At 36.5% G+C, this 72,089-nt stretch overlaps 1 protein-coding gene and 1 non-coding gene across 2 annotated transcripts; one reads left to right on the forward strand and one right to left on the reverse strand.

Moving 5' to 3' along the window:
• The first annotated feature begins 27,937 nt into the window (after positions 1–27,937).
• Positions 27,938–28,044, forward strand: LOC141616308 (small nucleolar RNA R71). Its single transcript, XR_012530664.1, has one exon. It is a non-coding gene; the product is annotated as a small nucleolar RNA R71 (small nucleolar RNA).
• Positions 28,045–36,713: 8,669 nt separating this feature from the next.
• On the reverse strand, positions 36,714–39,449 carry LOC141613481 (squalene synthase 1-like). The gene is made up of 6 exons (XM_074432219.1): positions 39,358–39,449; positions 38,222–38,291; positions 37,714–37,857; positions 37,302–37,421; positions 37,104–37,157; positions 36,714–37,009 (listed from the first exon to the last, which is right to left on the reverse strand). Exons 1-6 carry the CDS (start codon positions 39,447–39,449, stop codon positions 36,803–36,805), a joined length of 687 nt encoding a protein of 228 aa, XP_074288320.1. The 3' UTR covers positions 36,714–36,802.
• Between the last annotated feature and the right edge of the window lie 32,640 nt (positions 39,450–72,089).

Below are 72,089 nucleotides of genomic sequence, written 5' to 3' on the forward strand. Positions count from 1 at the left end.
GAAGACCGAGGAAGCGCAAGCCCATGATGCTAGGTTTAGAAAATAAGAAGTTACGTTAATTGCTATATAACGTAACCTAGAAACATCAAGTCTATTATTCAGTTTTTACCTAAGTTTTATCATCAGTTTTAAATTAAGTTTACATACGGTTTTAGGAAGAATTAGGGTTTGGAGTATTGTAAGCATTGGAATTCCCGCTCTTGTTCTTAATCATTCTTCTGCTGTTCTCGGTATTCCTCTGCCCTATTTCAATTCATCTGTTTCGTTATTAGATTAGAATTGCTAGTAGCTTCCCAAAACCATATTTATTGTTGCATGTTAATTGTTTGCCTTATCACTTTAATTATGAATTCAATTCTTTTACGCCCTAGTATTATTGTTGTTATCACTTCCAGCATGAGTAGCTAAATAGTTTGTGCTAGGATGTAGGCGAATTGTAGCATAGGCGGCATTAGATTATACACGGCCTGAACCCGCGTGTTGGTCGATCGACCACCTTACCCGGTCGATCGACTGACCTCGTGAGCTTTATTTCGTTTTAATTGATTTTAATTGTTGTATTTAACGAATCGAATGCATGCGACCAGTTAGATACCCTTTCGTGACTGACCCAATAGATCGAAAGATAGGGAAGTCTGTTAGACCATCAATTGAATCGACTAAACTGTGCTAAGATCGAAAGATAGGTATAGTTTAGACCATTAGTCACTTTTCAGGACGAGAGTCAGTTTTAGTGATATTAGGGACCTATAGCGAGATCGAAAGATGCTATTTGTTAAGAGTGGACCAAGAGGACCTCTTTATTTCCCGCCTCACCTGTGTTGACTCAGACCGACTTAGTTTGCTGTCGCCGAAGCTATAATGAACCGATCATCCTAGTACCCCTTCTTTATCTGTTAAACCGTCTTTTTAGTTTATTATCTTTATCTGTTCTTAGCTATAGACCATCTCAACTCAACCCCCACAATTGTTACCTTAGACTGAATATAAATCAACTAGAATTTACATCTGCCTCCTTGTGGTTCGACCCTGTTACCACTAGCCTAGGTTAGTCTTAATAGGAAATTATAAATCTTATTTTTGGTACTCACAACGACGGGTATCAGTAGGTGTAGACAAAGTTGTTGCATTGGTAGTATTAATTTCAATGCCTGGAAACATTAAAACAGGAGAATTGTTATGGTATTATTAATTTCAATATCTTAGATTCTATACAAAACAAAACAATACAATCTCTGCAGCAATAGTTATTTTAATGTTATAATGCAGTTATTGTATTATACAAATCCAATTATTCTATCAGAGGGGGGAGCTTTTTAGTGAGATTGGTAGCCTAGTCCACCACAATACACACACAGTTATTTTAATGTAGTAGTAAAGTTATTTCATTATTATATAGTAGTTATTGTAAGGATATTTTTGTCAGATCTTATAAAATAGTATTTATTATGAAAAAAAAAATTTATGCTACAGCAGTTATTTTAATGTTTTAATGCAATTATTGTATTATACAAATTTAATTATTCTATCAGAGAGGGGAGGATTTTAGTGAGATTGGCAGCCTAGTCCACCACAATGCACACACATTTATTTTAATGTAATATTAAAGTTATTTCATTATTAAAGAGTAGTTATTGTAAGGATTTTTTGGTCAGATCCTATAAAATAGTATTTATTATGAAAAAAAAATTTCTGCTACAACAGTTATTTTAACGTTATAATGTGGTTATTGTATTATACAAATCTAATTATTCTATCAGAGAAGGGAGGGTTTTAGTGAGATTGGTTGCCTAGTCCACTACAATGGACACACAGTTATTTTAATATAATACTAAAGTTATTTCATTATTAAAGAGTAGTTATTGTAAGGATATTTATGTTAGATCCTATAAAATAGTATTTATTATGAAAAAAATAATTTCTGCTACAACAGTTATTTTAACGTTATAATGCGGTTATTGTATTATACAAATCCAATTATTCTATCAGGGGGGGGGGGGGGAGGTTTTTTACTGAGATTGGTAGCCTAGTCCAGCACAATGCATCACAGTTATTTTAATGTAATATCAAAGTTATTTTAATACTGTAAGTCAGTTATTGTATTATTGTAATCCAGTTATTCAAATACTAGATACTAGTACTCGTGCCCGGCTTCGCCCGGGCTACCTCTACCTACCATTATTTTTTTTTATTAAATAAAATTATTTAAAGTTGCTTAACCCATAAATTTATCATTAATATATTTTTCTATGACATATTCTAAAATTATGATGAAATAAATTTTGAGACAAATTCACTAATCCCGCTGTTAATATTTTACTCTTATTAATGAAACAATAGTAATAACATTTCAATAATAACATTTCACTACTTGTCCGTAATCATTGTTACTTTCACTACTTCTGCCATAAGTATTGTTACTATCACTACTGCCGCATTAATATGATAATTTCACTACTCCCGCCGTAATTATTGTTACTTTCACTATTGTCGCATTAATATTGGTTATTTTACTACTCCCGTTGTTGTTTCTACCACTTTCACTAATCTCGCTAATAATAGTGTTACTTTTACTATTTAAATGAGTGATTACTATCATATTAGTGACGAAGTTACATTTACTACTTAGCCATGCAATTTTAAGAGGATTATATATTTATATAAATATATTACATATATGCGTTAAATTAAATTCGAAAGAATTATGCAATATTATATATTAAGGAATCTAACTTGAATTATTTATAACATACTTATATTATATTTTTTTATGTTAAATAATTAATACATCCAATAAACTATAAAGTTTAATAAAATTGCGTAAATTTTAAATTTAATATATAATTTTATGATGATAATAGTTAATACCATAAGTGTACATGTTTATACTAATTAATTATTTTATTTTAAGGAAATTGACGATGTTCTAGTATTCTATAAATATTTAGGAAAATTACCAAACATCATCTTTCTTTTAGTTTCCTTGAAATTGACCATCTTAATTAATTATTTTAATTTAAGGAAATTGAACATCTTAATTAATTAATTTATTTTAAGGAAATTGACCATATTTTAGTCTCTTACTAATGTTTAGGAAAACAACCAAGTTTTTATATAATTTAATTTTAACCCAAACTATATAATATTTGCATTTAGATCCCTTAATCGGGTCCATCACACGGTGCTAGTGATTTAAAACTGTATAGTATAATTAATTTGTATAACTTTCTTTAATTACATTGAAGTCCCTTGGTTTCTGGATTTAATATATAGTATTGATTGAATGATATCATGAATGAAAACCTACATGCAATTATTGTGATATTATGTAGTTGTTATTATAACGACAAAATGAGTAACAATATGAAAATAATCTACATGCAATCAGTAATTTTAACAAAAAACTTATCAACCTAATAACAACAGTTATTATATCAGCATTATGTCACAAATTTATACCTGAATTCATCGTTGTTTGATTATCAGCAATATTATAAGCAGAGTAAGAGTTTGATCGTCTGAATTCAGCATCGTTGAAGCTGAAAATTATGGAAAAAACACGTAAATCAAGTCAGAATTTGTTATTTGATTCAATTGCTGTAGTTATTAAATTATTAAATAAGAAATCGAAAGAAATATCAATACCTTCGGTCGAATTTGAAGAATTAGGGTTTCCGAAGAAAATTGATGAACAAATTGATAGTTTCAATTGAGAAAATAAAAATAGTGAATGAATTGTTTGTAAAATTATGGTTTCACAAAAAAAATTTGAAGAATTGATGAATTTTGTTGATCATGAATTGTGTTTTTCTTGCGTGATTTTGTTGATAAAAAATTAATCGAAGAACAGAGTGTTTTGATCAAAAGTAGAGAGAGAAAGGGGGAGAAAGAGAGAGAAACAACAGGAGAATAATGACGACGCAAAATTTGATAATTGGGTTTTGTCAACTCATTTGCTTATATATGCGGGAGAAACTCACGAAAAGTGGCAAACTCACCGGATCTTGCTTCTCTCTCTCTCTCTTTCTCTCTCTCTCTATATATATATATATATATATATATATATATATATATATATATATATATATATATATATATATATATATATATATATATATATATATATATATATATATATATATATATAATCGAGGATCCGTGCGAACTATACGAACTAAAAATAGACCATTGGATCAAAGTAATCAACGACCAATATTAAACACTCACTACCTCACAAGCTAACAAGCTAACAGTAACACAAAACCCCCGACCCCTATTCTCTTTTATATTGTTGGAATATGTGTCCTCCGACAATAATGCGATCACAACTATTGATCATGATGATCACATGTTTAAATCTCATTTTAAGAATACATGTGGGATGTAATATTTTACAGTCAACTGGTCCACACATATCGGTAATGATTGGCTGACTAGAGTTTGACATTACTGTCGTGCGACGGTGGTGATAAGTTGATCCCCTTAGGTCATACCTATAGAGAAATACTCTTAATTGATTACTTAATTAATCGTATGCCGATACGAGTTAATTAAATTGCTTAAAATTGACGGATGATCTTGTGAGTAAAATTAACGTGTCTTATTGTAATTCGATTATATTAGATACGGTCTAAGTAATTGAATTGTTTTATTACTTAGATAAAATCATTGTTTACGAAACAATTGAAATTGAATGAATAATTTATTATAAATACAAGACGTTGTAATTTATAATTTGATAAACCATTTTGGTACAAGTGATTACGAATTACTAGTGGATTTTGTATATGGCATATTTTATGAGTATGTTGATTTTTAACATGTTAAAAATACATTACAAATTCACATGTCAAGTAACATGTCACATATGTCACAATTGACAAATGACAAAATAAAATGGACTACCCATTTTATCTCAAGTGTACCGAAAATTAGAGGGTATTAGTGGATAAATTGTGTTGATTATTTTAATAAGGGAAAAACACAATTATTACACTCTATATATAGCCATGCAAGCCTACTCTTCTTGGGAAGAAAATTGGATCCATGCATTGGCTCCCCATAGACCCCTCCAACCGGTTTTCCATAGAGAGAAACAAAATGGTTTTTCTCTATTATTCATTTTTGAAGACACTACATAATTTTCTAGTGTAAGAAATTATCATTCTCCATTTTGTGAAATATTTTAGAGATAGAAAACTCACAATAATCATCTCCTCTTAACCGAAATAGAGGAGAACAAAATTAATTTTGTGTCATTTTTAAGTAAGACTAATATTGTTACTAGATCATAATAATATTAGTTATTAAGAGATTTCCTTGGGTATTCACATTTGGGAGAGGTTCTAATTTGGACCTTTTATTCATCCATTTTAAGAAAAGCTCAAGAACTAACAAATAGGTGAATTTGTTGGTGCCCATTAATCCGAAATTATATAGTAAGATTGATGATTTCTTCTCTTATCTTATTTATGTTTGCATGCATAAGATCTAGAATTTATTTTATGACTAAATAAATTTGAACATATATGAATATGTAAATTAATGAGATTAGCCCATTATCAAACAAGTTGTATCAGAGCCTTAGGTTGTTTGCATGCAAATCGGTTTATAGTTTTTCCGAGTTATAAGATTAACATACAAAACTAATTAATTTGGATTTATGAAGATAAACCTAAAAATAACTTTGCATGTTAAAAGTTTCTGGTCCTAAGTGATTTTTAGGACATTTTGGTTTATTTATGGATTTTATTGTTCATTTTATATAATATTGACATTAAAATGTGATTTTTATGATAAAAATGTCATTTTTGGACGAAAATTAGCTAAACTTCGAATTTTTCAGTGGTTTTTGGATATGTTTTCACATATATTATCTATTGATGGACTGTAAATTTTCATGATAAAATGAGTTGTTTTGCTCGAAATATGGATTTTTCAAGTTAAAATCGTATTTAAATGGGTAAATAGGTTAATATGAGTTATATTTCGAATCTGGTCATGGAAATTTAGTATGTTGTCACATGTAATTTTACAAGATGTGTGTAAAATATTTGGCTATAATGAAGTCTTTATGAATGATTTATGAATTTTTGATGAAAAATCACATAAATAGTGACTTTAATTAGTAAAAATGCTAAAACATACTTCATGACTAAGGAAAAACGTCACATGTTGCATTTTATCATATATTTCAGATATAAAAGTAAAAAATTGGTAAAAATAATTTTTCTCATATTTTTATGGTCATAATTATTAAAATCGATAAACCGCAACATTGTTTTTCTCGATAAATTTTCGAAATTTTTAACCTAAGTTTTGAATATTATGAGTGTCATGGTATTTTTTCCAGAATGTTCATGAGTTTAAATTTCAAATTTCGAAATTATTTGAAATTTTTATAATTTAATTTGAAGTTTATAGCAATTTTGTAATTTTTAGGTCCATTTATGAACAATATTAAGAAATCTAGGTTAATTATTGTCAAAATGTTAGAGGAGACTAATTTTAAGTCCTAAGATGTTTAGGGTAATTAACTTGTACATAAATATGAATTTATGTAATTATTGTGTTTTTAAAAGGTTAAATCACGCAAATCCGTAAAAATCGATTAATATATGATATTGGCTCCTTAAAGGCGATTTAGCATAAAATTGGGCATGTTCATACATATTATAATGCTGCATTTTATTTATGATTGTCATATTTTAATTTTATGTAATTTTTGAATTATGTAATTTTACTTAGTATGGCCTTTGTTTTAATTGATATTACCCGAAATGTATGGGAATATCGATTCGGTTGTAATTTATTGTGATATCGTATCACTGTTTTGTAATTTAATAGATTTATTTTATTTCAATTACAAATGTATAATAGGAAATTATGTAATTTATTATGTAATTTATTTATTCCGGAGTTCCTTGAAGAATGGTGCCACTCGAGAAGGCGATCCATCAAAGAATGTTGCCTTAAAATGCGTGCCAAGACCGAAGTTCAAGGGACCAAAGGAGTTGGTTTCCGAATTTGTAATAGTTTATTAGATTTACTATTTTAGGAAGGCCATACTATGATTTTATTTTATGCTTTGCATTTTATTTATATGTTGCATGCATCGCTAAATCGCCATAACTAAAACATGCATTATCATTTTAATCGAGTTTATCGACCGTGTCAATTACAATTATCGTAGTTCACCGCTTTAGTTCACTTAAAACGTGATAGATAATAAATTGACATGACCTCTCGCTAAAATAAACAATTGAGACTTAGCCTTACCAAAAAGTAGAAACCATGAAAACCTATTTCATGAGGGAGTGCACTCGGCCCTACCGGGGTACAAACCTTGTTACGTAGGGGAAGTGGGTGATAAATGTCTACCCACCGAATTTATAAAGATAAGGGTTGTATTCGGCTTTACCGATGCCCAAGTTGATGTAAATTTGGATCATGGACACATTTATTCGAAATTTGGGTTGAACTCAACGAAAGTATTCTCGACGGTTGCCGGATGTGTTTCGGGCTAAAGATAAATATTAATGTAATTTTATCGACCAAGAGTTCTAAAAGTAGAATCGGTTAAAGAGTTAATCCACCGAGTTATATTGATGAGGGTTGTATTCGGCTTTACCGATGCCCAAGTTAATATGAATTTGGATCTTGGAAGCATTTTTCATAGTTGGGTAGAGGTCACTATGTAAATGCTTTACTTGTTATTTACAAGTATTAATAAAACGATAAATGTTAAGTTTTCCACTATTCCGTTATCATATTGTTCTATTTCTTTACCACAATTCATATACGATATCATTTCGAATTTTGATTCAAATCTCCATTAAAACATCGTAACTAAAGACAAATATGAATTTGCTTCTAAAACCTCATATGAACCATTGCTAAGGATCTCTTGTGAAGAGTATAGATAAAAGTTATTCGTGATCAAAAGGATTTTTGATTCTTGACTAACATATCTACTTACAATGAATTGTTTCTCATATGCTTAATTGAGTTAAGTACTTTAAAACGTTACATCATTTTGGTAACTAGATTTGTTTGAAATCAAAATTGACCAAAATACCGCAACCACTTCAATGAAAGTTTTAAGACTAAACAAACGAATGAAGAGTAGTCTTCATGAATTTCAATTTTGCTTCTCTTAGCAAAGACTCATTAAAATGAGTGGGAGCATTCTCTTAAATCGTTAAGAAAAAGATAAGGTTTTAAAAAGGTAAAATTAGAATGGAATTGATACAAGGTAATGTTAAAAGTAAAGTTATTGAGAATAACGATACTAAACCTATCAATCCCGACCGATAAAGTTTCCATTGTCTTAATTATTGGACGCTAGAAAGGAAACTACCCCAAATTATTGAAGAATCAACAAGTTAGTTGTGGGACATCTAATGGGACCTTCTTCTTTAAATGTTTATTTGATTGACATAAATTTTGCTAGTACTACTTCGTCAATATTAGAAACCGGTGGTGGTTTTCATCATTGTATTTGATACATAGGATGATTAGAATATGACGACTAGCAACAATGATGTTGAGAGATAGAGTCATTGTGTACTCAATCTAGTTTTTGGGTTTAGAGTTGTACTTAATTGTGACTATTAAGTGCATAAACCCTAAATAAGAATATAAACTTGTTAAGATACAAAAGAGGTTTCACTTTTGTGACCCTATACACCATGATTTGATGTATGGCTAGCCCATTATCAAGGTGATTATATTCTAAACCAAACTAGAATGATATATCATGTAGATGATGCAAGACTTAAATTGGTAACCTAAGATTGAACCTTAGATTCTGGAATGATGAACGCAAAGAGTTATCAAGTACTCTTGAAACCATTAGATCTTATGGTATATGCGTATCTTGTATTCAAAGCAAGATGTCTCGTGCCTTTTGGTTGAAAAGGAGATCGAGGTTGTAAATCATTGATCCAAAATAGGTTGATCATTTTCTTTTACCAACGATTTAAGTTGACGCTAATGTGTTCACTTAATAAGGTAAATAGAGAAATCATTTAAGAAGTTCAAAGAGTTCAAGGAATCACGATTTAGTCGTGATGGGATTATCAAAGTGAAGACTTTGATATAAGCCAAATGAAATGTGATATAGTATCACAAGTTAATCTCTCTTAACACACATTATGGGATAATGTGTGGTTGGATAATAAATCAAACGCTATTCGATATGGTTTGGACTTCAATCAAGTTACTTTGAGTTACTTGATCCTTTTGGGGATTTTATCATTTTATCTAAATTATTTTTCCACTAAATCTAAAACGAATCATATGAGATATGAAATGGTAGGGTACCATGTTTGTAAGTTTACACAAGAAACAAATGCTCATTTTTCCTTACTATAATCACGAGTACAACGGGTATGTGGCTCGTAAAGCCGTCTTTCTAGAATACAAGTTTATTTCTAGAAGACAGCGTGGGAGAAAATATTCAAGAGCCACAAAAGAATTGTGTCAAAATTTTTGAACTGTATGTCGCAAGAAACTGGTCTTTGATGCGATCCCGCTAAGTGTTCACAAATTAAGATGTGGTCGTTGGTCACGGTCGAATCAAAACACAATTTATAACTCCACAAACAACTCTACAATTAGTAAAGAGGCAAGTAAAGGTCGGATCCCAAGGGACGGGAGTTGAAATGAGATTTCAATTGTAACTAGTGATGTCTAAGGGGTGTCACAAATTGGGTTGATGTAGAAGGTTACTAAACTAGAATAGCAATGAAAATAAACAAGCAAGATGAATTAAAAGGGTGTAAACAATTGATTAAAGGTACTAGGGTGTCATGGGATCATAGGGGAATCATGGGATATGATCATACAAACCTGTTCTCAAATTATAAGCAAGCAATTATTGTTGTGATGGATTGAGTTGGGTTATATCTTACAATCCTAGGAAAGTTTGGGTCCCGGAGCCGAATCGATTAGATTGTACAACACCTAAAAGTCGACTTAATCTTCCCTACTCAACAACATGCATGGTCTAATGAGACTCGAGTTGGGTTATGTCTTACAAGTCTCATTGAAAAGATAGGAGATGATAGTAAATGCAAGGATTCATAGGCTTAGCATTTCATCAAATATAACATGTGCATGAGTTGAGATCAAAACAAGCAAGCAAATAAAACATGAAAGCATATTAATTTAAGCATGAATCATTCCCCATGTTGGTTTCCCCTAATCACCCATTAACCCTAGCTAAGAGACTACTCACTCATTATCATGTTGATCATGCTAGCAAGGTTGTCAATCATACCAACAATATGAAACATGATGAATAAATGAAAGTAATTAATTATAATTAAAGAGGGATTAAGAGATTATACCTACTAATGATTCCAATAATAAATCAAAGATAAAAGAAGTACTTGAATGCTTGATTGAGAGGTTGTCAATCTCCCAACAATAACCCAAATAATCTTCAATTACCCAAAATAAAGGATGAACAAAAGAGAGATTAAAGAACTAAAATTTGGATTAAAACTTGATTAATACTTGATTACAATATTAAAGAGAGATATGATTGATATTAACTACACTAATTATTGATAAGAAGAACATGCTCCTCTAATTAGACTAATGAGGTTTTTATAGTGGAAATTAGGGAGGATGCATTAGGGTTAACTAAGGGCTAAACTAGTAATTACACTTTTTAAGTTGAGCAAGGAGGAGCCGGTATTTTCTGAGAGAAGGGCTTCTTTTTCGTAGCTTGGAGAAGACAATCCGTGCTGTGCTAGAATCCGGGCGGAATAGGGTCGGGACGGGCGGATTCTGGCGTTGGAATCCGAGCGGATTCAGGGGAATCCGAGCGGATTGTGGAGGGGGAATCCGAGCGGATTGTAGCAAAGCCGCTCGGATTGTGCTGCTGCGGGACGGACGGATTGGTGACAATCCGCTCGGATTGTCAGTCAGCAACAATTCTTCTTCTTTTCTTCCCTTTTCTTCATAAATTCCTTGGGGATTTCCTTGGGGACTCAAGGATCCTTTCTCAACATTGCTCTTCTACTATAATATGTACAAAGGCCTTCTAATCTTGTCCCTCCTTGATGCTTGGTCATTGAATTCGATCAATTTAGTCTCGTTTTGCCATGAAAATGCAAGATTCTTACTCCTTACCTACCAAGTGATCAAAATCTCAAATAATATGCAAAACAAAGAACTAAAGATAAGAAATGACCCAAATAAGCACTAAAAAGCATGGGAACAAGGCTAATTCGGGGGCTAAATATGCGCCAATTATGGTCACATCAAATATCCCCAAACCGAACCTTTGCTCGTCCCGAGTAAAGGGGTGACAAAGACTAGGACCAATACTAACCTATCCTAATAATATAGCCGATATGAGACAATTAGCGGGTCTCATTCCGCCCCTTCAACTCACAACAAGACAACCATGAGGTAGGATGCCTTCTTGCAAGGCAAGGTGGGTATTGCCAAAATGGCGACACATCCAAACTTTAAGCACACAAAAACACATAATGGATGCATCTACAAAAAGAATAGCCACTCCCTCATCAAGTGGCGGAGTCACTAAAGAGGAACAAATTTAAGAGCATGTAATCCTTCACAAATACTAGCTCAACAAATTACTAAGTCTAAGAGGATGGCACTAAATCACCTCCAAATGGTGTTAAACTAGACTACTTTCGTCCTCAATTTCCAAATGCTTTCGTCAAGAGCGATCGGATGGTGGTGGAATGATGATCCCTATGATGCTAGTGGCATATGACATGACAAGTCTCGAATTCTCTACAAAAGTAAAGGTCATGGATCGTCCCAAGCTCGACCAAGTGGCTTGACAAAAGGCTTTTTGGGAATGAAATGCTTAAATCTTTATTCACAATGGGTGGATATGACTAGTATTCAAAATTGTCCTCATTTCAATTTCACATTTCAAAAATTTAAGATGGGGTTTGTCCCTTCCGGGCTAGTGTCCTTTGCTTTCGCCAATCGCTTATTAGGCAACCGGTTAACCTCTAGACAATAGCTTTTCGGGGTGATAGTCACTCTGTCTCTGGGCGGCCGAATTCACAACCGTATGGGGGCCCAATTCAATAGATCCCGCACCAAAGCACATCGAAGTGGTACGCCTCCATCAAAACAACTTAAATTTCTCAACTTTCAACAATTCATAACATTTGAGGTTTCCTTGGCATTACATTACTTCCACATGACAAAATTTCTTTGAAATGAGCACTTCAAGCTTATTGATAGAAAATATTTTTGGGTTGCCTTACCACAAGGTCAAACAAGGTCACCTAGACAAGTTAACCAAGTCCATATCGCATCACGGGGTTGGATAGGTGACTCACATGCAAACCCTTGACTAGGCCTTGGGTCAAAAGACACTAGTATAACACTATCTAGAGTGTTTTACAACCATTCTAGTAGGCAAAGTCTTAAGTTGAACAAGTATTTATAATGGCTTAGTTGCTCTTGTCAAAGTTCCTAAATAGGCATTTTTCAAAACATTTCTAACATGCAACTACATGCCATGATGCAACTAATATAAACATCCTAATGCAAGTGGTTCTATCAACTAATATGACATATAAACTAAATGCAAGTCCCAAATTCACATTGTTATACCGCATCAATCAAAATAAAGCCACATAGTCATTAAAATAAAGAGGAAAAAGGAGATTGGAAAGATCATACCATGCGGTCTTCAATATGCTCATGTCTCGGATGTGGCGTAGTCAATCAATGTGAACAAGGATAGAACAAACACAATATACACAAGACAATATATACAAGACTACAAAAGGGAAATAAACATGTTTTTTGGGTTTTCAATTTTCAAATTTTTATGATTTTTGAAATTTTTCAATTTTTTTGGATTTTTGAATCAGAGTCAAATGTTAGAATTCCCATCCCCACACTAATATGGGCATTGTCCTCAATGGCCAAAATGATGGAAATTATGCAAAGATGATGCATGATTTCTATACTAAATGCAATCTACACTAAGCTACACTACATGATGCATGGTTTTTGTTATGACGGAGAGGATAATTTAGATTACCTCCCGTTGTGTATGCATTAACTTCCCCAAACCGAATGAGACACTATTGCTAATGTCCAAGGATGGGTATAGTTCATGCACACACTATGCTATGCATGAAACTAATTTGTCATTTTTGATTTTTAAAACGGGAACAATAGAATGAGAACACCTCAATGGTACCGAGGTGTGAGTCCTTTGATGGGGCTAGGACTACTCCAACAATGATCAAAATGAAATAAAATGCAAAGAGAGAAATAGACAAACCATGAGAGTGTAGGAGTCTCCAAGGCTTGCTAATCTTCCATCATGCTATCATCACCACTTCCCTCATGAGAAGTGGTCACATTGCCACTTTCCTTGTCATTCGCTTCTTCACTTTCTTCCTCATCTTCCTCATCATCATCTTCACCATCCTTTTCTCCTTCACTTGCTTCTTCCTCAATATTATCATCAACTTCTTCATCATTTCCAACAACCTCATTGTCACCCATAACGACCCTAGATGCACCCGGAAATAAGACTTCTCTATCCGCCCAACTAGGCAAAGGACAAGATGGATCAAGTAGTCCTTGCCTAGCTAAATGTTGGAGGGGTGGATATTGAGCCAAGTAGGCATTTTTCCGATCTTCATAGGCTTGCTTGTGCATTGCTTGCATGAGAAGAGTCACATAGTCTTTCCCAACTTCAACTCCTTCCGGCTTGAACTCTTCATACTTAAAGGGGTAAGGTGGTATGACAATGGAAGAGGAGGGCATTTCAAGATCACCCTTTTGTTGTTGAATGATATACTCGGCTTCTTCGGAAAGGGGAAGTAGATAATTGGTCCGGTGGACGCTTAGACGGCAAATCTTCGAAGGCAAGGTGAACGATCTAGCTTCACTAGTTAGCCATCCATACTTAGTGTCAAGGGGGTTATGGGCAACCCACTTGAACTTGTGAATCATAGTATGCATATCAACAAGATGGCCACCCTCCTTTGCTTTGTACTTGTTATCCTTATTGAAGTTAGGATCAAAGTGCTTGGCTAGGAGTGTAACTAGGCCGCCATTGACAATAACGGTCGTGCCCTTCTTCCCACAATCGATGTTGAGCCATCTATCTACCAAGAGCCTCAAAGAATTGTAAGGCTTGGTGTGAACTCTTTCGATATTCAAAGCCGATTCAAGGAGAATAATATCAAGTCTTGTGAAATGGTTGGTATCTTTCCTAGCAATTATGGTGTTACCCACGACTTTGTGCCATACTCTTATGCCCAGATGGTGGACCAAAAGAGCATGACTCGCATGAAAATCCTAAAATTTCTTCCCGGAGATTGCCTCCCAAAGAGGTTCGGGGTCATACTTTCCATAACTCTTAAAATAACTCGGTTCATCACTAAGACCCAAAATTTCACCCAATTCCCTAAAGGTAATGCGTCTACTAACATTAGCTAGACGAAACTCGATATTCTCCCTATTCTCAACTTTGGTGACTTTCAAAGAACTTAAAAATTCCAAGGTAAGGGAGGGGTATGTCAATTCCCTTGTTTCAAACAATTTCTTCAACCCCATGGCATTGAAAAAGGCTTTTGTTTGTTCAAGAACACCCAATTTTTGTAAGGTATCTTCACATATGAATTTGGTGGATTGTAATGATTTCATAGCAAACTTGACAAAGGTATTTCTATGGGTATCGGAAATAAAAGTTACCTCCGGATAATGCAAAAGTTGATCAATTACCGGAGTAGAAGGTGTTGTTGCTCCCATAGAAGTTTGTTGTTGATGTTGCACTTCCAAGTTTGGTGTTGCTACCACCATTGCCAATGCTTTCTTTGTTTGAAGAGCCTTTTGCCTTTGTGAGAGTGCCTTAGCCTTTGGTGCCTTTGTTGCCTTTGTTGCTCCCTTAGTCCTTGCCATTGATGAACTAACCAAGAAAAGAATGAAAAATCTTCAATTTGTAGTATGCCCAAATCTATTTGAAGGTGAAAGGCTTTGCCTTTATGAAAACAAAAATCGACTCAAAGGTTGAAGATTTTGTGCTTGGTTTTGATTTTTATTGAGGAAGGAGTGATTAATTTGTTGTTGGAAGGATGGTTTGATTTGTATTTGGTGAATGTTGTTGAGGGTTTTTGTTTTTGTGATGGAGAGGATGAGGGTTTTGATGTTGTGGGTAGTGTTTATGAATGAATGAATGAATGAATGAAGGTGGGAGGGGTTTTAAAGAGGCCGAAAATTTCGAATCTGCAGGGGCAATCCGTGCGGATTCTGCCCAATCCGTGCGGATTCTGCTCTTTCTGAACTTTGCAAAACTCGCCTAAAGACGGGCGGATTTGTTACAATCCGCTCGGATTTGCTGAACACGGGACGGGCGGATTTGCTTAAAGACGGACGGATTTCAGTCCAGAAAATTTTGCTTGTTTTCCTCAGGTGCAAAGACGGACGTCTTTCTTAGAAGACGGACGGATTCTTCAAGACGGGCGGATTCTTCACGGGACGCCCGGATTCAGTCACAGTCAAGAATTTTTCAAAATTTAGCTCAGTTCAGGACGGGCGTCTTTTCTGCAATACGCTCGGATTCTGTAAGTCGGGCGGATTCTCTGGAATCCGCTCGGGTTCTGGCCCTGTGTACACGGATTCAGTTCCATCCGTGCACACTGCATTTCCCATACCGTTCTTCCATTCTTTCTTCAAGTCTTGTGTTCGTCATTGTGGGGGCACTACTAAGGCATGGATAGCCTAGGCAATTGCCATCCCCACTGTGGACAAGGCCCTCGGGAACTGCGTCCGCGGGATCCACACTAGGCATAATCGACTCGAGGTTCTTTCGAATCGAATTAAGACAAATTAGAGTCGCCACCAAGTTTTATGGGAACTTGGAACCGTTCAAGTCAACTTTACACCTTTCATCGAAAAGCATAAAGCCAATCGACTACGAGTGATTAAAGATAAAGACTTGTACCCTATATCACTCGATTTGAATGACTCTCGTAATCCAATGGTATTTAGACGGATCCACAAACCATAGATCTTGAGTAAGGGGTGAGGGTACGTGTTAGGAAGCCCATAAGGACACCTAACCCCGCCCGTCGATAACGGCCTCTACTAAGTCAAGTGTCGGAGTTCAAACAAGGTCATAGCTACTACGATATATGATATGCAAACATCGTTTTAAACCCTAACATGTGACAACAATTTCTATGTCGTTTTAGATGCAACTAAACTAACTTTGTCAAAGTTGTAATTTAGCATGTGGGTTGATTGATCTAACAACATACAAAACAAAGCAAACAAGGCTTAAGGGGGAATGGGGGAGCCGTGAGATCTACCTATTACAAACCGGGCATTTCATGCCGACACAACGATAAATTAAAGATACAACTCGATCTAAATACAATTGCTACATACGATACCATACACGACACATGGCCAATTCGGCCCAGGAAAACGCGCACAAAGGGGTGGCCCACGGCTCACATGACTCACGGCCTTGGGTCACTCCTCGTGATGTGTGCTTTCACTTAATCTCATCGAAGTAGACATTGGGCTACGCACCAAAGCATGCATTAGCATAAATCGGGCCATGTTTCTTTAAACAACATGCGATTTACTACGCTCTTACATGCATTGAGGCACAACCGTCTAACTAAACAAGACTAAGGTTTTTAGAAATCGTTTGACTCGATAAAAGAAAACTAACTACAAACAAGTTACAAAACGCGACTCGATAAACACAAATTAATTACAAGATACAAACAATGAGACTAAGATAAAAAAACAAGAAAAGGGATACAAAAGACACGGCCAAACACGACCTCATACAACGGCTATCCTAGTTCCTAGGTTAGATTCATTAAGTTAGATGGATTTGCAAAGCGATGCGGAAAATACATTAGAAATCGATGACAGAAAGAGGTCAGAAGGCTTCGCCTAAAACCGGGTGTTCTACACGGCCTAAGGGGTCAAATTAGGTCAAATTCGCTAATTAAATTAACTCGTCGAGTGTTAATAATAAGGTGCTAGTCACGCACTCTTATACTAGCGAGAAATTAGGTGAAAGAGAGAGATGCGTTCATTAAGTTACAGAATTGTCGATTGATTTTAAAAGCTATGTCGAAGCACCCTAACGTGTCTAATTAGGTTATTAAATTGATCTAATGTCATCTAAACGAGTTATATGTTAACAATAAGAGGTCATACTAACATGTGGCGGGTCCTAGGGTGGGTCGAATCACACGAAACAAAAGAGGGGTCAAAAGCGAAGAGCGAAGTTAGAATTTGTTTTATTAATGCCCTACCTTGAACACGAGGATATGTAAATGAGACGGGGGTGTACGACCGACTGATGTAGCGGTTTCTTTCCCATCTCAAGTCAACGCGGGTGTTCATGGTGGTACTTTAACTCATACTCGGACTAAACTAGTTTCATAGTTAATTTAAACGATAAATAAAAAGCGATAAACAAACAAAACAAACTATAAAAGAACAAACATAAAAAACGAAATAAAAAAAAGGAGAAAGAGGAGGATTTGATGCACCCTCAACCTACATGTATCGTTGACACCGTCTTGGGTCGTAATCGATGGTATATTTTATCTCGAGAGGCCGTCGTCGACGAAGAAACAAAGCAAACACGCGTTTTTGGCAAATCTGGACAGCAACTTTCAAACAATGATTTCTCCCTCGTTTCACGATGAAAATTTGATTTAAAAGATGTTTTGAAAACTAGAAAGAGAGGAGCACAGATATCTTAAAGCAACCCCTGCTCGTTTTGAGTTATTGGGCACGAAAAACGAGCACAAACAGAACTGGACAGACAGGAACAAACCGCGAAAACAGAGTGTATAACACTCTGTTTTTCGAGGGATTTCGTGTACTCTCAAGGGCAATTTGGCTCGTAAATCTTTGTCTAATGTGTAGATGGATGTTATGTGGTTTATTAGGAACAAGAAACTCGAGTTTTGATGGAGGTTTGAAGGAGGAACGAATTGTTTTTCGAAGAGGACACCAAAACTGTTTCAGTTTGGATGTCGGTTTTGTGAAGGGTTTTTGGGAGGCAATTAGGGTTTGTTTCTGAGGTTTAAAGCTTGTGAGTGAAGGTAGGATGTATGGAGAACTTAGAGGAATGAATGTATGGTGAAGGGTGGGTATTTATAAGGAGTTAAAGTAGGGTAAAAGAGAGGGAGAGGCAGTCGGGCCTGCTCACGCATAGCTGCTGTCCAGCAGCTTTTGTGAGGGTTTGAGGGGGGTTTTCTTGGTGATTAAGCTAGGGTAATATGGGTAGGATACTAGGGTATGGGTTAGGGTTAATCGGTACGGGTTTTGAAGGTATTTGGAGCGGGTTTTGGGCTCGGGATTGAGCTGCCAAAACAGGGGGGCTGTTTGTATGCGCGGGCTGGTTGGGGGGTGTTTGGGGTGGAATTTGGGCCGTGGTTATGGGGGTTCGAACAAGGGTGGATGGGTAGAGGCTTAGGTTGGTTAGTGTACTCGATATTCGTGCCAACTCGTAAAGAAAACGGGCCCAAAAACCGAGCTAAAATCGAGCTCAAAAACATGCTTTTAAAACGAGTTTTCTTCGCTTTTAAAATCGATTTTTCAAATCAATTAACACATTAAAATAAATGATTTTTCAAACCAAATATACTCATAAAATGATTTTTCAAATCAATTATTTATTTTATTTTCAATAAAATAAACTTGGGAAAATAAATTCAAAATAAAATAAAATAAATTGAATTCACCTCAAAAAACCATAATTTAAATATCATTTAAAATAATAAAATGAACTCACTAAAAAACATTAATTTAAATATCATTTAAATTAATAAAATACTTCATTGACGACGCCCATTCTACATCGTAAAACGAGCTCCAAATAATGACAGTGACAACTAAAGAATACATGTGTCCTATCATCATCGGGTGTTTGTCGGGTTCTCTATAAATTCCAATATCGACGGATACGGGTATCTCTGAGCCCCCACTTTGACCGAGGCTTGGACAAGGCAAAAGTCAAAGTATACCCCAGGTCCCTCTCGACCCGAGGATTCTGCGGGTCGTTTATAGTCCATTAGACTTGCGTATATAAGCTACTTGACCATAAGAAGAGATCATACCTGAAACTTCGTCGGGGATTAACTCTTCCTTCTGTTGCGTCGAATTATCATCGTTGGTCATCGACCCCTAAATTGCATATATGGTGGATTGAGCCTTATCCTTAGGCGCCTACGTATCCGTTTCTGACGGAATCAAACCCGCGTCGTAGATCGGCAACTGCTGACACATGCCCAAAGTTTATCATCGGCTGGCACTTGTCCGAAATTCATCATCTGCTGACATTTGCCCAAAATTTATCATCCGCTGGCAGGTGTCCAAATGGGACGGGACTTTCCGAGGAGGTTGCCGCCGCTTTCATCATTTGCTTTCAGCTACGGAATTCTTCCATTTCATACTCTTGTATTGAATTGAATTCTGAGTGGATGTCATCCTTTTCATCTTGATAATGGTCTCTGAAGCCAACGGCTTCAGAGCCCCTAGTTTGCAATGGCTCTAAAGTCGAAGACTTTAGAGCCCCCAGTTGAAGCATATCCTGCTATATTTGAAACATAGAAAATGTACGAGCAACAATCATCACTTAAGTACATTTGGATCATCGATCTTGAAATTGGATCATTTGAAAGATTGGGTCATCGACCCGAAAATTGAATTTGAAAATTTTGAATAACTGGGCCATCGACCCGAAGTTGAAATTTGACATTACTTGGTATGTTGGGCCATCGACCCTTCAAAAATTGAATTTGAAAATTTTGACTGATTGGGCCATCGACCCGCAAAGATTCTATTACTTGGATCATCTATCCACAATTCGCAAAAGGTAGTTTTTGAAATTTTGAAATTTTCGGCATTTTGAAATTTTTGAAATCGAACCTTGATGGGCGAGCAAGAAATACGACTCAGACACTCCGTATGACTCGTAAACAACGTGGGCGTAGCCCGCTACCGTAAAACAAAAAAGGAAAATAAAACCGTAAGTGTGCATGGGTTTTAGTTCGATTATTGACTTGTTGGGGGTAGAAATGTAAATTGGCCATTCTGGCGCCAAAAGATAGCAAATGGGAATCACAAGGTCGTCGAACTTGGGACGGAGATATCGTATGGCATGGGCGTGCTCCCGAGGGCACATGGGAATCAAGATCACTTGGCATTGACAAGGTGGATTAAACTCACGGAGCAACAACGTTGGCTTCGCCCGACACTAAACACAGACTGATCTTATGAAAGCACTTAGACATCACACATCACTCTTGTTGGGAACATTCTGTCACTCTTCTCCTCGCCTCCTTTCTTTTCAGCGAGTTTCATCATTTCTTGCCACCGCCTTCTTTCTTTTCAGCGGGCTTTTACTATTTTTTCTTCCACGCCTTCTTTCTTTTCAGCGGGTTTTTCATATTTTCTGTTCCCAACACAAACCCACATCTATGTGCCTCAGCATCTTTGCCTAAACCGTTAGATAAAGCTCATTCTGAGACTTGATACTATTCATCTGAACCTATATCCTTATCCTAGCCTACATCGAGTGCTAAGACCGACTCAAACAAAGGTGGCTTCATTTGGACTTGGTTAAGACCCGTAAGAAACCGACAAGATGACAACTTGGATGATGGGTGGATTGAATCCCTTATTCTGAAGGACTGCCGACGTATTCGCGTGTAGCGAAATCAAATCCGACGTAGTTCCATCATGGTGCATAAACATGGCATATTGATTGTGTGTACACACTCGAAGGTTTCACCTAAGGTATCATGTCGTATCCCATTCTAGCCTGTAAGGTACCGTTAAATCCCGTGTCTGGGGTTAGGTGTAAAAGGCTTGGATCTTTTGGGATGTGGAGCTTGGTAATAACAAGTTGGAATGGTTAACCATCATTCTGAAGGTTTGTTTTGTGGTGCTAAGGCCAAGGGCTATGGTGGCGATGTGGTTGGAATGGGTGTCTCGGGTTTGATGAACCACGAGTGCAAATGGGTTGAAAAATGATGTGGGTTCAAATTTCCATGTCCGGACCCTAAAGGCTGGGTGTAACAACACAAGCGGAATAATTCTCAAAATTCCCGACTATCCCCTTGAATCGTGTCTCGGGAAGGACTTAGAGGGTAAAGAGGTTGCTACTTAAGCTTTTGGGCTTCGCCCATTGAACTTCAACTATGGGTACTTGACTTGACTTCTGGCTTCCGTAACTTCGACATTCAACCAAAAAGCATTCCGCAATAACTTCAACATCTTTTTTCCTTTTTTCTTTTTCTTTCATCTTTTTTCATTTTTTTCATTTTTCCAATTTTTCTCTTTTTCTCATTTTTCATTCTTTTTCATCTTTTTTTCTCTCTTTGAAAATGATCTTCTATTCGTTCTCTTAGTCATAAATGGATACACCTTGAAAACTGGGCTTCGCCAACTAATTTGGGTAGGAACTAACAATTCCTTGTTAGAACGGGTTGATATCTTCTCTCTTCGAGATGGGATGATTTTGTTGGGGAAAAGGCTTGCCTTCCATCATCGATAGGGGAAACAAGGAGCTAGTCCGGGTTTGTCATAGAATCATCTAAAAGCTTGTCACAAACATTGGTTCAGATGGAGGTTTTCTACCACCAGACATGGAATAGGTAAAGGAATCAAACACGGGATCCTAGTGTACCTTACACTTTGAAACAGGACATATTTCTACCCCAAGGATTCCTTTGAGTGTGTTGTGCGTTTTATCATGTTTCGGAATGATTGAGGATTGGAAACAAGACATATTGGGAAACGAAACTGCAACCTTTTATTAGAATGGCAAAGGCTTAACAGACTCGAAAGAACGATTCCTAGGACACATCCTAGGTCATCGCGGAACAAACGACTCAACTTCAAGAAAAGAAAGTCCTAGACTCGACTCGACTAAGAAAAGAAAACAGATCCCGACTCATAATTTTTCAAATCTGGTTTGCACATTGCCATTCTCATGTTATAAGGATGTATGCTCCTAGACATCTCTAAGTCTCGGCAAGTCTTCTACAAGAAGGTCTGTGCCCTCCATCCTTTTACGGTCTTATAGAGCAAGGTGCCTTAAGGTAGAGTACCTAGAAGAGCGTCCCCACCATCAAGAACCACGCGAGGTGAAGTGGAAGCGAGCAATGTGCAGCTTCCTAGCATAGTGGGACGTCGCCCCCCACGCATCACGAAGAAACGCTGGGACGGCCCGGGCAAGCCCTTAAGGGTTTATGCATGAATCGTAGCACTATGAGTAATGTTTTACTTTCCAACACTTTCTTTTCAAGTTTCACCTCGGAGGAAAAGACCCTAGAAACAAAGTGTAACTAGTCCTCTTTTCCCCAGAGGAGTCGCCAAACTGTGGACAAGGCCCTCGGGAACTGCGTCCGCGGGATCCACACTAGGCATAATCGACTCGAGGTTCTTTCGAATCGAATTAAGACAAATTAAAGTCGCCACCAAGTTTTATGGGAACTTGGAACCGTTCAAGTCAACTTTACACCTTTCATCGAAAAGCATAAAGCCAATCGACTACGAGTGATTAAAGATAAAGACTTGTACCCTATATCACTTGATTTGAATGACTCTCGTAATCCAATGGTATTTAGACGGATCCACAAACCATAGATCTTGAGTAAGGGGTGAGGGTACGTGTTAGGAAGCCCATAAGGACACCTAACCCCGCCCGTCGATAACGGCCTCTACTAAGTCAAGTGTCGGAGTTCAAACAAGGTCATAGCTACTACGATATATGATATGCAAACATCGTTTTAAACCCTAACATGTGACAACAATTTCTATGTCGTTTTAGATGCAACTAAACTAACTTTGTCAAAGTTGTAATTTAGCATGTGGGTTGATTGATCTAACAACATACAAAACAAAGCAAACAAGGCTTAAGGGGGAATGGGGGAGCCGTGGGATCTACCTATTACAAACCGGGCATTTCATGCCGACACAACGATAAATTAAAGATACAACTCGATCTAAATACAATTGCTACATACGATACCATACACGACACATGGCCAATTCGGCCCAGGAAAACGCGCACAAAGGGGTGGCCCACGGCTCACATGACTCACGGCCTTGGGTCACTCCTCGTGATGTGTGCTTTCACTTAATCTCATCGAATTAGACATTGGGCTACGCACCAAAGCATGCATTAGCATAAATCGGGCCATGTTGCTTTAAACAACATGCGATTTACTACGCTCTTACATGCATTGAGGCACAACCGTCTAACTAAACAAGACTAAGGTTTTTAGAAATCGTTTGACTCGATAAAAGAAAACTAACTACAAACAAGTTACAAAACGCGACTCGATAAACACAAATTAATTACAAGATACAAACAATGAGACTAAGATAAAAAAACAAGAAAAGGGATACAAAAGACACGGCCAAACACGACCTCATACAACGGCTATCCTAGTTCTTAGGTTAGATTCATTAGGTTAGATGGATTTGCAAAGCGATGCGGAAAATACATTAGAAATCGATGACAGAAAGAGGTCAGAAGGCTTCGCCTAAAACCGGGTGTTCTACACGGCCTAAGGGGTCAAATTAGGTCAAATTCGCTAATTAAATTAACTCGTCGAGTGTTAATAATAAGGTGCTAGTCACGCACTCTTATACTAGCGAGAAATTAGGTGAAAGAGAGAGATGCGTTCATTAAGTTACAGAATTGTCGATTGATTTTAAAAGCTATGTCGAAGCACCCTAACGTGTCTAATTAGGTTATTAAATTGATCTAATGTCATCTAAACGAGTTATATGTTAACAATAAGAGGTCATACTAACATGTGGCGGGTCCTAGGGTGGGTCGAATCACACGAAACAAAAGAGGGGTCAAAAGCGAAGAGCGAAGTTAGAATTTGTTTTATTAATGCCCTACCTTGAACACGAGGATATGTAAATGAGACGGGGGTGTACGACCGACTGATGTAGCGGTTTCTTTCCCATCTCAAGTCAACGCGGGTGTTCATGGTGGTACTTTAACTCATACTCGGACTAAACTAGTTTCATAGTTAATTTAAACGATAAATAAAAAGCGATAAACAAACAAAACAAACTATAAAAGAACAAACATAAAAAAACGAAATAAAAAAAAGGAGAAAGAGGAGGATTTGATGCACCCTCAACCTACATGTATCGTTGACACCGTCTTGGGTCGTAATCTATGGTAGATTTTATCTCGAGAGGCCGTCGTCGACGAAGAAACAAAGCAAACACGCGTTTTTGGCAAATCTGGACAGCAACTTTCAAACAATGATTTCTCCCTCGTTTCACGATGAAAATTTGATTTAAAAGATGTTTTGAAAACTATAAAGAGAGGAGAACAGAGATCTTAAAGCAACCCCTGCTCGTTTTGAGTTATTCGGCACGAAAAACGAGCACAAAAGAATCTGAATGACAGAACAAACCGCGAAAACAGAGTGTATAACACTCTGTTTTTCGAGGGATTTCGTGTACTCTCAAGGGCAATTTGGCTCGTAAATCTTTGTCTAATGTGTAGATGGATGTTATGTGGTTAATTAGGAACAAGAAACTCGAGTTTTGATGGAGGTTTGAAGGAGGAACGAATTGTTTTTCGAAGAGGACACCAAAACTATTTCAGTTTGGATGTCGGTTTTGTGAAGGGTTTTTGGGAGGCAATTAGGGTTTGTTTCTGAGGTTTAAAGCTTGTGAGTGAAGGTAGGATGTATGGAGAACTTAGAGGAATGAATGTATGGTGAAGGGTGGGTATTTATAAGGAGTTAAAGTAGGGTAAAAGAGAGGGAGAGGCTGTCGGGCCTGCTCACGCATAGCTGCTGTCCAGCAGCTTTTGTGAGGGTTTGAGGGGGGTTTTCTTGGTGATTAAGCTAGGGTAATATGGGTAGGATACTAGGGTATGGTTTAGGGTTAATGGGTACGGGTTTTGGTGGTATTTGGAGCGGGTTTTGGGCTCGGGATTGAGCTGCCAAAACAGGGGGGCTGTTTGTATGCGCGGGCTGGTTGGGGGGTGTTTGGGGTGGAATTTGGGCCGTGGTTATGGGGGTTTGAACAAGGGTGGATGGGTAGAGGCTTAGGTTGGTTAGTGTACTCGATATTCGTGCCAACTCGTAAAGAAAACGGGCCCAAAAACCGAGCTAAAATCGAGCTCAAAAACATGCTTTTAAAACGAGTTTTCTTCGCTTTTAAAATCGATTTTTCAAATCAATTAACACATTAAAATAAATGATTTTTTAAACCAAATATACTCATAAAATGATTTTTCAAATCAATTATTTATTTTATTTTCAATAAAATAAACTTGGGAAAATAAATTCAAAATAAAATAAAATAAATTGAATTCACCTCAAAAAACCATAATTTAAATATCATTTAAAATAATAAAATGAACTCACTAAAAAACATTAATTTAAATATCATTTAAATTAATAAAATACTTCATTGACGACGCCCATTCTACATCGTAAAACGAGCTCCAAATAATGACAGTGACAACTAAAGAATACATGTGTCCTATCATCATCGGGTGTTTGTCGGGTTCTCTATAAATTCCAATATCTACGGATACGGGTATCTACACCCACACTAAGCTAAAAGCACTATACATCAATTGAAATCGTTAGTCCCTCCCTCACTTCTCTCAAACATGACAATTATTTTGATCAAAGTAAATAAAAATCCAAAAATGACAAAAATGCAATACAAGAATTGAAATGTAAGTTAGGGAGTTAGAAATATTTACAAGTGGTGGTTTAGGGAGGACTCCACCAAACTCTCATTCTTGATGAGATGTCAAGGGGGCATGTCCAAGGTGTTGTTGATGTTGCTCAACACCTTGAAGAAGTAATCAAACGCTTGTTCATTATCATGGTAGAGGTTCTCAATAGACCGTGGCCCTTGTTGTTGGTCTTGATCGATGGCATTACCAATGTAGGGATTAAAAATCCCTTCAAACTCGTCGTCCCAAAGACCACAAACTTCATTGAGTTGATCATTGAAAATCTCTTGCTTAGATGGAGACAACTCTCCCAATTTCTTCTCTTGGCCAATGAGGCCATCCTCTTCTTCCTTGGTTGATTTTGATGAGCTTTGCAAGCTCTCCTTGTCATGATTCACTTGCTCTTTGAATGGAGCATCTTCAATTTTCTTCTTCCATTGGAGTTCCGATTTCTTCCTTTCATCTTTTCGGCTATAATGATCAATCATGAAACATGGCTCATGCAAACTAGGAGCTCTCATAGTCTTGTCAAGATTAAAAGTTATGCTTTCATCTCCCACTTCTAGAGTGAGCTCACCATGTTTCACATCAATTACCGCACCGGCGGTGTGTAGGAAAGGTCTTCCTAGGATGATTGGAATGTTGGAATCCTCCTCCATATCAACAATGACAAAGTCCACCGGGATGAAAAACTTCCCAATTCGCACGGGGACATCTTCCCATATCCCTAAAGGTGTCTTCGTCGATCTATCGGCCATTTGGAGTGTGATGTTGGTGCATTTAAGCTCTCCCATCCCCAACCTTTTACTTACCGAGTACGACATGACACTCACACTAGCCCCTAGATCACATAAGGCTTTGTTGATCGTCGTGTCGCCAATGGTACACGGTATTGAGAAGCTTCCCGGATCCTTTAACTTTGGAGGTGAACTCCCTTGGAGTATTGCACTACTCACCTTAGTGAAGGCGATAGTCTCAAGCTTCCGGATCGACTTCTTCTTTGTGAGGATATCTTTCATGTATTTCGCATAGGCCGGAACGTGATTGATTAATTCCGTGAAAGGAATTGAGACTTCTAAATTCTTTACAATTTCCATGAATTTTCCAAGTTGATCATCAAATTTGGGCTTGGCTTGACGACTTGGAAAAGGAAGTCTAATCACAATGGGCTCCTTCTCCTTGGCCTTGTCTTCATTTTTCTTTGAACTTTCTTCTTTTGATGATTTTGCATCTTTGGAGTTTTGCACAATTTCTTCCTTTTCACTAGCTTCCACAACTTCATCCTCAACTTGCTTCTTTGGTGCTTCATACCTTGTACCACTTCTCAAGTGAATGGCACTAACCGTTTCATGTCTAGGGGGATTACTTTGAGGTGGCAATTGCCCCTTTTGTCTTTGTGAGCTCGAAGATGCTAGTTGAGTCAATTGTGTTTCCAACATCTTGGTGTGAGCTAGAATGTTGTTGATGGTGGTTTCCTTTGCTTGGCTATCTTTTTGCATTTGAGTGAAAAATTCTTGTTGATTCTTTTGCATTTGGAGGACCGCTTTTTGGACATCAAAGCCTTGGTCATTTTGGTGATTGTATGGATTTTGATTTTGGTAACCTTGGTTTTGATTGTAAAAGGGTCTTTGATTTTGGTTTCTCATGGGTGGTGGAGTGTATGTTGTTTGAGGGTTTTGAACATTTTGGCTTTTGTATGAGAGATTTGGATGGAATTTGGTGTTTTCAATGTAAAAGTTGGAATAAGGGGTACCACTCTTGTATGCTTGGAAAGCATTCACTTGTTCATTTGTTCCCCTACATTCACCTTGGTCATGTCCCAAAGTTCCACAATTCTCACATATCCCACTTGGGATTGATGAGGATGCCGTCATGGCATTAACATGATGCTTCGATGATTTTGAGTTTTCCTCAAGTCTAGCCATAGCTTGTTCAAACTTCAAGTTGATTGTGTCAATGTGAGCACTAAGTTGAGCACCCAATTGAGTAACGGAGTCCACTTCATGCTTTCCTCCTCTAGTAGCCTTGCGAGGTCTACTATATTGTGAGTTATGGACCGCCATTTCCTCAATCTTGTTCCATGTTTGATTGTCATCAACTTCGGTGAACATTCCATTTGATCCCATATTGAGAATGTTCCTAGAATCTTCATATAAACCATTCCAAAATTGTTGCACCAAAAACCATTCGCTAAGTCCATGATGAGGACATGAGCGACAAATTCCCTTGAACCGCTCCCAAGCTTCATACAAAGACTCTTCATCCCTTTGCTTAAAACCCGTAATTTGAGCTCTTAGCATGTTAGTCTTTTCCGGTGGGTAGAATTTTTTGTAGAAAGCTAGAGCCAACTTCTTCCAAGAATCTATTCCAAGGGTGGCCTTATCAAGGCCCTTCAACCATTGCTTCGCGGTGCCGATTAAGGAAAAAGGAAATAAGACCCATCTAATTTGGTCTTGAGTCACGCCCGTTTGAGAGATAGCATCACAATAATCACAAAAGGTTTCCATATGAGAATGAGGGTCCTCACTAGGCATCCCCCCGAATTGGCTCCTCTCAACTAATTGGATGAAGGCGGACTTGGCAATAAAATTTCTGGTGAGATGTTGCGGTGTAGGAGTACCATTTGGTAGATTCTCCTCGGTGGGTACGGAGTGTGACGAGAATTTTGGCATTGTAGGTGGATTTTGTGGGGTATTGTGTAATGGGTTTTCTTCTCCTTCTATTGCGAAAGGATTGACAAACTCACTAGTGGGTTGGACAACTTCACTAATACCTCTTAAATTCCTCCTAACAACTCTCCTATTGTTCGTCAAGGTTCTTTCGATTTCACGGTCAAAAGGTAACAAATCACCTTGTAACCTTCTAGACATGCAAAATATCAAACAACTCGAAAACAATTAGAACAAACCTTGAGGAATTTTACTTCCTCAAGGCGAAGAAAGACACAACTAATGACAATAAAAAGAAACCTAAATCAAACAAACACCGTCCCCGGCAACGGCGCCATTGTTGATGCGATCCCGCTAAGTGTTCACAAATTAAGATGTGGTCGTTGGTCACGGTCGAATCAAAACACAATTTATAACTCCACAAACAACTCTACAATTAGTAAAGAGGCAAGTAAAGGTCGGATCCCAAGGGACGGGAGTTGAAATGAGATTTCTATTGTAACTAGTGATGTCTAAGGGGTGTCACAAATTGGGTTGATGTAGAAGGTTACTAAACTAGAATAGCAATGAAAATAAACAAGCAAGATGAATTAAAAGGGTGTAAACAATTGATTAAAGGCACTAGGGTGTCATGGGATCATAGGGGAATCATGGGATATGATCATACAAACATGTTCTCAAATTATAAGCAAGCAATTATTGTTGTGATGGATTGAGTTGGGTTATATCTTACAATCCTAGGAAAGTTTGGGTCCCGGAGCCGAATCGATTAGATTGTACAACACCTACAAGTCGACTTAATCTTCCCTACTCAACAACATGCATGGTCTAATGAGACTCGAGTTGGGTTATGTCTTACAAGTCTCATTGAAAAGATAGGAGATGATAGTAAATGCAAGGATTCATAGGCTTAGCATTTCATCAAATATAACATGTGCATGAGTTGAGATCAAAACAAGGAAGCAAATAAAACATGAAAGCATATTAATTTAAGCATGAATCATTCCCCATGTTGGTTTCCCCTAATCACCCATTAACCCTAGCTAAGAGACTACTCACTCATTATCATGTTGATCATGCTAGCAAGGTTGTCAATCATACCAACAATATGAAACATGATGAATAAATGAAAGTAATTAACAATAATTAAAGAGGGATTAAGAGATTATACCTACTAATAATTCCAATAATAAAGCAAAGATAAAAGAAGTACTTGAATGCTTGATTGAGAGGTTGTCAATCTCCCAACAATAACCCAAATAATCTTCAATTACCCAAAATAAAGGATGAACAAAAGAGAGATTAAAGAACTAAAACTTGGATTAAAACTTGATTAATACTTGATTACAATATTAAAGAGAGATTTGATTGATATTAACTACACTAATTATTGATAAGAAGAACATGCTCCTCTAATTAGACTAATGGGGTTTTTATAGTGGAAATTAGGGAGGATGCATTAGGGTTAACTAAGGGCTAAACTAGTAATTACACTTTTTAAGTTGAGCAAGGAGGAGCCGGTATTTTCGAGAGAAGGGCTTCTTTCTTCGTAGCTTGGAGAAGACAATCCGTCTTTGTGCTAGAATCCGGGCGGAATAGGGTCGGGACGGGCGGATTCTAGCGTTGGAATCCGAGCGGATTCAGGGGAATCCGGGCGGATTGTGGAGGGGAAATCCGAGCGGATTGTGGCAAAGCCGCTCGGATTGTCTTCTTTGCGGGGCGGACGGATTGGTGACAATCCGCTCGGATTGTCAGTCAGCAACAATTCTTCTTCTTTTCTTCCCTTTTCTTCATAAATTCCTTGGGGATTTCCTTGGGGACTCAAGGATCCTTTCTCAACATTGCTCTTCTACTATAATATGTACAAAGGCCTTCTAATCTTGTCCCTCCTTGATGCTTGGTCATTGAATTCGATCAATTTAGTCTCGTTTTGCCATGAAAATGCAAGATTCTTACTCATTTCCTACCAAGGGATCAAAATCTCAAAGAATATGCAAAACAAAGAACTAAAGATAAGAAATGACCCAAATAAGCACTAAAAAGCATGGGAACAAGGCTAATTCGGGGGCTAAATATGCGCCAATTATGGTCACATCAGTCTTTCTTGGCTACATGAGACGTTTTGTGTAAGACGTTGTTTCTTCAAAACCTAGGAGGTTAAAGTCATCACTTGTTGAAGATGATGAATTAGTGTTACTTTTAGAAAGTAAAGAGCTTACAACTTACAAAGAAATTGTTTGATTCAAGTTACTTCTGGAAAGTAATGAATATATGACTTACATGAGAGTGTTTAAGTCACAACTCAATACAAGGCTTAGAGCCATGAAAATCCAAAATAAATTCCGAGTGGAATTATTGGATATCAAAGAGAGATATCAAAACTTGATTAGTTGCAAAGTTTTTTGCACTATTCGGATCTTCTTAGGGATTGTGTTTCATTATGATGACATACATATAGCAAGTGAATCTAAAACCCACTTCTTCAATTAGAAGGAATGTATTCAATACATGTCTTGAGTTTTGTAGATTCTTGCAATCCTAAGATAATGTGAAACTTAAGAGAGGGTCTTAAGTAGGACATCAATGAGTTGTAATCAATGTTTTGATCATGTTATAAAACTTTTATCGATAAGTCGAGAAGTTGTGTTTATGCATGGAGTTTAGTGGGAGTTATGGTAATTTTAAATAGTCTTATATGTGGATGACATATTGATCATTGCGAATGATTTAAGACTTTTGAGAAATATAGTACATCTTTAATATCCGGATTTATGGAGATAAATCTACATGATATTAATGTCAAATAAGGAGTCTTATGTTGATAAGATTCATGACTAGTTCAATCAAATTGAACATATTTGATTGATTCCATTTGCTTCCGCTGCCGAATCAATTAAATTGGAAATGATGTATAACACTTCATATACTTTGAGTATGATGAATTGTTTCAAATCGAATTTAAGTAATAATTAACAAGTAAGCCATAAAGATTACCCTTAAGTGCTTGCAGAAGCATTAAGGATGTAAAGCAAAGTGTTTTTGATGCAATTTTGTGTAAGGGTGTTACACAAATGACAATTGACAATTGAGATTGCGCATGGTTTCCGACAAAACCATAATCAAAACACATTAGGATGGTTAAGATACCATTGTGGCTATGTTATTTAAGAAATAGATTTTCTAGAATCGTTCTAGGCAATAAAGAACAATGAGAAATATTTACAACGGAAATTGAGTACACTTGCAATCATGGGATGTGCAAGAGGGATGAGTCCCGCACACTGTGAAAACAGTGGGAGCTATTTTAAGGCAAGAAAGCCTATGTCTAGATTGGATCTAGACACGTACTCAGAAAGTTTTGTAATGCAAATGTATACATTACAAAGGAAAACGAGTATATAGTAAGGTTGAGTTAGGTACAAGAAGTTGATAAAACCTACTAACCAAAGCCTTCTCATAGGCTTAACATGATGAGTCATGTCATATGTCATTTCAATTGCATTGAGATGAACAACTACATATGAGATGAAAATGGATTATAAAAATATGAAGTAGTAATCAGGTATTGACTATTCATATGTGATAATCACATTTGTCGTTCGAGTTTTTAAATCTGAAAACTCCTTTTATACTTTGTTACATCCAAACGGGTTATAGAGACAATATTGAACCCCGTTAAAGTGAACCTGTATTAACATGGTATTCGCCCATAGTCACTTGTATGAGGTGACGTCTCGAAGTGACTAGAGTGTGATGCGATTGATGGCAAGTTCAAGTGCCATAGAGTCATATGAGATGACTAGTCGATCACATAGGCAGACTGTTAGGAACACTTTGTCGGGCCTTATGACCGCTTATAGAGTTATGGCAAATTTATATAGCCTGGTCGTGGCGAGAGCTACTATAGTATTCTAATGAGTCGATTCTTTTGACTAAAGACTGTTCGCTTAAGGTGGCACAGTTTCAGATTAACTTTGATTTATGTTACTACGACCTTCGTAAATGGGGTCAAATGGGCATATTTTGGGTTATGATGGCTGTGGCTAGTCGAAGGGAATAGTGCGATAGGAATTGTCCACCCCCTTGTCAGGGTTAAAACAATATCTCAGGGCCACTCGAGGAGTAATGAACTGGAAATGCGTGGCCACGCTCGGAAGGTATCTATGGTAGATAACTCCGGTCAATCAGTTATTCTCCAGATCGAGGAAACCACTCTCGATATGATCACTTACAAGCACGACTTGAAAGACACCTTGCATTGAGTGGGAGATAGTAATAGGACAAGAGAATTGGTGACGCACACTTGTCGAGGACAAGTGGGAGATTGTTGGAATATGTGTCCTCCGACAATAATGCGATCACAACTGTTGATCATGATGATCACATGTTTAAATCTCATTTAAAGAATACATGTGGGATGTAATATTTTACAATCAACTGGTCCACACGTATCGGTAATGATTGACTGATTAGAGTTTGACATTACTGTCGTGCGACGGTGGTGATCAGTTGATCCCCTTAGGTCATACCTATAGGGAAATACTCTTAATTGATTATTTAATTAATCGTATGCCGATACGAGTTAATTAAATTGCTTAAAATTGACGGATGATCTTGTGAGTAAAATTAACGTGTCTTATTGTAATTCGATTATATTAGATACGGTCTAAGTAATTGAATTGTTTTATTACTTAGGTAAAATAATTGTTTACGAAACAATTGAAATTGAATGAATAATTTATTATAAATACAAGACGTTGTAATTTATAATTTGATAAACCATTTTGGTACAAGTGATTACGAATTACTAGTGGATTTTGTATATGGCATATTTTATGAGTATGTTGATTTTTAATATGTTAAAAATACATTACAAATTCACATGTCAAGTAACATGTCACATATGTCACAATTGACAAATGACAAAATAAAATGGACTACCCATTTTATCTCAAGTGTACCGAAAATTAGAGGGTATTAGTGGATAAATTGTGTTGATTATTTTAATAAGGGAAAAACACAATTATTACACTCTATATATAGCCATGCAAGCCTACTCTTCTTGGGAAGAAAATTGGATCCATGCATTGGCTCCCCATAGACCCCTCCAACCGGTTTTCCATAGAGAGAAACAAAATGGTTTTTCTCTATTATTCATTTTTGAAGACACTACATAATTTTCTAGTGTAAGAAATTATCATTCTCTACATTTTGTGAAATATTTTAGAGATAGAAAACTTACAATAATCATCTCCTCTTAACCGAAATAGAGGAGAACAAAATTAATTTTGTGTCATTTTTAAGTAAGACTAATATTGTTACTAGATCATAATAATATTAGTTATTAAGATATTTCCTTGGGTATTCACATTTGGGAGAGGTTCTAATTTGGACCTTTTGTTCATCCATTTTAAGGAAAGCTCAAGAACTAACAAATAGGTGAATTTGTTGGTGCCCATTAATCCGAAATTATATAGTAAGATTGATGATTTCTTCTCTTATCTTATTTATGTTTGCATGCATAAGATCTAGAATTTATTTTATGACTAAATAAATTTGAACATATATGAATATGTAAATTAATGAGATTAGCCCATTATCAAACATATACCACCCACCATATAACTTCCCTCCACCTCCCTCAAACATCACCCTCTGACGCCGACCACCCTGACACAACTCCGACGCCGACCTCTTAAGAACCAAAGGATGATAGTGCAAAGAAGAAGAACAAGAGGAATAAGATGAACAGCGTTTTCAGCAGATCCGATGTTGGACCTCTCTTTGTTGGCCACGTGTGAAGTTGGGTTATACATTGGTAAATTTCCGCCAACTTCTCCGTCAACGTTAGCCGGAGAAGATGAAGAAGATGAAGATGAATAATAAGCGGACGAGTTCTTGTAAAAATCGTCTGCAACTCGAGTGTTGCTTGATGATCTATGCATCTTTTTCTCTTTAACTTTTTGTTTTCATTTGTTTTTGGTGTGATTTTGATTTTTGTTGAAGAAAAGAGCGTTTGAAGGAAGAATAATGGAGAGATTATGTAGGAGATTTATTTGGAAGGTGTTTGTTTTCTCGATTTGATTCTATTGATTAGCGGAGGTAGTTGTGATGAGTGGTAGTTCATGGGTTGGCTATTGGTGGCTATGGTGGTCGGATGGTTCATAGTTTACGGGTGGTGGGCAGTGGTGGGGTGGTTGATGGTAGTGGTGGTGGTTCATAGTTTAGGGGTGGATACATGAAGTATTGTCACCGGATACATGTATGAGTACTACTAGATACACGTATATTATGTGTATCCGGTAACCTTAATATGTGTATCTGGCAATATTATATTGTGTATATGGATAATTTATAGGTGGTCGAGGTGTGGCGTTGATGGTGTTGGTCCGAAGAAATACATAATCTCAGCTGAGGTGAGGGATGACAGCTTAATTAGGTGTCGGGTTTATCTACCTGGAACCCATGCCGCTTCCTCATATCTATCCTTTGTTGTTTATATGAGACCACTGCCATCAACCTGCTTTTGAATAAATTAAGAAGAAAATGAATAATTTGGCAAGGGAATTATAACTTTAAAATGTCTATTTTACAAATTTTAATTAAGTGTGTAGACAACTTTCATTAAATGAGTTAAACAAATCTTTGGCTAGCTAGATACGCTTATTAAGTTACTAGATACATACCTTTAGTTAGCTAGATACACTTCTTGAAATTGCTAGATACATATGTTTAGCTTGCTAGATACGCGTATTTAAGTTGTTAGATACATACCTATAACTTGCTAGATACACTCATTTAAGTTACTAGATACATACTTTTATCTAGCTGACTAGCTAGATACACGAATTTAAGTTGTTATATACAAACATCGTCTTCATGTTACATGCAATTATACAAACATCCGTCACAAATTTTAGTCCATAGACTCTCATACAATTATACAACTAGTGAATTAGACGAGTTAAGACGGGTAAAAGGAAATAGAATAAAGGAGCATCCGAAGACAAAGGTCATGGTCAACCCTTGACCTTAAAAGACCAATTCACCAAATAAGTGACATTGTGTTGGCAACAAGAACCAACATTAAACAATACTCCCTCCATTCAACTCCACTTTACAAGTTTCTCTTTTGCGCAGTATTCACAAGCGGACATTCAACTTCAATTTTCTCTCGATACATAAGTGAAAATATATTCATGCGGGATCTTATTTGATTCGTCTTTAAGAGTACATTAAAAATATCTAACTTTTATAATTTTTGCAAATACGCAGCTAACGATGTTTATCGTCTAAAAATTGTGTCGACAAACGTGATAAATGAAAGTTGTAAAGTGGAGTTGAATGGAGGGAGTATGAGTATGTGTAGATGATAAATAGTCTAACACTAATTTCTTTTAAGATCACTTTACCGAAAAATTAGGGTCACTCCTAGAGTCCTAGTATATCAAAAGCGCCAGTCTAATACATAGGTAACCATGTTATCTAGTCAGATTTTCCTATAATTAATTTTCTAAACATCACATTCGTTCTTGAAAGGGTTCACCCACCATGTTTTAGGTTTCAGTTTATGTTTTCACTCATTTACCTTGCTAGAGACTCATCGCTAACATGCTAAATACACTTATTCACCTTGCTAAATACACATTTGTGACAAATTAGATATACTCCTTTGAATTGCTATATACACATCTTTACCTTGCTAGATACACTCATTTACATTGCTAAATACACATCTCTAGTAAGGTAAATACTCTCCTTTAATTTGCCAGATACATTGCTTTAGATTGCTAGATATACTCCTTTAACTAGCTAGATACACTCATTTAAAAATGGGTGTATTATAATTAGTAAATCGGTCCGCTTTTCTCTTTATGCATTCATTTTTCTGAATGATTTGGTAAACCATCCCCCAAATTCGCCACATAAGTCTTGTATTCTCCGAGTTTCCTCGGTCTTGAAAATCCAAGACCATTTAGGTAGCTGGCAGCGCAAGACCAAAGGCGTAGAATGATCTTTCGTTCCAATAAGTGACATTGTGTTGGCACTGATACCCGCTTTTTGAATAGCTACTGATTTCGTAGTGCTTATAACCCGCTTTAGTAAGTGTTTCTGAAGCCATTTTGTAGAACTCTGCAGACTGGAATTCAGATGGCAACGGAAAGTCACCCGGTGTATACCTGCTCATTACCAAAAACAACATAAAATCCCTTGTACTTGTATCGTAACCTGGTTTATATATAATTGAATTCAATGATCAGCGGCCCAAATGAATGCATAAAGAGAAACCCACTTACAGTACGTCAAATTTAGTATCTTTCTCAACTTGCAAGTCATATACAGATACATGCTTGGGTTCTGCATCAACTGAACTGTAAGCTGCAATGTTTCATCCCACATTTTCGCGGTTTGATGAGGCAAGGAAGAAATCAAGTCCATACTCCAGTTCACAATACCGCATGACTTGACAATATCGACTTGACAATTTACCAAATGATTCAAACAAGAGTGAACCAGCAGCAACATCGCCTCCATCTACGAGCCCGCACCCATGCACTCGTCTAGTCGGCACCTCCCTTTGCATAACTTGAATGAACTAAACACAAACAAACAGTAAGAAAGGGTTGAGTTAATTTGAACTATAACCATATAAATTTATAAAATTGTAGGAACAAAGTGAATGTACAAACCTGATCAGTCCTATCCTCCGTAATAACATCATCAAATCCAGCATCTTTAAGCATCTGGTCAAATTTAAAACCAAGTCATAATATATGAGAGTGATCTGAATCAAGGCCGCAATACATGCAGCTGACACCGCGACCCCATAAATAATTTTTTCTCGATGCGCATTGGGAAGTTTTGGAAAATAGAGAAGTTGAGCTTACCTGGCCGTATTCCTTCACATCATGGAGATCATAACCTCTCTGCTTGATATAAGTTGTAAATTCGGAAGAAGGCTGACCACTGCTCTTGCAGTAGTCACTTATCAGAAGTTTGCCTCCGGACTTCAACCAATTGTAGAATGACTTGAACAACGCAGGTTTTAAATTGTGGGTCTCTGAATCATAGAATGCCAAACAAATTGTTATGTTGGTACTGTAATTTCAATCTTAAGCTAGTTAAATAGAATTCAACCATTTATTTTTGTCAAAAACTAATGTAAGGGTTGATATCCATCATTTATATCTTCAAGGTAATCACGAATGATGTTTGTTTTCTGCACAATAGTACTCGTGGTACAGATTAGACAATGCAACGTCTCAAGTGGGTGTCCTTTACTAAGGAAAGAAGTAAAACCTGGAGAAGCAAGCCCATTGAATTGGAAAGAGTCTCCGAGGCCATATCCTCTGAGGCATGATTATGGAAAAACTTTGATAACCCTACGCTACCATTGCCTGAAACATAGTGGCAATATTCATCGTAGTCGTCTAGTGTTTCCACCTGCAATGAGAATGATTTATATTCGCCATCAATAAAATGAAATGTTTCTTTAGTAACTTAGACATGGATTGTTACGAAGTCATCTAGGTAGTACCATGAGAGCATAAGTTTGGTGACACACGAGTCATTCTCAGTTGAAAGAATCATCTCGCTACATACATGATACAACCAACTTGAGAACAAAATCAAAATACTTGTAATCCGCTTAGCCGGCTACAAAAGGCATCCAGAAGTTTTAATGAATGGATGAAGTAGTAGTAATTTTGAAACAGAATCGCAGCAAATTTCTGTAGAGTAATTTGTTTTTTAACCAACTGCTTAGTAATTAGTATAGAAAGGCAGTGAGATATGCATAATCACAAACCTCCTTGCAGGTGAATTTTGCCATTCCCGCACCCATCCTTTTGGTGATATCCTCAATCACCTCCTGATAACTGCAGATAAAGCACACGAATGAGAAATTAAAGTCATCAGGAAACAAAGAACAGTATCCAAAACAAGCTCTCAGACGAGTGGGAAAGTCGGAGTAAATTAATCTTAACCATAATGCAAATTTTATTGGTCTACTTTACTTCACAAAATAAAAGTTGCAGATACTTGACATATTCACTATAAAAGAGAAATTACCTATATAGGAGTAGATACACATATTACTATCCCAGATTCACAAATTAATACTCTAGATACACACATCGATATGTGTATCTGGTAGTATTCATCCATGTATCTGGTAGTATTCATCCATGTATTTATGATTAGCATAATGGACTTATCAAGTGAAAATAACATAAGCATATCAGCAATTGGGGGAAAAAATTAGCAAATTAGGGTTTCAGGCAATTGGGGAAAAAAGTTGAGAGGACTTACGTAATATGCTTGTAGTGTTGATGAAGGCTCTACCAGTCGTCGTCGGCAGATAGCACCACCTCCGACGTGTGGTGGTGGTGGTGGTGGTGGTGGTGGTACTGGATGAGGGAGAGGGAGAGGGAGAGGGAAGTCGCGTATAAGAATGAGAAAGAAAGAAGTCAGGCTTGAGTAGTCAGGCTTGAGTTTGGTTTTGTGCGATTCAGGGGTGTTTTTAAGTGAGTTCATACGGTTCATACCGTAACTCAGTTCGCACGGGATCCCGCCCCTATATATATATATATATATATATATATATATATATATATATATATATATATATATATATATATATATATATATATATATATATATATATATATATATATATATATATATAGAGAGAGAGAGAGAGAGAGAGAGAGAGAGAGAGAGGTGGGATCCGGTGAGAACGAACACTCAGTGAGAACGGTGAGAACGACCTTATTAACAATGAAATTAAAATAAATCACGACCCACCCTTTTGACTCACATGTCACAATTACCCAAACATGAACGACCCACTTTATTTATTAACTAAGTCTCACCTCACAGTAACTCCCACAAAATCAAATTAGTCAAACTCCCATCATACATATCGAATAATCTGATACTAACAATCCCACCATCTCAACATGTGGAGTTGCTATAATCAGCTCACCGATGCTGGCATACAGCAAAATCCGAACAAAATCCGCACCACCTCTCATCGCCCTTGTCCCACTGCTCAATCATCTTGGTCGAAGAACTCGCTGAAATCATTCAATTGGCTGCTGGTACCGTCGCCCCTGAAACTCCGATGGCCCCGCCGCCTGTACCACACCATCTTCCGTTCGGTTGTTAATCATCTATTTTCATATATCTACCCTAACTTTTGGTGTATCTCACCACTAATTTAATGTATCTTATGCTGAAAAAAAACAGAAAAAAAGGTTGTCGATCCTAATCTGGTTGTCCACGGCAAAATTATTGAGATTGCAGCAATGGTCAGGTGCAGGTGCGTGGTGATTGCGGTGTCGGGGTCTGTAGCATCGCGTGTTAGCACAATTAACAGTACACGAAAGTAATGTATCTAATTTCTAAATAGATGTATCTCAAATCAATTTTGATGTACCTAGTATGTAATTTTGTGTGTCTATGATAAGATACATCAAAATAGTGGTTATATAAATCAAATTGTAGTGTAGCTACATCAAAAATTAGTGTAGATTAGTTGTATGTGGGCAACGATTTTCTAGCAATTCTACCACTTTTAGCGATTGATTGAAGTTTTTGTTCTGGTTTTTTTGTATGAATTAAAGTTTATTGAGTAGAGAAGCTTCTATTGAAGATGTAAATTCGCAAATTTTGCAAATTCGCGCACTTCGATTTCGCTTTGAGACGATAATTATTTACCTGAGATAGGACGGTAATGTGGTGTAAAGGTAAGGGAGATGATGTGGTGGGAGAAGAGGGCGAGGGGTTGTCGGCGTGGATGTTGGTGCTGGCTACCGGATCTTCGACGTCGGCGTCAGTGGGTAATGAACGACCTCTAAGTTCCTGCGCAACCTCTGAGTTGGTCGACGGTAGTCGTCGGTGATTCAACTCCGTCTTCAGTTTGTACCGTCGGCGTCCTTATGGTGGTGCCCACAGGCGCCAATTGGTAAGGGAATGGTCACCAGAGTATGGGATGCGAGAGAGTTTAAGAGAGGTAATGAAACAGTGATAGGAAAAGTTGTCGGCGTCTAGTGGTGGTCGAGGTGCTCGTCGGCGTCGTCTGGTGGTGTGGTGGCTGCTGGTCGTGGTGGTCGCCGGCCTCTAACGGTGATGGTGACCGAGGATGGGTAGGATTAGATGTCGGGATGTGTTTGTTCAATAATTGTGTTTTCATTTTGAGATGAAATGGCTGTTGTCTTATTAACTCCATATAGTTAGCTTATTCTCACCGTTCTCAGGATCCTAAATCTATATATATATATATATATATATATATATATATATATATATATATATATATATATATAGAGAGAGAGAGAGAGAGAGAGAGAGAGAGAGAGAGGCGGGATCTCGTGAGTTTGATTTTTATGGTGAGTACGTGCTTGGAAATCTCAGCCATTGGATAAGAGGAAATAGATGGCTGAGATTTAATAAAAGAATCAACCATTGCCTTGTATAAAGAACACGCGTGTTCGTCTTGCTTCCCAAACCCGTGGAAAATATCTCTTCATTCTCTGTTTACTTCCCAAAGGAAAAAAAATCCCAAATTAATCCATGGCGTCCAATACTAAACCTATTAAACTCTTACTTCCTTATCTCCAACGTAATGATGAACGATTCAAGCACGAACCTCGATCTTGTCGATTACTACTGTTACAGTGTAACGTTTGATTCCTTCAATCCTTCATTACCTGGATTGATTCCAGGTTTTTCGTGTTTGAGTTTAATTACTTGATTATTTATTTTATTTTGTTGATTAATTAGGTCGATTATATGCAATGGATTAATTAGGTCGATTATTTTGTTGATTAATTAGGTCGATTATTTATTTTATTTTGGTGTTTGAGGTGCTATGTTCATGGCTGTGGAGGGTTGAGTGTGGAACGATACAAATGAAATTCAGGTATGGTGTATCATCTGCAGTGGTCAGTGAAGGAGAGCACCATCAGTGAATTGAATTAATTAGTACGACTGACACTTCGCCCGCTGAGATTGATCATATGATGGAGGAGATGACTGAGTTCGTTGAATTCTGCAGCAAGAAGGTTGACGATGATGAGTCTGGGTCGCGGGATAATAACACGAGGTAATTTTCGTGCTTAATTTTGCAGCTGAATTCTGGGTTGCAGAATCCGGATCAGAATCCGATGTCACCATCAACACGCTTTGCCATTTTCATGCTTAATTTTGCAGCTGAATTCTGGGTTATTGAACGGAGATGGTGGCCGCTCATGAAGGATGCATATTGGAGAAAATTGGCGTCTGACGCCATTGCTCGAATGTCAGGTTCGCGGTGGCCTTCTGCTGTTTGAACGGAGGATAAGCAATGGTGGTGTGGGATGACGAATCTGGTTTGTACTTGATTTCGACGACGATAACTTCGAACTGAATTGATGGAGCAAGTGTGAGTGCCACGATGATGTTCTGCTGTGAATTGGAATCGAGGTAGCTGTGGTGCTCGATGGAGCGGTACACTGGTGATTGAGTCAATTGTTGATTGAATTGGTATTGGGTGTTGTTGTTGCACCTTTAATGGTGAATGGTATTTGATTATAGTTTGTCGACTAAATATGAGAGGGAGCAGGGAATTCATAACTTCATCTCTTCATAGGTTGGGGCCGTTGTATGCATAGTCTCATTTGAGTTTTGTGGCAAACGAGAGGGTCTCTACTTAATTTAGTTTTTTTTGCCTTTAAATTTAACCTCTCCCATAGGAAACACAGACAATTGCAGCACCACTGAGGCTCTTGTTTAAAGTAGTCTCTGATCACTTGATCAGTGCATCAAGTCATTGATAGAGTTCTTCTTTCTCTCTACGACTATGTCAAACGGCTTGCTTTGTATCACCTTTCATGTAGTAATGGATGATCCTACATAACACTACCTTAGTATATGGTAATGGCAATATCTGAAGAAAATTGAAGCATATGTCATTCCAACCCAGTACCTCTTTCCAACGAGGCAATACTAAGGGGTCGTTTGTTTGCCACTTAGAAAACATAGGCATTGGAAAATCCCATGATTTTGAAAAACATGGGTTGTTTGGTTGCCATAAATTTTGGAAAATGTAGGAATTAGAACTTACCAGGAATTTCCAATGCCTACATGATGTAGGAAGTTGCTTACCTACTCCCCCCCTTGGTCATTGAAAGTTCCTATAGAATTTAATTCCTACATGAGCAACCAAACACTTTTCCGAAATTCACCCGAATTGGATGAGGGAACTTAATTCCCATGAATTGTATTTTCCTAGGAAAATTAAGTTCCTTGATCAACCAAACAACCCCTAAGTATTTTGAAAAACCATTGTACAATAAATAGTGTACACACATTCAAATAATGAAGCATTTAGTGCCTAAATCTAGAAAAAGATTACAATAATAATGGAGTAACACCACAATAACACTGCAATAACAGTAGAGTAACACTACAATAACAATGTAATAACACCAGAGTGACAACACAATAACAACACAATAAATCCGGATAAAACTATAATAACACCACAATAACACTACAATAACAGTACAATAACACGGGAAAAAAAAGAGTAAAAAAAATCAAAGTAGTTAAAAATATCAAAGTGACACGGTAATAATATCACAATAACACCAGAATAACAGTACAATAACACGTGGTAAAAGAGAGTAAAAAAATCAAAGTAACACCGGAATAACATCACAATAACACCAGAATAACAGCACAATAACATGTGGTAAAAAAAAGAGTAAAAAAATCAAAATAGTAAAAAAAATCAAAGTGACACCGGAATAACATCACAATAACACCAGAATAACAATAACAGCACAATAACACGTGGTAAAAGAAAGGGTACAAAAAGCAAAGTAGTAAAAAAATCTAAGTGACACCGGAATAACATCACAATAACACCAGAATAACAATAACAGCACAATAACACGAGGTAAAAGTAAGGGTACAAAAAGCAAAGTAGTAAAAAAATCTAAGTGACACCGGAATAACATCACAATAACACCAGAATAACAATAACAGCACAATAACACGTGGTAAAAAAAAAAGAAAAAAAAAATCAAAGTCGTAAAAAAAAATCAAAGTTTAAACAAAAACACAATAACAGCATAATAACACGAGGTAAAAAAGAGTGTAAAAAAAATTAAATTAAAAAAAAAAGAGTAACACTAGAAAAAAGAGAAAATAAGTAAATGACGGTGGTTTTATATAACAGGTAAGATTAGATCTTAGCCATTCATCTCTAATATAATCTAGTGGCTGAGATTTCAAAGCACAAACTCACCATAAGAAACCAAACTCACAAGATCCCAACTCTCTCTCTCTCTCTCTCTCTCTCTCTCTCTCTCTCTCTCTATATATATATATATATATATATATATATATATATATATATATATATATATATATATATATATATATAGGCCGGATCCGGTGAGGCCGCTAATTATGGCGAGGCGGCCGGCCTCACCATATTCCTTCATGGACTGATTTTCAATGTTTATTGGGCTGGAAACTTAGGGTCATTCCTAACTTTTCTTTTGGCCCAAATATTTTTGTAATACTACGGTTTTATGAGTCTCTGGGTACTCTATCGAGTAGGCCTTACTCTGTCGAGTAAGGGTGAGTTGCGTTTTTAAAATAGTTTCTGACCTGTTGGGTACTCGATCGAGTAAGGGGGCACTCGATCGAGTACCTCAGCTACTCGATCGAGTAATCGAGTAGCCAGTTTACGGGGGATGATTTCTCGGGTTTTGTTAATAATGCGATTAAGTATATAATTACTTCCGTCACTTTTCTTTAAACACTTTTACAACCTAATTACTTTCAAAAGAGAAATCAAACTACGTTCTTCGCATCAATCGCATTGTTGGCAAATCCCGGAGCTTGGAAGGTCGGATTTTACCTTTCTTTATACCGTTGTGATCCTTGCGTCGAGGGTAAGATCTACGTACCGTTTTTATAGTATTTCGTCAAAGTTGGTTAAACCCTAATTTTTGGGATTGGGGGTTTTCTATGTTTATGTTGATGTGGTAGTGATTGTATGATTATGTGTATAGGAGAAGAGTTCGTAGAGAAAAGGTTTTGAGACACCTGCTAGATCGTCTGATGATTGTGTTGCTTTCCAGGTAGGGTTTCCCTACTCAGTATTAGTCCCATAATGCACTGTTGGTGTTTTGTGATTGTTGGATATTATCGTATTCGTATTGTGACGGTTGTTGGTTTTGATTGCTGTTTAATGGTTGTGATTGTTTGTCTCTGGTTCTCGAGATGCGTTCTCGGCTGAGTGGAGTCACTTGCAGGAGTGGCTTCACGCCCTAGTTTCGCTCTCCGTGGAACCCGCCACGGAAGGGGATGTGCACATTAATGGGATAGGGTTATCGCTCGGTATGATGAGCGGGGCTTAGGTGGGAACGGCTGCGGTCCCCCACTGGCAGGGTTGGTCCAGTGGACAGTCGGTGACGGAGATTGATTGGAGTGGGTGTGATTGTGTGTGTGACCGTGTGAGCTGCTTATTTACTGTGTTGTTTGTTTATATAAAGTGTGTGATTAGTACTGACCCCGTTTAATGTTTTAAAATCGTGGTGATCCATTCGGGGTGGTGAGCAGTTATTGAGCAGGTATGATATGACGCGTATGGGATAGCTGGGATGAGTCATTACGTGGCAGTTAGAAGTCTTCCGCTGTGTCAGACGATGTTTTATAGCTTTGATAGTTTTAGTAGTAGACCGTCTGAGAATCTTGTATTTCAGTTTGATTTTGGTTTTGGTTTTGATCATGTAATCACTTTAAACTATTTTGTTATTTAAATTATGTTTCTTCATTGTCATTTGATTATCATTGCCTCGGGTAACCGAGATGGTAGCACTTCCATGCCTTGAGTGGTCCTGGAAAGGCACTTGGAGTATGGGAGTGTTACAAAATGGTATCAGAGCGACGATCCTGAAACCCGTAACCAATGAACCTAATGAATATAGGGAGTCAAATTAAAATGAACCCGGAGTAAAAGTTGTAGGAGCTAATGCAAAGGCTTGGGAGACGTCCTAAAGTCGTGAACTCGCCCAACAATTTTGAACCGGTCACCATGGGATATGAGTCGGGATCGCTATGTGTTTATTTTGTGAATTGTGTACCAATATAGTGATGTGTGGCATGAATAAGTGTGATTTTGTATGTTGTTGATTGAAAGCATGTTGGATGACAGTTGGTTTACCATGTTGATTGGAATAGTTGGAAAAGCATGTGAGAATGACGAATGATGTGGTGGAAAAAAAAAGAAGTAGTTCATATGTGATAATATGTGATGAATAATGATGTTGCAGGATGAATGATTTATAATGTGTACATACTAGTAACTTGTGATTAGGGGATTTGATATGATTTTACATAATTCTGTTTGCGTAAAGTTAGATAATAAGTTCATATAATTGCCTACTGTGGTATCATATGCACTTGTAGATGAAGAATGTGGTTGAAATAGATGAACTGATTGGAAAAGATGGAGTGTCAATTGCATGAGAAAATGGATTTTGTGAATATAAATATGTTTAGATGACGAAGTGGAGTTGTAATATTGTTGTGTTAGTAATATGGAAATAGGATTTGTAAATGTATGAGTATGTTTTGTTTTACGAAAAGTCATAAAATTAAAGCATGCGGTTAGTACATGATTAATGAGTTAAATAATATATGTGCATGATGGATGTTGTTGCGTGACTTTTGAAGGTAGTAACATGTGATTAGCAATACTGGTTTTATGAGTACTGAGTTGGTTTTGCTTACCTTGTTGTCGTTTAAGTTGTTTGGAAGTAAAATCAAATAGTTGTGTTTTTCGATTATAAAGAGGTCGTCTTCAAACTGTTATAACTTGAGATGTATAAATGATTTTAATGTGATTCCAATTGGAAGTGATAGCTTGTTTTTTTAAGATTCTAACGATAGGTCACACGCCCAAAACGACCAAGAAATGAGTGAGTTATGACCGTTTTACTAAAAACCGGACAAGATCTTTGAGAAATGCGTAGGGTACTCGATCGAGTGGCCCTTACTCGATCGAGTGCATCTTGGTACTCGATCGAGTACCCCTTACTTGATCGAGTAACCCTGGTAAAATTTGTTTTACGTGCTTCTGACCTTCACCTACTCGATCGAGTAAGTCCCTTACTCGATCGAGTGGCCTGTACTTGATCTAGTGACCCCTATTTTGGGTCATATGCTTATCTTTAGACTTTGTTGCTTATCATGTTTAATTCAAAAGTGTTATTTTGCTTCTTTATGCATTGTTTTACATGTATGTTGGTCTTGATGCGTAAGTTACCCAATATTGTGATGTAAAGAGTGGCACCTGTGGTTGAGTATGAGTTCGGTGGGAGGACATGAGTTATATGTGGTTGTGATAGATAGTGGAAAAAGAAAAGGAAGATCGTTATGGCTTAATTGAGACATAGAGCATGTTCTCTGAGATGAGATGAGTGATATGATTGTGTGTTGAGTAACGTAAAAGCAAATGAATATGGGCAAGGGATGCTGTGAGTCTAAGAAACGTGAGAATGAAAGGATTGAGAGTAAGGATGTGGATAATGGCAACTTGAGATGTGTAAAGAATTATGGAGGAAGATGGTTAGGATTCGTGTGGGTTAGGAGTATGCATAGTGAAAGTTCGTTTAAAGGGGTTGAGAAGAGTAATATATAGTTAACTTTGTGGAGACATGTCGCGAGGTGGATTTGTAGACAATGAGTGAGTTTGGGAGATTTGGTTTATTAAGAGATGAAACTACTGTGTGATTTCCTTGGGTAATTAACGGTATGAAATGAATTCTGATTTCTAGAGAAATACAAAAGAGATGCAATTGTTTGGACAGTGAACATTGATTTTATGGATAGATTAGTGGCAAGTGTGAGTGATAGCATAATAAGAGAAGATCCATGGTAAGAAAGAGTGAGATGATATCGGTATAAAATAATGGAATTTGAGTTTTGGAGCAACGAAAGGGTAACTGGATTACTAAAGAATTAGCTAGAAGGAATAAGGAGTTGAACTATTAATTGGTATTGTTGAGTGTAAAGAGAAAAGAAGGATAAAAGTAAGCTGAGAAAAATGTTGACCAGAGTTATGTGATATAGAAGTAAGGAATTGTCGAGATTTATGATATTATCATGAGTATATTAGTTAAGGGTTATACAGGAGTTTCAGGACAACATGGTTAATCATGAGTTTCGAGGAATTAAGGGAGTATGAAGTTGGTGGGGTATTTGCACGATACGAGATTTTGGTGGAGAGTTAGGTAATGATACAATTAAGGATAGTATTGGGAAGAATGTTGAGGTAATTTTGTTGATGGATTCGATGTTCGTTGTTTGGGATGTTAACCAAAGATAGGAAAGAAAACGTGATGTTTAGAGATGAGTGTAAGAGGTTTGATGTCCGGACAGTGGTAGATTTATGGTTTGTGACTAGTGTTTAAGGGTGATGGTATATTATAAAGGTAGCAATTCTAAAGAGGTTGATTTTGTAGGGACCAGATTGATAAGTATGGTTATGAAAGAGAATAAGATGTGGTTATATGAGGCGGTTGTTAGTAGTTGAGTATTAATGGTGTGGCTACATTTGGCAGAGGGTGATGGATATGCGAATGGGAGAATATGTTATGAGGTGTATACGAGTTAAGCTCGGGTGAGAGGTATCTTTTATCAGGTGGTAACTTACGTGATCAGGATTGACTGGTTGGATGTGATTACGGGTCTGTGATATATATAAATGTTTGTGTGAGGTTTTGACCTCACAAGACGTGATATGGTGTGGTTATCATAAAGTTGTTATTTGAATGTTCTGTAATGCATGTTGGGTACGCTAATCTAATTGAATGATGATTAAAAAGGTAATAATTTGAGTGATCTGGCATGACTGGTTATACTTGTATGTATTCATGATACATGTCAATCTGTGATATGGTAAGGGGATGATATTCATGAGGTTATTATCTGTTTAATTCATAAAATATGTTGCGTTGTGATTTAGTAAAGTGGATTTGAGTAAGTTTTTCTTGTCTGAGAAGTTATTCTGAGTCAGTGTTTATGGGAATTGTATGCAGTTGTGATGTCTATCGGTGTGGTTATTGTGCCTCGGGTGGTGATCCGGGCACGGTACATAGTGTTGTGATGCGGGTATTTTCGCATCTGCGCGGTGTGGTTGTTGGTGGCGGTGTTGCGATGCCGTCACCGGTTGTGGTGGAGTAGGCGGGATGATTATGATACGAGTTTTCAAAAGTACATACAAGTCATACATAGATTGTTGTTTTGTTTGATGTTGCTTCCTGTGAGTTTCGGTTTTTGCTGAGATAGACGAGTTGTTTTGTTATTGATGTTTCTTACCGATTAAGTTTGGGAATCAGGGTAGAGTATGATATGAAATAGAGTTGTATATGTTTTCGTTGTTGTCATGGTATAGTGATATTCTGTTGATGAGACACGGTTGTGAGAGGTTGTTACAGTAATTTTGATCCTGTTCTAGATAAGGCTTTAGTGGACATAGTAATGGCAAGTGATTCGTAAAACATATGTGGTAATGACCTGAAAGATGCAGGTGGTTCATAATCCTTTGTTGAGACAGTGAGTGTAGGGTGTTGGGGGAATTAGTGTCATGTTAAGTTGTGTATGAGTTTTGCGGTAATGAAAGAAAGAACTTGAGGATCTAGTGTGAGTATACGTAACGAGTGTGGATCGTGAGTTATGCTTTTGGGAGATAGGTGCTTTACATAGAGAGGTATGTTGTTTTGCAGTAATAATGGAGAGTTATTATGGCGATTTTGCTACGAGTTTTAGGGTATAGGTTAGGTGGTGTGCCGAATGAGTTGAAGTATGAGAACTGTTTAAGTAAGAGAGCCTTGGAAATAGGAATGGTTATAGAAATGAGGTTATAGGCGGTTATCTTTGACATGCGGTGGTGATGAGGATAATGAGACGATATAGCTAGGATTTAGTATTAGTGAGTTACGAGGACGTAACATTTATCTTAAGAGGAGTAGGATGCGATAAAAGAGATTTTGATGGTTGTGCATATGGTGGTATATTCGCAGTAGAGTGTTGGTGTAGCATAAAGAAGGAAGTTGAATATTTTGTGATTGATGTTGTTAAAAGGCCATGGTCGAGCTTGTAGTAGTGTGATGTTTAGGAGTGTGAGAATATTTCACTAGTGTTGACAGTTGGATGATGAGGTTATGAGTGTGAGTAAACTTCGAGGACGAAGTTCCTTTTAAGGGTGGTAGAATGTAACATTCCGTTTGATGTTTATGAGTGTCTTGATATTGGATTTGATAGTGGATGATATTATGGAGCTAGCAGCGTTAGAGGATGGTAGTTGGTTATGTATGGAGTTGGTGTCGTGAGATATATATATGTGGTAGATACGATATCGTGAGTCATGTTGTGGAAGTAAACATAGTTGGTGGAGTGGGTGTTAAGAGTTCATGTTTTATGTTTGGTCGAGTTCTTGAGTTCTTAGGTATGTTGTTGTGTCTTGGTCGAGTTAGTATGGTTGTTTTTATGTATGGGTTGAACTTCGAGGACGAAGTTCTTTTTAAGGAGGGAAGATTGTAATACTACGGTTTTATGAGTCTCTGGGTACTCTATCGAGTAGGCCTTACTCTGTCGAGTAAGGGTGAGTTGCGTTTTTAAAATAGTTTCTGACCTGTTGGAAACTCGATCGAGTAACGTTGATACTCGATCGAGTAAGGGGGCACTCGATCGAGTACCTCAGCTACTCGATCGAGTAGCCGGTTTACGGGGGATGATTTCTCGAGTTTTGTTAATAATGCGATTAAGTATATAATTACTTCCGTCACTTTTCTTTTAAACATTTTTACAACCTAATTACTTTCAAAAGAGAAATCAAACTACGTTCTTCGCATCAATCGCATTGTTGGCAAATCCCGGAGCTTGGAAGGTCGGATTTTACCTTTCTTTATACCGTTGTGATCCTTGCGTCGAGGGTAAGTGTAATACTCCGTATTTATAAGTCTTGGGGTACTCTATCGAGTAGGCCTTACTTTGTCGAGTAAGGGTAAGTTGCGTTTTAGAAAAAGTTTCTGACCTGTTGGGTACTCGATCGAGTAACTAGGGTACTCGATCGAGTAAGGGGGTACTCGATCGAGTACCTCGGGTACTCGATCGAGTGTCCGGTTTTACGGAGAGTTTTCTCGGATTTTGTTAATTATGCGATTAAGGTATATAAGCTTTGTCGTCATTATTCTAAATCACTTTTGCAAAACCTAAGTTACTGTTTAAGAGAGAAAGCAAGCAAGTTCTTCATCTTAATCGCATTATTAGCAATCCCCGGAGTTTGGAAGGTCAGTTCTTAGCGTTGGTTATACCGTTGAGTTCCTTGCGTCGAGGGTAAGATCTATGTACCCTTTTTATTGTCTTTCCTTTGATTTGGTTAAACCCTAATATAGGGATTTGGGGGTTTTTGAGTAGTATGTAATTGGGTAGCATTTATGTGTTGTATGATAGGAGGAGGTTTCATAGAGGAGGCTTTTTGATACAGCAGTAGAGACCGTCTGACAGTGTGCTTTCCAGGTAGGATTTCCTACTCAGTATTAATCCCATAATGGGATGATTGTTGATGTGTTGAGATTTAGTGTTTGATATAGTAATTGTTTTGTGACGGTTGTGATTGTGATTGTGATTGTGGTTTCTGGTTCTCGAGGCGTGTCCTCGGCTGAGTGAGGTCACTTGCGGGAGTGGCTTCACGCCCTAGTTTCTCCTTCTGTGGAACCCGCCACAGAAGGGATGTGCACATTAATGGACAGGGTTATCGCTCATTATGAGGAGCGGGGATTTGGTGGGTACGGCTGCGGTCCCCCACTGGCGGGGGGGTCCAAAGTGAATCGGTGATTGAGATTGTTGGAATTGGTGTGGTTGTGTGTGTGACGGTTAAGCTGTCTGTTTATCTTATTGTTGATATATATTGAGTTGTGTGATTAGTACTGACCCCGTTTAAATGTTTTAAAAACTGTGGTGATCCATTCGGGGGTGGTGAGCAGTTATTGAGAAGGTATGATGTGATGCGTATGGGATAGCTGGGATGAGTCATCACGTGGCAGTTAGAAGTCTTCCGCTGTGTCAGACGATGTTTTATAGCTTTGATAGTTTTAGCAGTAGACCGTCTGAGGATCTTGTATTTCTTTTTATCAGTTTGGTATTGCTATGTAATCACTTTAAACTTTATTTACTTTTAAAGTTGTTTCGTTATTGTCTTATGAATATCATGCCTCGGGTAACCGAGATGGTGGCATCCTTATACCTGAGTGGTCCTGGTAAGGCACTTGGAGTATGGGGGTGTTACAAATGGTATCAGAGCGACGATCCTGAAACCTGTAACCAATGAATCTAATGAATATAGGGAGTCAATTAAAATGAACCCGGGGTAAAGGTTGTAGGAGCTAATGCAAAGACTTGGGAGACGTCATAAAGTCGCGAACTCGCCCTACAATTTTGAACCGGTCACCATGGGATATGAGTCGGGATCACTATGTGTTTATCTTGTGAAATGTGTACCTATATGGTGATGTGTGGCATGAATCAGTGGATCTATGTATGTGGAGAATGGGGAATGTGTAGAAAAGATGGTGATAATGTGATTTCGTATGTTGTTGATTGAAAGCATGTTGCATGATAGTTGGTTTACAATGTTGGTTGGAATCGTTAGAAAAGTGTATGAGAATGACAAGTAATGTGTTGGAAATGGATGAATTGATTGGAAAAGATGGAGTAGCAATTGCATGAGAATATGAACTTTGTGATTATGAATATGTTTAGGTGACGAAGTGTATTGGTAATGTTGTTGTATTAGTAACATGGAAATAGGATTTGTAATGTATGAGAATGTTTTGTGTTACGAAAAGTTATAAAAATTAAAGTATGCGGTTAGTACATGACTAATGAGTTTAATAATATATGTGCATGATGGATGTTGTTGCTTGATTTTTGAAGATGGTAACATGAGATTAGCAATACTGGTTTTATGAGTACTGAGTCATTTTGTCTACCTTGTTGTTGTTTAAGTCGTTTGGGAAGTAAAAATCAATAGTTGTGTTTTTCGTTTATAAAGAGGTTGTCTTTAAACTGTTATAACTTGAGATGCATAAATGATTTTGATGTGATTCTAATTGGAGGTGATAGCTTGTCCTTTTACGATTCTAACGATAGGTCACACGCCCAAAACGACCAAGAAATGAGTGAGTTATGACTGTTTTACGAAAACTGGACAGTGCTGAGAATTGGAGTACTCGATCGAGTATCCTTGGTAATCGATCGCGTAAGGAGGCACTCGATCGAGTACGTTAGTTACTCGATCGAGTAGCCCTGGTGATTTGTTTTACGTGCTTCTGATCTTCACCTACTCGATCGAGTAAGTCCCTTACTCGATCGAGTGGCCTGTACTCGATCTAGTGACCCTTATTTTGGGTCATATGCTTATCTTTTGACATTCGTTGCAAATTATATTTAATTCAAAGTTGTTATTTTACTTCTTTATGCATTGTTTTACATGTAAGTTGGTCTTGCTACGTAAGTTACCCAACCTTATGGGGTGGTGAGTGGCACCTTATGGTGAGTATGAGTTTGGTGGGAGGAGATGAGCTATATGTGGTTGCGATAGATAGTGGAAAAAGGAAAAGAAAGATCGTTATGGCTTAATTGAGACATAGAGCATGTTTTCTGAGTTGAGAAGAGTGATATGATTGTGTGTTGAGTAACGTAAAAGCAAGTGAATATGGGCAAGGGATGATGTGAGTCTAAAGAACGTGAGAATGAAAAGATTGAAATGAAGGTTTGGATAGTGGCAACTTGAGATGTGTAAAGAATTATGGAGTGAGATGGTTAGGAGTCGTGTGGGTCAAGAATATATGTAGTGAAAGTTCGTTTTAAAAGGGGTTGAGAATAGTGGTATATAGTGAACTTTATGGAGACATGTTGCGAGGTGGATTTGTAGACAGTGAGTGAGTTTGGAAGATTTGGTTTATTAAGAGGTGAAACTACGTGTGATTTCTTTGGGCATTTAACGGTATGAAATAAATTTTGATTCCTGGAGATGTACGAAGGAGATGCAATTGTTTGAACAGTGAACGTTGATTTTATGGATAGATTAGTGGCAAGCGTGAGTGATAGCATAATAAGAGAAGATCCATGGTAAGAAAGAATGAGATGATATCGATATAAATAATGGGATGTGAGTCTTGGAGCAATGAGAAAGAAATTTTAGGAACACTAAAGAGTTAAGAAGAAGTAATAAAGGGTTTTATGGTTAATTGATTTTGTCGAGAGTAAAAGAAAAGAATGAGGGGAGTAAAACTAGGAAAACTGTTGACCGGAGTTATGTGATATAAAAGTAAGGAATTGTCAAGATGTATGATACTATCATGGGAATTTGAGTTAAAGGTTACATAGGAGTCTCGGGACAACATGATTATTCATGGGTTTTGAGGAATTAAGGGAGTAAGAAGTTGGTAGAATATCTGCACAATATGAGATTCTTGGTGGAAAGTTAGATGACGATACAATTAAGATAGTATTGGGAATAACGTTGAGGTAATTTTGTTAATGGGTTTGATGTTCTTTATTTGGGGATGTTAACCAAAGATAGGAGAAAAACCGTGTTGTTTTGATATGAGTGTAAGAGGTTGGATATACGAGCAGTGGTGGTATTGTGGTGTTGTCACTAGTGGTTAAGGGTGATGATAGATAAGAAAGACAGCAGTCCTAGAGAGGTTGATTTTACAAAGGCCGGATTGACATGTATGGTTGTAAGGGAGTATAAGATGTGGTTATATGAGGCGAACGCTAATGGTTGAATATTAATGGTATGGCATGAGGTGATGGTTATGCGAATGGGAAAATATGTTATGAGGGGCATATGAGTTAAGCTCGGGCGACAGGTAACCTTTATCGAGTGGTAACTTACGTGATCAGGATTGACTAGTTGGATGTGATTATGGGTCTATGATGTGTATAAATGGTTGTGTGAGGTTCTGACCTCCCGAGAAGCGATATGGTGTGATAGTTATAAAGATGTTATATGAATGTTTGTGATATATGTAGGGTACGACAATCTGATGGAATGAGGCTAAAAAGGTAATAACTTGATTGATTTGGCATGGCTAGTTATAATTTTATGTGCATTGATAACATGTGCGTATTTCATGAAATGGTAGAGGTGATGTTCATGAGGTGCTTATCTGTTTACCCATATAATATGTTGCGTTGTGATTTAATAAAGTGGATTTGAGTAAGTTTTTTTCTTGTCTGAGAAGTTATGCTGAGTCAGTGTTTATGGGTTTGAGTAAGTTGTGATGTCTATCGGTGCGGTTGTGGTGCCTCGGGTGGTGATCCGAGCATGGTACTTCGTGTTATGATGCGGGTATTTTCGCACTGCGGTGCGGTTGTTGGTGACGGTGTTGTGATGCCGTCACCGGTTGTGGTGGAGTAGGCGGGATGATTATGATACGAGTTTTCGAAAGTACATACCAGTTATACATAGATTGTTGTTTTGTTTAATGTTGCTTCCTGTGAGTTTCGGCTTGTACGGATAGACAGTTGTTTTGTTTATTGATGTTTCTTACCAGTTAAGTTTTGGAATGAGGGTAGAGTATGATATGAAAGAGAGTTGTACATGTTTTCGTTGTTGTCATGGTATAGTGACATTCATTGATGAGACACTGATTGTGAGAAGTTGTTCTGAGTAATTTTGATCTTATTTTAAGTTGAGGCATCGTAGTCATAGTCATGATCGATATATGCAGGTGGTTCATAATCCTTTGTTGAGACAAAGTGAGTGTAGGGTGTTGAGTAATTAGTGTCGTGTTAAGTTATGTATGAGTCTTGCGGTAATGAAAGAAAGGAACTTGAGGATCTAGTGTGAGTGTACGTAACAAGTGTGGATCGTGAGTTATGCTTTTGACGATAAGAGTTTTATGTAGTTTATATAGAGAGGTGTGTCATGTTGCGGTAATAGGGAACAAGTGAAGTTTTGGATTAAGTTAAGGATTTTGTGGTATAGGTTAGGTGGTGTGACGAGTGAAGTGAAGTATGAGAGTTGTTTAAGTAAGAGAGCCTTGGATATGTGCATGGCGAGTGTTTAGGTTCTAGGTGGTTATCTTTGACATGCGGTGGTGATGAGGATAATGAAAAGATATATCTAGGATTTAGTATTAGTGAGTTACGAGGACGTAACATTTATCTTAAAAAGAGTAGGATGCGATAAAAGAGATTTTGATGGTTGTACATATGGTAGTATATTTGGAAGTAGAGTGTTGGTGTAGCATAAGGTATGGATTTGTATATGTTGTGGTTGATAGTGTTAAAAGGTCATGGATGTGCTTATAGTAGTTCAATGTTAGGAATGCGAGAATACTTCGATAGTGTTGACAGTTGGATGATGAGGTTATGAGTGTGAGTAAACTTCGAGGACGAAGTTCCTTTTAAGGGTGGTAGAATGTAACAGTCCGTTTGATGTTTATGTAGTTGGTTATGTATGGAGTTAGTGTCGGGAGAGTTTATGATGTAGTTGATACGACATCGTGAGCGAGGTGTGGAGGTAGGAATAGTTGGTAGAGTTGGTGTTAAGAGTTCATGGTTTCATGTTCTGTAAGTTGGGGTTTTTGTTTTGAGTTCTTAGTAGCTTTGTTGCGTCTTGACCGAGTTAGTATGTTTGTTTTTATGTATGGGTTGAACTTCGGGGACGAAGTTCTTTTTAAGAAGGGAAGACTGTAATACTCCGTATTTATAAGTCTTGGGGTACTCTATCGAGTAGGCCTTACTCTGTCGAGTAAGGGTAAGTTGCGTTTTAGAAAACTTTCTGACCTGTTGGGTACTCGATCGAGTAACTAGGGTACTCGATCGAGTAAGGGGGTACTCGATCGAGTACCTCGGGTACTCGATCGAGTGTCCGGTTTTACGGAGAGTTTTCTCGGGTTTTGTTAATTATGCGATTAAGGTATATAAGCTTTGTCGTCATTATTCTAAATCACTTTTGCAAAACCTAAGTTACTGTTTAAGAGAGAAAGCAAGCAAGTTCTTCATCCTAATCGCATTATTAGCAATCCCCGGAGTTTGGAAGGTCAGTTCTTAGCGTTGGTTATACCGTTGAGTTCCTTGCGTCGAGGGTAAGATCTATGTACCCTTTTTATTGTCTTTCCTTTGATTTGGTTAAACCCTAATATAGGGATTTGGGGGTTTTTGAGTAGTATGTAATTGGGTAGCATTTATGTGTTGTATGATAGGAGGAGGTTTCATAGAGGAGGCTTTTTGATACAGCAATAGAGACCGTCTGACCGTGTGCTTTCCAGGTAGGATTTCCTACTCAGTATTAATCCCATAATGGGATGATTGTTGATGTGTTGAGATTGATTGTTTGATATAGTAATTGTTTTGTGACGGTTGTGATTGTGATTGTGATTGTGGTTTCTGGTTCTCGAGGCGTGTCCTCGGCTGAGTGAGGTCACTTGCGGGAGTGGCTTCACGCCCTAGTTTCTCCTTCTGTGGAACCCGCCACATAAGGGATGTGCACATTAATGTACAGGGTTATCGCTCATTATGAGGAGCGGGGATTTGGTGGGTACGGCTGCGGTCTCCCATCGGGTGTGGTCGGGTCCAAAGTGGACGATCGGTGATTGAGATTGTTGGAATTGGTGTGGTTGTGTGTGTGACGGTTAAAATTTGTCTGTTTATCTTATTGTTGATATATATTGAGTTGTGTGATTAGTATCGACCCCGTTGAAATGTTTTAAAATCGTGGTGATCCATTCGGGGTGGTGAGCGATTATTGCGGTATGATGTGATGCGTATGGGATAGCTGGGATGAGTCATCACGTGGTAGTTAGAAGTCTTCCGCTGTGTCAGACGATGTTTTATAGCTTTGATAGTTTTAGCAGTAGACCGTCTGAGGATCTTGTATTTCTTTTTATCAGTTTGGTATTGCTATATAATCACTTTAAACTTTATTTAGTTTTAAATTTGTTTCGTTATTGTCTTATGAATATCATGCCTCGGGTTACCGAGATGGTGGCATCCTTATACCTGAGTGGTCCTGGTAAGGCACTTGGAGTATGGGGGTGTTACAGTAAGATCTACGTACCGTTTTTATAGTATTTCGTCAAAGTTGGTTAAACCCTAATTTTTGGGATTGGGGGTTTTCTATGTTTATGTTTATGTTGATGTGGTAGTGATTGTATGATTATGTGTATAGGAGAAGAGTTCGTAGAGAAAAGGTTTTGAGACACCTGCTAGATCGTCTAATGATTGTGTTGCTTTCCAGGTAGGGTTTCCCTACTCGGTATTAGTCACATAATGCACTGTTGGTGTTTTGTGTTGTTGGATATTATCGTATTCGTATTGTGACGGTTGTTGGTTTTGATTGTTGTTTAATGGTTGTGATTGTTTGTCTCTGGTTCTCGAGATGCGTTCTCGGCTGAGTGGAGTCACTTGCGGGGGTGGCTTCACGCCCTAGTTTCGCCCTCCGTGGAACCCGCCACGGGAGGGGATGTGCACATTAATGGGACAGGGTTATCGCTCGGTATGATGAGCGGGGCTTAGGTGGGAACGGCTGCGGTCCCCCACTGGCAGGCTGGTCCAGTGGACAGTCGGTGACGGAGATTGATTGGAGTGGGTGTGATTGTGTGTGTGACCGTGTGAGCTGCTTGTTTACTATGTTGTTGGTTTATATAAAGTGTGTGATTAATCGACCCGTTTAATGTTTTAAAACGTGGTGATCCATTCGGGGTGGTGAGCGATTATTGAGCAGGTATGATATGACGCGTATGGGATAGCTGGGATGAGTCATCACGTGGCAGTTAGAAGTCTTCCGCTGTGTCAGATGATGTTTTATAGCTTTGATAGTTTTAGTAGTAGACCGTCTGAGAATCTTGTATTTCAGTTTGGTTTTGGTTTTGGTTTTGATCATGTAATCACTTTAAACTATTTTGTTAATTAAATTATGTTTCTTCATTGTCATTTGATTATCATTGCCTCGGGTAACCGAGATGGTAGCACTTCCATGCCTTGAGTGGTCCTGGTAAGGCACTTGGAGTATGGGGGTGTTACATATTTCTCACACACAAAAGCCCAAATACTTTACTCTATGTCTCTAAAATATAACAAACAAAATTCTTAAGCTACAGCTTGTGAGACTACTTGATTTATCTAAGATTGGACCTGATTTTGTGAACCCTATGCATGTTTTTGTGAATCTTGGACCTTATTTTGTGAATCTAAGACTTGAATAGGTGACTTTAGACATACATTGGCAATGGTAATTATTATATAATAATCGTATATTTATATTTGTTCATCTATGTGGGTCTCGAACCCACACCTTGCGCAATAGCACAATGCTCTACCTTTTGAGCTAATAGATGATATTGTACCAAAATTAAATTATGCATCAACAAGTAACAAAGACATGAAAACATTAGTAACTTCATGTACATGTGAAACATGACACATTGGCTTATACCAGTATTTATTACTATGAAATTAACCAATTTAAGTCCTACCTTCACAAAATCAGGTCCAGGTTTCACAAAAACAAGTTTCACAAAATTAGGTCTAAAGTTAATCATGTCTAGGTTTCACAAAATCAGATCTAGGTTTCACAAAATGAAATCCAGGTTTCACAAAATCATTCTTCACAAATCAAGTCGAGATTTCACATTATCAGATACTAAGTTCACAAAACTAGCTTCAAGTATCACAATATTAGCTCCAATATTCACAAACACTGAAAATACAAGGTCTATGATTCACAAAATAAGAAAAAGAGCAAAATAGGTGATTTTGACCATTTTATGACCAAATTTCACAATATTACATTCTAGTTTCACAAAACAAGCTCTAAGATTCACAAAATAAGATATATGATTCACAAAATAAGAAAAAGAGAAAAATAGGCGATTTTGACCATTTATGACCAAGTTTCACAATATAAGGCCTAGGATTCACGAAACAAGGTATATGATTCACAAAATAATAAAAAGAGCAAAATAGGTGATTTCGACCATTTTGTGACCAAATTTCAGAATATTACCTTCTATTTTTACAAAACAAGCTCAAAGATTCACAAAATAAGGTATATGATTCACAAAATAATAAAAGGAGCAAAATAGGTGATTTGACCATTTATGACCAAGTTTCACAATATAAGGCCTAGGATTCACGAAACAAGGTATATGATTCACAAAATAATAAAAAGAGCAAAATAGGTGATTTCAACCATTTTGTGACCAAATTTAACAATATTACCATCTAATTTCACAAAACAAGCTCTAAGATTCCCAAAATAAGGTATAGGATTCACAAAATAATAAAAGGAGCAAAATAGGTGATTTTGACCATTTAGGACCAAGTTTCACAATATAAGGCCTAGGATTCACGAAACAAGGTCTATGATTCACAAAATAATAAAAAGAGCAAAATAGGTGATTTCGACCATTTTGTGACCAAATTTCACAATATTACCTTCTAGTTTCACAAAACAAGCTCTAAGATTTACAAAATAAGGTATAGGATTCACAAAATAATAAAAGGAGCAAAATAGGCGATTTTAACCATTTATGACCAAGTTTCACAATATAAACCTAGGATTCACGAAACAAGGTCTATGATTCACAAAATAATAAAAAGAGCAAAATAGGTGATTTCGACCATTTTGTGACCAAATTTCACAATATTACCTTCTATTTTCACAAAACAAGCTCTAAGATTCACAAAATAAGGTATAGGATTCACAAAATAATAAAAGGAGCAAAATAGGCGATTTTGACCATTTATGACCAAGTTTCACAATATAAGGCCTAGGATTCACGAAACAAGGTTTATGATTCACAAAATAAGAAAAAGAGCAAAATAGGTGATTTCGACCATTTTGTGACCAAATTTCACAATATTACCTTCTATTTTCACAAAACAAGCTCTAAGATTCACAAAATAATGTATAGGATTCACAAAATAATAAAAGGAGCAAAATAGGCGATTTTGACCATTTATGACCAAGTTTCACAATATAAGGCCTAGGATTCACGAAACAAGGTCTATGATTCGGAAAATAAGAAAAAGAGCAAAATAGGTGATTTCGACCATTTTATGACCAAATTTCACTATATTACCTTCTAGTTTCACAAAACAAGTTCTAAGATTCACAAAATAAAGTATATGATTCACAAAATAATAAAAGGAGCAAAATAGGCGATTTTGACCATTTATGACCAAGTTTCACAATATAAGGCCTAGGATTCACGAAACAAGGTCTATGATTCGGAAAATAAGAAAAAGAGCAAAATAGGTGATTTCGACCATTTTATGACCAAATTTCACTATATTACCTTCTAGTTTCACAAAACAAGCTCTAAGATTCACAAAATAAAGTATATGATTCACAAAATAAGAAAAAGAGAAAAATAGGCGATTTTGACCATTTTATGACCAAGTTTCACAATATAAGGCCTAAGATTCACGAAACAAGGTCTATGATTCACAAAATAATAAAAAGAGCAAAATAGGTGATTTCGACCATTTTGTGACCAAATTTCACAATATTACCTTCTAGTTTCACAAAACAAGCTCTAAGATTCACAAAATAAGGTATAGGATTCACAAAATTATAAAAGGAGCAAAATAGGCGATTTTGACCATTTATGACCAAGTTTCACAATATAAGGCCTAGGATTCACGAAACAAGGTCTATGATTCACAAAATAATAAAAGGTGATTTCGACCATTTTGTGACCAAATTTCACAATATTACCTTCTAGTTTCACAAAACAAGCTCTAAGATTCACAAAATAATGTATAGGATTCACAAAATAATAAAAGTAGCAAAATAGGCGATTTTGACCATTTATGACCAAGTTTCACAATATAAGGCCTAGTATAGGTCTATGATTCACAAAATAAGAAAAAGAGCAAAATAGGTGATTTCGACCATTTTGTGACCAAATTTCACAATATTACCTTCTATTTTCACAAAACAAGCTCTAAGATTCACAAAATAAGGTATAGGATTCGCAAAATAATAAAAGGAGCAAAATAGGCGATTTTGACCATTTATGACCAAGTTTCACAATATAAGGCCTAGGATTCACGAAACAAGGTCTATGATTCACAAAATAAGAAAAAGAGCAAAATAGGTGATTTCGACTATTTTATGACCAAATTTCACAATATTACCTTCCAGTTTCACAAAACAAGTTCTAAGATTCACAAAATAAGGTTTATGATTCACAAAATAAGAAAAAGAGAAAAATAGGCGATTTTGACCATTTATGACCAAGTTTCACAATATAAGGTCTAAGATTCACGAAACAAGGTCTATGATTCACAAAATAATAAAAAAAGCAAAATAGGTGATTTCGACCATTTTGTGACCAAATTTCACAATATTACCTTGTATTTTAGCTCCAATATTCTTGTCCCAGAGAAACAAGTAATATTTGTTGGAGGAATGAGCCAAATTTCACAATATTACCTTATATTGTCCCAGAGAAACCACAGCCAAGAAGGTTCCTTGAGTATCTGAAACAAAGAAACCAGTAATATTTGTTAGTACGTAACAGCTAGCAACAATGAATGCTAGGATTAAATATATATTTATAACCAAGTTCACAAAATCACTTTGTAGTTTCACAATATAAAAGAGTTACCCAAACCTCTTTTAGAGACCTGGAGAAGACAGTAAACGCAAAACCTCAATGTCAGGAACAAAGGACCAACACGAGCAACATAATGCAAACTAGTCATGTATTTTGTAACCAATAAATCTAGATTTACTGCAGATGCTTCACAAAACAAAAGCCGACATAATGAATCAAATAAACGATGAAGCTCACCGCATTCATTTAACTCGAGCCTCACGCACTTGTTTGTGAAACTAACACGTTAATTACAGAATTATACGAGGACTACATGATTGATTGGATTGGTCTCACATGTGAGACTGTCTCGTCTCATACAATACCCACTACAAAGCTTATTATAATGAGTTGAATGTCATGATCAAACTGCAATGCAAAGAAAACCTGCAACCGCAGTTAGAAATCTGGACTAAATAGCCATCATCACTATAAAGTACCGTCACATATCTTATCTATCCTTCATGACTCACCAAGTCACAAATATATTTGGAGTTCTGTGCTCACCCTAAATTGAGTTCCAGGTGCACTTCGCGGTTGCTTAATCGAGAAAACTTTTCTTGCTTGACAAGAGACGGTATGGAAATGATTCATACCGCAGCAGAAACATTGTCATGTCCGGGTCGGGAACTTCAAACTTCTTGAAAATAAAAATGAGACTGGGAAAACTGCCTGTGGAAAAGCAATACCTCAAATTATCAATTAAATGAAAACAAGCAATGTATAGCAAACACAAACACCAAGAATAAGACGTATCAAAATAAATATATAAATCCGAAATTCTGAAGGTACGCTATCTAATTAAATATTGTGAAACTTGGTCATAAATGGTCCTTGAGTAGATGAATCATATGTCCATATCCTTCAGTACCATCAAAGCAAAACATAGCTCAATATTCCAGCTCGAGGATCAGAGTTGAATGATACTACAATTTAATTAGATTGCCGTTCAATGTTGAAATAAAAGTCAACTAAAGGAGCCTCATAGTGAAGGCAATTGCCACTCGCTTCAATGGCCCCTTGACCCGGCTTTGAGAGGACATTAAACTTTGGACGCAGAGCCCTAGCTGCTGGACCACCATCAACACCAAAGTCACTGAACCTGTACACGAAACACCTTTCACAAATTAGAAACAACATCTTTCAATGCAATGAATTGCACTGAAAATTTAAGTCACAGACCACAGTGTTTCAGCATTTTAACCACATATGCACTATCAACCTGACATTGCTTAGCTAAGTCTTATTAGTAATCCTGTCAGAATATCTGATTTTTCATCAAAAGAAGTTGAACAAATATGCACTATTACCGGGACTGAGTTCAAGCGAATTTGATACGTTTGATAAAATACACATCCCACAGTCACATAGAACAAACGTATGGAATTGGCTTGAGCGGATGCAATATGATTTAAACAAAGAAAATAGATGCCAATTTAGACCTTTCTATCCTCATGATAATCGTTTACTTCACAAATTTACATCATTTACTAAGGCTAGACAGAAGTGAAAATGTGTGTAACAAACAACATAATTGCACATGAATGCAAAAAGTCTGAGATCAAATAATCAACTCGTATCATATAATCATAGAACGAAAAAACAAATAAAATCAAATATCATAAATTCAAAAGAAATTACCAGTGACGGCGATCAAACCGCGCAGTTCAAACTTTGAGAAATACACCAGCTTCATTACCTCCGACTCTCGAGCAGCAAGCGCAGCCTCAATTTCTTCACACTTAACAATTTCGGACTCAATTTGCCTTGTAATCTGAATATTCGCTTCAATTTCATCATTAACCTAAAAAAAAGAGGAATTTCAATCATGTTTTCGAAATGATTAACTTCGACATTAACACCGTAGGTCCGTATCAATCAAATAAGGTTAAAATTTCGAATAATTGCTTCGATTTCATCATCTAGCAATAATGAAATAGAAACTTCGATTTTTCGTTTCGATTTCATCGTTAACCTAAATCGAATTAAATCTTCGATTATTTGCAATAATTTACGACATTCAACAACATAGGAATCAAATGAGATGAAAATTAGAGTAAACCTTGTCAAGCATATCCTTGAGAGTCGAAATTTGGATAAGAATTGAGCTTGAGTCGTCCATGGCGATGCTGCGCATCAAAACCTGAACGACAATGCCTCCTGATTTCTCATTTGCTTCAAAGTTCGAATAACTGGAGCTGAGTTGAAAAGAGAGAAGGTTGAGCTGAGTTTTTTTATTTTTGGTACAAAGAAGGTGGAACTGAGTTGAAGAGAGAGAAGGAAACAAGTAAAATGAGTCGATTGAATGAGATGTTAGTTCTGCAGTGGTGGATAATATAGGGGACACGTGGCATCATCTGATGAGTCTATAGTTATTAGATCCGATGGTTTAGAATGGGTACAGCTGCCTCACCCTAAGAAGGGTGCCTCACATGATTCAATTTCTTATATATATATATATATATATATATATATATATATTAAATACACATATATATATAAATATCAGGGAATGATCAACCCGTATCAAATTTATTTGATCAGAAATATTTGGGTTTCATCCTTTAGGTGTGACCTCAAGGGATCAACTGATCACCACCGTCAAACGACAGTAACGTCAAACTCTAGTCAGCCAATCGTTACCGATAAATGTTGATCAATTGACTATATAATGTATCATCCCTTATATATTCTTATCATGAGATTTAAATACGTGATCACACTATTGTTGAGGACATATACTCCAACAATCTCCCACTTGTCCGAGACAAGTGTGCGTCACCATTTCTCTTGTCCTATTACATCATCTCCCACTCAATGCAAGGTGTCTTGCAGGTCGTACTTGCATTTGATCATATCTTGAGTGGTTTTCTCGAAATTATCTACCGTAGATACCATCCGAGCGTGGCCACGCATTTCCAGTTCACTACTCCTCGAGTAGCCTTGAGATTTCAAATAACCCTGACAAGGGGGTGGACAATTCCTATCGCACTATTCCCTTTGTCTAGCCACAGTTCATCATGACCTAAAAGATGCCCATTTGACCTCATTTACGAAAGTCGTAGAGCATAATTTAAAATCACTCAGAAACTGTGCCAACTTGGGTGAACAGTCTCTAGTCAAAGAATTGACTCAAAAGAATACTATAGTAGCTCTCACCACGACCAGGCTATATGAATTACCAGAACTTTATAAGCGGTCACTGCCCGACAGAGTGTCTCATACAGTCTGCCTATGTGATCGACTAGTAATCTCTTATGACCCTATGGCACTTGAACTTGCCATCAATCGCATCACACTCTAGTCACTTGGAGACGTCACCTCATAAAAGTGACAAGGGGCCAATACTATGTTAATCCAGTTCACTTAAATAGGGTTCAACATTGTCTCGACAACCTATTTGGAAAAAAACAAAGTATTAAAGAAAAGAGTTTTGATTAAAACTCAAACGATGAATGCATTATCACATATGTGAAATTGATACAATATCAATTACTACATCATCTATAATTCATTTTTAATCTTGTACATAGTTGATCATCTCAATTCAATTGAAATGGCATGATTTATCATGCTAAGCCTATGAGAAGGCTTCGGTTAGTAAGTCTCAGCAGCACTTTGCACTTAACTAACTATACAATATACTTCTTCCCTTTGTTATGTATAATCTTTATTATAAAACTTTTGAGTACGTGTCTAGATCCAATTTAGACATAGGCTTTCATGCCTTAGAATAGCTCCCACTGTCCTCATAGCGAGTAGGGATAGGACCTTCGGTTATTGGAACGAACTACCATAGTTCCTCCAATTCACAAAACCGAATCCTAATATCATCCCTTCCTTCTTGCATATCTCATTATTGCAAGTGTACTCAATTTCCGTTGGGTATATCTCATTGTTCAATTGCCTAGGACGTTTCTAGCAGATATCTTCCTTAAATAATATAGCCAAGATGGTTCTCTAACCATCCTTATGTGTTTAGAATATGGTTTTTGTGTAACTCCCTGCATATAAATCCATCTCATTTCTAAATGCTTAGCTTCATATCTTTAGTACTTCCTGAGTACTAACTAATGAACTATGTGGCTATATAGAGACTTCTCTCAAGGATTCGATTTGTAACATCTCGTCATACTTCAAGTATACGAGGTTTAAGAATGGTAATACATCTTAGGGTAATGAATTAATCCCGCAGCGGAAACAAATGGATTCAATTTCTTCATGTTCAATACCTTTGAACTTGTCTAGACTCTTATCAACATAAGAATATTCATTCAACGCTAATATCCTCTTAGAACTATCTTTATAGGTCTGGATACCTTAGAGATGTATTATTCCTCTCCTAATTCTTTTATCACTCACAGTGATCAATATGTCATTCACATATAAGACTAATAATACCACGGCACCCCCACTAAACTTCATGTATAAACAAAACTAGTCGACAACTCGAGAAAAGTTTATTACATGACTGAAACATACCATTCAACTCCTTGACATTTACTTAAGATTTCCTCTTAAGTTCGTATCCTACCTTAGGATAGTTGCAATTTACAAAACTGATGCAAGATGATTTTAAAATCCAACTATATCAAATCATATCCGAATACAATGAAGCGTTATTGTTGCGTGCAAAACCCTTTGCCACCAACCAACCAAGCTAAATAAACGTTTTCATGTTTATGCTTATTTCGGACTCTTGTGGAGTAGAGACTAGATAAAGCATCTTAGGTTTGTTACTTTTAAAAATAACATGACTCATGTCCACTTAGGTTTCGAATCAATAATTAAGGAACATCTTCCTACGTCTTATTCTCATTTTGTGGCTCTTGAATCATTTTCTCCCACTCTGTCTTTAAGAAATAAACTTCTTTTCTCAAAAGACAGCATCACGAGCCACAAACTTATTGTTCTCGTGATAGTTGGGTTACAAAGCCATATGCTTTCTTCCGAAACAAGCTACAGCTTAGGTACCATGCCTAATCATATCATATATGAATTGTACTTGATTGCTTTAACTATGTTTTATTTTAGTGGGAAAAAAATAAATACTAGACAAAATGTGATAGAAACTACTTCCAACTTTATAGTAAAGATTCAATCATATCGTATAGGATTCTTTGTATCCTTATAACACACCTTATCTTCATAAGGTATGATTATGATAGTGATCTTGTGATACCATATCACACTCTATTTGGTGTAAATCAAAGTTTTCACTTTATTGTTTCCTATTTTAACAAAGTACTAATACTTTGGTTTTATAATCTCTAGGTCTTGATACTTTTTAAACATTCTTTGAACTTATTCAAAGAATTTCTCTTCTTACCTCATTAAGTAGGTACCAAGTATCTACCTAGTTCGTTGGTAAAAGAGATGAAGAAGTAATAACCTTTTCTGATTGAAATTGTATTCGACCATACACTTTAAGGTGTAAATAGGGCGAATATCTTGCTCTATTCATAATCCTTTTCTAGAAATAAGTCATGAATTAATCTTGCTTTGAATACAAGATTCGCACACACCAAAAGATTTCCAATCAAATGGTTTGGGAGACTAGTCAAAACTAGTTTCTAAATGTGATTTTTAATCGAGAATTGAGAAATGATAGGGGTGCCCAACTTGAGTCTTGTACATATGACATTTATTTCTACTTTGAATATAATTACCTTGATTTGTATGGTCTCACCATAAACTTAATCGTGGTGTGTAAGGGCACAACGCTTGTTTTAATTGCATAATAGTGAAACCCTTTTGCGTTTTTCTTCAAAAACATGAATTATATTCTTATTTAGAGTTAGTGTACATCATAAAAATTATTGAGGTACATTTCTAAATACAAAACTAATATGAGTACACTGCATCATTCATATGTTCATGGATGAAATGGCAACTATCCTAGTTCCATTCATGCAAATTTCTGAACTTATTCTTGCTAGTGATCATATGATTATTCAATGTTAGGATTCTAAGGATTTACAAAACCCTCGGATTGTGTTATGAACACATCCTCCTCTAAATACCCATTTAGAAAGGTGGTTTTGACATTCTTTTGCCATATTTCATAATCATGAAATGTGGCAATTTTTAACATGATTCACAAATTTGTATCAAATACTCATGATGTGGTAACTAGCAAGAATGAAATGTCATGTCATAGATACTCGAGAAGGAATATGTTGGAGTCACACGACCAACTTCCTTGATCTTTACTTATTGGGGTTTGTATCTATTTTAGTGTCTAACACCTTCTCTTTCGAGCTTAGTTCTATCCTTAACAATTAAGATAGATACTTACTTCTTATTGCTCCCACTAACTTCAAGAATTTCTATTTGATGAAGGCTTATCTTCATATAAATTTCTAGTTAATCCTTCACAAGGGTTAACTCTATTAAGATAATTGGTTAATCAAAATTTCTAACAAATTAATTTTCCAATTTAACATCGTCATCTTCTTAACAACTTAAGTGCTTGATGACAAGTGTTTAGGTTGAGCAATAATATGGTTGAACCATGAATGTATAGAAGAATTCATCAAAACATATTTTGATTAATTATTATTTCTATTCATATTTCTTCAAAAGAAATCATATATAGTCATGTTAGGAATTTAAGATACTAATCTTATATGACATAGGGCAACTCTTATGGAGTTCTATGGAATAGAACGATTCATATGGAAGTAGTCCATGCCCTATTTAAACGGTTCATTTTAGGATTTAGAAAGAGATTATACATGTCGTTAGTAATAGTGGTTTAGCGGAGACTCGTGTTACAATTGAATGATATCGTATATGAGAAGGAGCGATGATAAAGAACAATATAAAACAACGAAATAGTGGGAAAAGAAACATTCATCGTTAAAATATGAAAATATTTTAGCATGTTTTAGCATTTATATAATGACCTCCACCCAATTATATAAATGATTCCGAGATCCAAATCCATATTAACTCGGGCACGGGAAACCGATACATCCCTCATTAATATAACTCGGTGGGTTAACTCTTTAACTGATTCTACAATTAGAACTCTCGGTCGATGAAATTACGTTAAGTTCATCTCTAGACCCGGAACATAAGACTAGTCTTTATGCCCCGTTGAGTCCAACCAAATTTCACGTGTAGTAACTTGTTATTACCCCACTTACCCAATGAAAAATGAAAGTACCCCGGAAAACCGAATCTACCCCAAATGTGAAAGGGATTCATGGGTCCTACTATTTGGGAAGGCTAATCTCAATTTTAAATATGTGAGAGGTCTTGTCGATTTATTATCTATCACTTTTATGTGAACTATATTAGTGAACTAAAGATAATTATAATTGACACGGTCGAAGACTCGATATATATATATATGAAAATGCATGTGTTGTTAACAGCGATTTGGCAATGCATGTAACATATAAAGAAAATGCAAGGCAATAAATAAATTTCCTAGTATGGCCTTCCTAAAAAGGAAAAACTAATAATCTATTACAAATTCGGAAACCAACTCCTTTGGTCCCTAGAATCTTCATATGGCACGTCTTTCAAGACAACTCCGTCTTGTCGAAACACCTTCCGAATGGCACCATCTTGAAGGAACTCCGGAATAACAAATACAATAAAATACATAGCTATTCCTATTATACATTTGTAATATGAAAAACTAGTAAAAAATAAAAGTGATACGAGATCACATTAAATTACAACCGAACCGGTATTCCCTTACATTACGGGTAATACCGATTAAAACTAAGGCCATACTAAGATAAAATTACATAATTCAAAATTACGTAAATAAAATATGACATTCATCAATGAAATATGCAGCATTATTATCTAACATGCCAAATTAAGTGCCAAATCGCCCTATTTAAATCTTATATCGTATATAATTCCGGTTTTATGGAAATGCGTGATAATAACTTATTAAAATCACAAAACAATACTTAAATCAAATTTAAGTCTAAGTTAATTACCCTAACCAACTTAGGACTCAAAAATTAGTCTTCACTCAAAAATAATTCAACTTGGTTTTCTATTATTGCTTATTAAACTTCTCTTAATCATAACAATTATGAAATAATTCCCAATAAATCATAAAATTTGATAAATTTCGAAATCACATTTTTGTAAATTCTGGAATATTATCAAGATTCCAAAAACTCAATACAATTTGCCCACAAAATATTTATAATTTACTTCATTAATAAATCGTATAAAACATAACTTTTACCATTTAATTCCAAATTAAACATAAAAATTATGGAAAAATAAAAATCAAAATTTTGAACATTCTTAAGAAATTTCCAGAACCTGAAAATGGAAAAATTTCAACCAAAAATTTTGCATTAATTTTATGACTAATAAAGTTGCCCTTTCATCGATTTTATCACATAAATATCAATAAACATACCAAATTAATCAAAATTAATCATGCAACTTTAGATATGATGTTCATATCATATATACAACATTAAGGAAAAATTTCATGTCATAAAATTCATTTTAGCTATTTTTGCTAAAAATAGTCACTATTTATATCATTTTAACCATTAAAATTATAAATCATGCATAATAAATCACATTTATCTCAAATTTTACATACAATCTTTAAAATATGCATGTGATAACATAAAAAAATTTTGTGGCATGTTATGAAGTTTAACTAATTTTAGTCATATAACCTCCATTTATACCATTTTTAACACATAAAATTTATAAAACATGCAAAACTAATCACAATAATCCGAAATTTTACATACAATATGCAAAATATGCATGTGAGGTCATACTAAAAAATCACGGCTAGTAGTGAAGTTTAACAATTTTTAGTAAATAAAAGTTCATTTTACTTAATAAAATGTAATTATTTTACTAAAAATCATTAAAATAAGCAATAATCATCCATAAATCATCAAAATGACCTAAATACATATTAGTACCAGAATACATAACATGCAAAATAATTTCGTGGCTTTATCATATAAATCACAAAATTTCTAGTTTTAATTAAGTTACATTTAACTCGGAAAAACCAAACCGCTTATGCATGCACGACCAAATGCTCTGATACCACTTGTTGGGTTCATATACCCATCTAATTAGACTCCTCTAATTAGATATATTAATTACTCATTAATTTATTTTATAGATCTAGTGCATGCAAGAAGTTAATAATCAAAATAAGGAGAAAACGATTTTTCTTACATTGGTGAGATAGAATATTGGGCACAAGTAAGGACTTATTCCTTCACTTATTCTTGAGTTATAAGATTAGGAAGATCTTCCAAAAGCTTTAGTATTCATAGTGTAATACCTCCTCTTAGTTGCACCCAAGATTTCACCCAAAAATTACTAATTTCATTAACTAGATAACATAAGTATTAAGTAATAACCCTTAATATTATTTAAATTACTACCCTAGTAATTAGATAATCTAATATGGTTGTAGTGAGATAATAGTGAGAGGTTTGCATGTGAATTATAGAGGAAAAATGAAAACAACTTTTTTTTCTCCCTCATAGAACCTCACGGCACACACACCCTTATGTGGGTAAATTTTACACTTAAAATAGTGTCATGCATAATGGGTAGTGTGTTAGTAGAATGCATAATGATTAAAGCTTGTAGGACTAGTCACTTTCGCTAGTAAAGTGTGATTTTAGAAAAGAACAAACATCATTATGTTTGTCTACTAAAAAAAACAGTCACCTATGCAAAATAGGTCCGTTTTGATTTTCCGTATTTGTCCGACAAATGCGTTTAAATCGTATGCTTAATTATCTTGTGTAATTAAGTATTAATGTGATCATATAACAATTATATGATACAAATTAATAAGTACTATACACTTAACTTTTAAGTAATATTTTACCATTATATCAATATATAATGAGTCCTACAATGCCCAATTTAATTAATTTATAACTCCTTTGTAAATATATTAACCAATTTCCTCTACCTCAAAAATATATACAAAACCTCAACTAATTTAATGCATTA

This window comes from Silene latifolia, chromosome 11 (genome assembly GCF_048544455.1).
Source record: "Silene latifolia isolate original U9 population chromosome 11, ASM4854445v1, whole genome shotgun sequence".
Classification (NCBI taxonomy): domain Eukaryota; kingdom Viridiplantae; phylum Streptophyta; class Magnoliopsida; order Caryophyllales; family Caryophyllaceae; genus Silene; species Silene latifolia.

Coding starts and splice junctions, on each gene's coding strand:
- LOC141613481 (XM_074432219.1), bottom strand. CDS start 39,449: ATGAGAGGTGGTGCGGATTTTGTTCGGATTTTGCTGTATGCCAGCATC. Junction 37,858..38,221: donor CAAAATTCACCTGCAAGGAG/GTTTGTGATTAT, acceptor TTCTCATTGCAG/GTGGAAACACTAGACGACTA. Junction 37,158..37,301: donor ATGTGAAGGAATACGGCCAG/GTAAGCTCAACT, acceptor AAATTTGACCAG/ATGCTTAAAGATGCTGGATT.